At 44.8% G+C, this 67,748-nt stretch overlaps 1 protein-coding gene across 4 annotated transcripts; it reads right to left on the bottom strand.

The window, feature by feature from the left end:
- Positions 1-32,205: 32,205 nt before the first annotated feature.
- TRAF6 (TNF receptor associated factor 6) lies at positions 32,206-66,142 on the bottom strand. Of its 4 annotated transcripts, XM_034769663.1 has the most exons (8): positions 66,048-66,105; positions 51,286-51,352; positions 47,942-48,272; positions 37,763-37,913; positions 36,849-37,007; positions 35,593-35,664; positions 34,285-34,362; positions 32,206-33,331 (listed from the first exon to the last, which is right to left on the bottom strand). In XM_034769663.1, exons 3-8 carry the CDS (start codon positions 48,241-48,243, stop codon positions 32,450-32,452), a joined length of 1,644 nt encoding a protein of 547 aa, XP_034625554.1. In that variant the 5' UTR covers positions 48,244-48,272; positions 51,286-51,352; positions 66,048-66,105; the 3' UTR covers positions 32,206-32,449. The 4 variants fall into 4 exon arrangements, with proteins under 4 accessions (XP_034625554.1, XP_034625553.1, XP_034625555.1 ...); XM_034769662.1 differs by lacking the exon at positions 51,286-51,352 and having other exon boundaries at positions 66,048-66,142; XM_034769664.1 differs by lacking the exons at positions 51,286-51,352; positions 66,048-66,105 and adding an exon at positions 65,571-65,594.
- Positions 66,143-67,748: the final 1,606 nt, after the last annotated feature.

Here is a 67,748-nt window from a genome sequence, read left to right as displayed (position 1 = left end):
ACCCCGGCCCCGCGCTTCCCCTGAGTCTCCCGGGCCTCCCTCCAGCGCTTGCGGAGGGGGGAGGAAGGGTGAGCCCGGGGAAGAGGCGGGGATTCGGGGAGGGAGCCAATCGGGGGAGGAGGGGGCGGAGTCGGGGCGGGGGGGGGGGCGAGCACTTCCGGGCTCTAGGCTCCGGGGCATTTCCTTGTTTGTCCGGTTGTCCCGACCGCATGTCGGTCGGGACGCGGGACAAACAAGGAAATATCGGGACGGTCCCGATAAAATCGGGACGTCTGGTCACCCTAACTGATGTCCCCATGGTCATCAACATGCACATGTAGATGACAAATCCGTGATTGGAAAGGTTTTCTCTACCTGCCAGGACCTGAATTCAGGTCTCTGTATTTCTCATGCTATAGGTAATGACTTTGTGTAAGGTCGGCTTTTGCAAGGCGGTGAGCACAGCTCCATTCCCATTGACTTCAATGAAAGTGGAGGTTGCTGGGCATCTCTCAGGATTGGGCCTCAATCGCCCAAGCAATGTCAGGAGTAGAGATTCTTCAGAGGCTGCTGTTAACATCAGAAATACCAGGGAGGAGCCCTGAGCTCTGGAGCTCTTTGCAGCACCTGTGGTTGGTAACTGTCGGTCTACAAATGCATTTGGCAAGGGCCTGCTCCTGCCCCTGGTCAAGCTGACTGGAGTTTCGCTGTCTGCTTTAGCAGAAGTGCACTGATCTGGGAATGCAACCAACGGTTTGGACTTTAAAACCCTGGTCTACCGTTATGTTCAAGCCTCCCAAGGAGGAGCAGCACAGAATGTACAGCCCAGCAGGAGGAGGGGCCACTTTTGCTCTACCTGGATTCCCCGCCTGGCCGTTATTTGGCATGCATTAAGGCTTTCAAGGTGGGGTGCAGGATTGGTCTCATTATGTTGGCCCTACACCAAGATTATTATTCTCTGGCCACTTGTGGTACTTTTATGGCTCTATTGGATACCAGTGATGGGATGTGGTGCGGGGAAGATAATCTCTCCATAGCATTTCAGTTCAACTTCTTCCCCCTATTTAGTAAATAGCAGGAACGTTTTTCAATAGCGCGTACGAGCTTCTCTTTATGACTAAACAATGAGAAATGGCTGTTCGTTTCCTGACGTACTCTGGGATCATCATCCATTTCCCTCTCTGGGAAGGGGAGTCTCTGAGGAGTATAGGACTCCATGCCTGGTATTAACTTGAATTTCTTTTTTATCTAGCTCTATCCACTTGTTTGACTTTTTAAAATTTGTGTGGGCCTGCTACTTTGCAAAAATTTGTACCAAGACGGTCTGAGTTGGGCACGTCCCACGTTTGATTTTGGCAGGGGAGGGAAGGGTAAAGCTGGTGGTTCCATTTTGTAAACAACGTGTGAGGCTCAAGGAAAGCCAGCGAGTGTGTTTAGAAATGAGGTGGGAAAGGTGATGCTTACTGGGCCACCAAATGAACATATAAGGTGCACAAGCTTTTGGAAGCACAAAGAGGCTTGGTCTCCTGTGAGCAGCTAATGCAAACTAGTTTTGTAGAAGGTGAGTAGCCTGCCTGCTGTGACTTGCATGATAGGCGAGAGGAAGGGGTTGCATTGAAGGGCAGGACACTGCTGAGTGCTAGGGCATGGTTGCATCATATTTGCCCAGTGGATGGCAACAGGCTAGGAGCTCTAGGAGTAAAAGGAGCCAATGACAACAGTGATCCCTGCTGCTCAATAGAAAATATGACCTGTGGAAGGTTTCTAGCATGCAGTGATCAGTGACAGGGCTGCTTTGATATTGGTCCAAGGCAGGTCCTAGACCTCCTATCTACATGCCTTCTTGCATTGCTATGGACAGTAGGGAAGGTGGGTGGGAGGGGTTCAACTCCCCTGTATCCTGCCATTTGATGCAAACCTCTGTAAGCTGCCAACAAGTGATGAAATGATTCCCCTCCTACCCCCCAAGGTTGTACAGTACCTTCTTATTGGATTAACAGAGAGAGTAAGTCACTTCCCACCTCAGTTGCTCTGTCTTACTCCTACCGGATTCAAGACCACGTGGACAAGTAGTTTGTTATCACATCCATGTGTCCATACAGTTTTGCTGTAGTCTGTGATGCAGATTTACTTAAGGGTCCAGATTGAAACCTAAATTTTAGTAAAACTTCTCATTTTTCTACCACTCTCATGGGTCAAATGGTATGGTTTTGTCACTAGCAAGTTTAGTCTCCTCCAGTCCACTACTGGGATGGGCAGCAACCTGCTTTTATATTTTAATTCTCAGTCCAAACACAGGCAGTAAATCCTGTTGCTATTAAAACTTGGTTGTCCCTGACAGCACATGAATTGCAGCTGGGTTTGGAAAGACCTTCATGTAGTACTTTTTCTTTAGGTTTCCACCCTTCCCAATCTTATTGCTGGGGTTCCGTTGGGAGCAAAATTGTTGAAGCCTGCAACTCTATGTTGAACCTACAGTGATTTTGGTCCGCATACTATGCCTAAGATTTCCAAAGGGTTCTGAACCTCCATTTGAAATTTTTTAGGGACCCGCAACTGAAAAAAGCTTGAAAATCACTGCTGTAGTCTGAAAACTCTCATTTTATGGATTGCTTGTACATTGACAACCTTCTTACTCACTACACATTGTTTTACACTAGCCATGTGTGTCTACTTTTGCTCATAAAGTTCAATTTTTATACGGAATTGTTTTTGAACCATGCAGTTCTACTGCAGCCCCAAGGGAACTTGTACTTCCAGCTCCACTGCCTGCCAGCCTGTGTTATCTTTTCAACACGTGGGGTGTAGTCCTGACCCTATTGCAGCCATTGACAAAACTCCCATTGACCTCAGTGGAATGAGGCGTTCACCCTCTGGGGTTAGAACGAAACTTAACCTAGAGCAGCAGGCCGTTACCATGGCCCTGCTCTGGACCACCTAAAACTGACCTGCAAAGGACACAAATTGGCCTTTCTGGTAGGAAGACTGCCTAAAGGGCTCATTGTTTATGGGCTGGTGCTGTACAAGACAGAGTCAGCCCCTCCTGATGCAAGATGCATTGGAAGAGCCAGAGATCAGCTGGTATAAATCACCATAGTGCTGTTGAAATGAGTGCTAGCCTGACTCATAGGAGCTGAGGATCTGGCCTTTTTCATCCAGTTGCCCTCTCCACACTCCTTCAAGGGGAGGATAACATCTCTGGGGCTAGGGTTAGTGTTTGTCAGGCACCCTCCCTCTCCCCACTTTGGGAACATCTAGTGGTTCCATGCAGGGAGGGATGGGAGGTGGGTTTGGGGCTAGTACTGTGCCTGGAGTGAAGGGGACATCAGCTGACACAACAGTCTGGCTGAAGGCCGAAGTGGAGTTGGATTGGAACAGGAGGGTGAGGATGTAAATGGTGGGGAAGGTGATTTGGAGAAGGAAGTGGGGCAACAATGATCCTTTTAGCCGCTGTGCCTGGGCTTGAGGCAGTAGCCAGGAGCAAAGAAATGCACATTTTTTTTCATAGACTCTTTCAGCACCTGGTATAATCATATAGTTTCTGCTTGGCAAATGTCAGCTCTCTCTGCACTCCTCTGGAAGGGCTCCATGGGCCTTGTCAGCAGCCCTTAGCCTTGTCCCAGCTGCAAAGCCCCTTTGGGTAGCCTTCATAAGGAGGTCCAGCTGGCTGTGCAGGCTAGAGCCTAGGAAGTGAGGGAGGATGTGTGTGTCCCTGGTGGTGATGAAGCATCTACATTGCTCCCCTCCTGCTGCTTAGATGCAACTGTCAGGGGCTCACTAGTAAATTTTTAGCTTTACATCCTCATTGCAGCTGCCTCAGAGCAGTATGAGGAAGTGCTGCCTCCGTATTTTGGAGTTGAACTCCAGCTGTTGCTGCTGCCCAGTGTTGTTGACTCGGTCAGTGTATGTTTGTTTGAAGCTAGAGCCATTTTGGTAATTGCTACTTCCTGTGAAAAACAACCTGTCAGTAGAATTCAGGAAACTCGTGATAGAGAGTGGAAAACAAGCCCTTTTCTAATACAAAATGTGTCAGGAAGGACCTGGAGGTGGTGTTAGCTGCCCAAGTCTGACCCTTCCATTGTAACTTAACTCAAAGGCACCCGCAGAGACACGTTGCCGCTTGCAAGCAACCAAGGACCACTATATTCTGGGACGTTCCTAGAGGACAGCGTGCCTGTAGCCCATGAAGTCAATGGAATTTTGACTGTTAATTCAAGAGGAGCAAAATGAAGGCAATGCTGAATGCTTTTGAAGAGCTCACCCCGCTGGGCCTCCTGGGCTGTCCTCAGTCCAGTGTGGATAATCAGATGCTTTGCTTTCATTTAGAGAAGGCAGGGTCTCTCAAACTGTTGTGTGGGCCACTCTTTGAAATAGTGATGGTTGCATAGAACCCCCCCCCCCCCGCACACACACACACACACACACCCCTCCCCAAATGCATTTCACAGAGCACCTGCCCTCCTCCCTGCAGTCATAACCTTGGATTGATGATAGCAAATGACTGGCTGAGAAAATAATTACTAGGGTTTAGCATGTGGAGCTGAGGGGAGGCTCACTAGCAATCTGACAGTCAGTTTGAGAACTGGTGCCCTATATTATCTTATGTTCTAAATGCCCTTTGTAAAGCAACTGCCAGCTTCCACCCTAAAGCTGGCTGCATTCCCCTATTAAAGGGTAAAGGGAGGGTGCAGTTGGTGTAGACTCCTCAGCCATCATATACCCATGGTACCTCTCTTTAGTGGGTTCACAGGCCTGGGTTGTCCTCTCCCCACCCCCAATAAAGGGTCAGCATCTACCCTTTGTTGGGACCACTGCAGTGTGTGACGTCCTCCCCTCCTTTTTCACCTATGTCACTTATATACACTGTAATAAATGGGATGGTGTTTTTGGGGCATGCTGCCCTGCTTGTAATTCTTTCTCTCGGGAGGGTCCTGATTAACTCACTTCGCCTGACCAACTTGATCTCACTTAGCTCCCACAGCTGTGGCAGCTTTGGTTGTACTATAGTGTTCAGCTGGTACCCTGAGGCCAATCCCTAAACCAATCCCAGCATTGCAAAACTGAGTAATATTAGGAGATTTGAAAATTACTGTCATGATGTGGAGAGTTACTGGCCTTCCATAACAATTTCAGGTTGGCCTGGGCAATCTGCCTATGGGGCGGGGGGGTGGGGGGGTGATATACATACTGAGTCAACTAAGCAGCGGTATGCTCTCTCCTCACATAATGATGGAGGAGAAAGAGGGTTAACTATAGCTCAGATACAGCTGTTGAACTGGTCTCTGCCCACAGTCCCTACATTAAAGAGAAAGAAAAACCAAGCTAAAATAGTAGCTTGAATGCTTTCAGATGGAAGGTGGAGTGATGTATCTCTTCCCCCACTCTTGTAGAAGAGCTATAGGATTTGGCTAGAACAATCAGAGGTTTCCTGTTGTAGCTCTAGTCAGTAGGCTTGGGAGTTAATTCCCACTGTAGCTCAATGGGCTTCATCTCTGTCTTCTAGTAAGTAGTAGAGGCTGTAAAGCAGTAACCTGTCCTAGCCAGTGAGATGACAATGGGCCCTGTTGCTTTTAAAATTGTAACCCACAGCAGTTCTCTTCAGTACTCACAAGCACTACGTCATTATTACTTTTGTAAAATGAAAGCTTAAGTTTGTATGAACTGACAAGATTCCCAACAACACACAGAGGCCCCCCATGCTTAGAACTAAATCCAACACCTGTAGGAGTAAACAAACTGATACTAGTCCCCTTTGGCAGAGGCATTTCATGGCTTACTGTGCACATGTATTTGTACTAAAGAACTGCAGATAATAGAATGAAAATTCAAGCTGCTGAAGTAAGAGCTGTTCAAACCTCTGTAGAATGTGAGCCTAATCAGACTTCATTTGAGGGCTGGAGTGATGCTGCCCCCTGCAGGCAGATGTTGCCTGCATCTCTCTGAGCAGAATAAGCCTTCAGTTTTTTACTATAACCTTGCTCCACTGGGTGACTGCAATGCACAGTGAGTACGGATCCAACAGCTGTTCCTGCTGCTCTGCCTGGGAGCCTGTAGTTTTAACCCTAATGAAAATGGTTTAATGGCTCATCCTTAATATTCTGGCATTAAAAAATGACAGCAGTTTAAGAGCTCTCGGGTTAGCTAATTGCTCCTCTCCTGAAGGAAGATTATTCCCTACTGTATGTCACCGATTGGCAGCGCCTGTATGTGCCTGTTGTACACAGTCACATATCCACAGGGTTGGTATTACGCTACCTCTTTTGGAAAAAAGTCTTGAGGAAGAACCTGTAGGCCAGTCCCCAAGGGCTCTCACTCTTCCTGCACAGGGTAGTCCATATGGCTTCACTGCCTCCTTACACGGGACCCCCTGCTTCACCCTGTGAGCTATCTCGGTTGGATTTGCTGAACAGACGCCTGGAAGACACTTGTACATGCTTCAGGGATTAATGCACCGTGCCCAGCATTTGCAGTAACGCTCAACAAGCATTGTCAAAACAATAGGGTTTATTAGTCACCTGGAACACAACACACAAAGTCCTTAGGTTAGCATAGGGAACTGAAAGTTAAAGCCTTGTCCATTCTGGTTAGCCCAGAGCCCAGTCATGCTTTGGAGAACCCCTGTGGTCAATCTCAGTCTCTCACTCTGACCTCCTTTCGCTTCTTGGGTGACACCCCAGCTTCCAGCAGCCAACTCTTATCTCCTACCTCACACCTCTCCAGTCCTTTGTTCTGGAGGTGGCATCTTTGTAAAACAGCTTCCCTGCTGAGAGGTGGAGAAATCCATCTCCCTCTGGGCCACTGGATGCTAGTGGCAATGTCCCGCTGATTGGATTTACCATTGTTTTCTCAGATTCTCCATTGATATTGGGTCAGTCTCAGCCAGTCCTATTTTAATGACTTGTTCAGGCTCAGACAGCTAGGTGACATTCATACCTGTCTTTTAGGCTATGTCTACACACTACCACTTATGTCCCTCAGAGGTGTGAATATTCCACCCCCCAAGCGACAAATTATGCCCGAATAAGTGGTAGCATGCATGGTGCTATGTCGGCAGGAGACCTTCTCTTGCTTACATAGCTACTGCCGCTTGATGGAGGTCGTTTAATTATGTTGACGGGAGAGCTCTCTCCAGAGGCATAGCGCAGCTACACGAGAGATCTTACAGCGATGCAGCTGCAGCGGTTCAGCTGTGCTGCTGTAAACTCTCTAGCGTAGACATAGCCTTAGGCCTGGTCTACACTATGACTTTAATTCGGTTTTAGCAGCGTTAAATCGAATTAACCCTGCACCCGTCACACAATGAAGCCATTTATTTCGAAATAAAGGGCTCTTAAAATCGATTTCTGTACTCCATCCCGACGAGGGGAGTAGCGCCAAAATTGATATTGTCATTTTGAATTAGGGTTAGTGTGGCCACAATTCGTTGGTATTGGCCTCCGGGAGCTGTCCCACAGTGAACCATTGTGACCACTCTGGACAGCTATCTGAACTCGGATGCACTGGCCGGGTAGACAGGAAAAGTCCCGCGAACATTTGAATTTCATTTCCTGTTTGCCCAGCGTGGAGAGCACAGGTGACCACAGATAGCTCAGCTCATCAGCACAGGTAACCATGCAGGCCGATAATCGAAAAAAAGCACCAGCATGGACCGTACGGGAGGTACTGGATCTGATCGCTATATGAGGAGAGGATTCAGTGCTAGCAGAACTTCGTTCGAAAAGACAAAAATGCCAAAACTTTTGAAAAAATCTCCAAGGGCATGATGGAGAGAGGCCACAATAGGCCACGTGAAAGTCAAGGAGCTCAGACAGGCCTATCAAAAAACAAGGGAGGCAAACGGTCGCTTTTACGCCAAGCTGCATGCAGTTCTAGTGGGGTGGCCGCCACCACTACCCCACCTCTGACTGTGGATTCCAAGGCGGGGATAATCTCATCAGCTACACCTGAGAATTCTGCGGACGGGGAAGAGGAGGAGGACGAGGACGAGCTTGTGGAGAGCACCCAGCACTCCGTCCTCCCCAACAGCCAGGATCTTTTTCTCAGCCTGACTGAATTACCCTCCCAAGCCAGTATCCAAGACCATGATCCCAGGGAAGGGACCTCAGGTGAGTTTACCTTTTAAAATATAAAACTTGTTTTAAAAGCAAGCGTTTTTTAATGATTACTTTGCCCTGAGGACTTGGGATGCATTTGCGGCCAGTACAGCTATTGGAAAAGTCTGTTAACGTGTCTGGGGATGGAGCGGAAATCCTCCAGGGATATCTCCATGAAGTTCTCCTGGAGGTACTCCAAAAGCCTTGCCACAAGATTTCTGGGCAGTGCATCCTTATTCCGTCCTCCATGGTAGGACACTTGACCACGCCATGCTTGCAACAAGTAATCTGGTATCATTGCATGACAAAGCCTGGCAGCGTATGGGCCCGGTGTTTGCTGGCATTCAAGCAACATCCGTTCTTTATCTTGCTGTGTAATCCTCAGGAGAGTGATATCGGTCATGGTAACTTGGTGGGGGTTAGTTTGGTTTCTGCAGGGATCGTCCCTGATACCACCCACGCGGTGGGGGGAGGGATAAAGCGATCATCCCAGAGAATTGGATGTGGGGGGGGAGATTTAGTTTGTTTTCTGCTGCTGAAGGTTAACAGGAATAGGGTGACCAGATGACAGAAATGAAAAATCAGGACACGGGTGGGCAGAGCAAAAAAAAACAAGTCCCTCCCCAGTGTGCGCCTGGACACCCCCCCCCCCCCCCCCCACAGCGCCAGAGGGTGTGCTCAGGCCACATCCCCCAGCCCCCTCCCTCCGCCTGCTCTCGGCCAACTGCCACTCGTCCCCTCCAGCTTCCCTCGCTGCAGATGGGGCTGGGGAGCCGATGGCCAAACACGCGCCTCCCCTCACACCCCGCACTGGAGCTGGACCGGCACGTGTGGGAGAACCCGCCCCGAGAGCACTGCCTCCACCGCGGCCGCCCCATCAGTCTCCTATCCCTGCAGCATCATCCCTCCACCCCGCACGGGCTACCCAGAGCGGCATCGGACCCCCCCCCGTCCTCCCTCCCAGAGCCTGCCTGGCACAGCCCCCACCCCACCGCAGTGCTAGCCTCAGGATCCAGCAGGCACGTCCCATCTGGGGACCCCAGCACCCCACACCCACTTACTGCTGCACTCTGGGTCGGTGCAGCGCTTGAACTCGGCGAAGCACTGGTCCAGGTGCTTGGCGGCCAAGCAGAGGGGCCACTGTGCGGGCAGGTACAGGGCAACTAGGGCGAGGAGCAGGAGGGAGAAGCACGGCCGTGCTGCGGCCATGTTCGCAGGGCTGGCAACGGGGGGGGGGGGAGGAGGGAGCGTCCCTCTGGCTCCTGTCTGTGTGCCTACAAGCCCCGCCTCTGCCTTTGTGCGTGCCTGGGGAGTGGGGCTGCAGCACTCTGTAGGTGCCTGCCGGCCGGCCGGCCAGAACTCAGCTGCACTGCCCCAGGATCCGGAAGAAGAGGTGAGCAGTGCTGGCTTGCCGCGGTCCCCCAATATCGGAACAAAGTGCATCCCGACTGCTGTAAGGTCGGGACGTGGGACAAGTCTCCTAAAATCGGGACTGTCCCGATAAAATCGGGACATCTGGTCACCCTAAACAGGAAAACTGCAGCAGTCAACGGGCTTTGCTTGGTATGTGGGAAAGGAGGGCGCAGAAGTTGAAAGACAATGGCTTACCATGGCCACATGCAAGCTGAATTCTGTTGCCTGGACCTGCGTCTGTGATCTCTAACACCAAAGCCACAGGCACTCAATATTAAGATGGAAAATGCGACCTTGTACTGAAATCACATGTGCTATGTAATGTGAATAGTGTTGTTCACCATGAAAGAATATAAGCATTGTTCTGTAAAATGTATAATTTTAAAAACTTCTCTCCTTTTTTTTCAACCCTCCCTCCAGCAGCTGCAAATTTTTCAAGCCTCCCTCCTCCGTCCCAAAGGCTATCTCAGATAAGGCGGCGGAGAAAGAGGACGCGAGACGAGATGTTCACGGAAATAATGGAATGCACCCGCAATGAAAGAGCTCATTTGAATGAGTTGAAGGACACGGTATCTAAATTTAGGAAAGATGCCAGTAAACGTGAGGTCATGAGAGACGCTCGAGATGAGAGGTGGCAGGCTCCAACGCTGGGGTTGCTGCGCGATGAAACGGACATGCTCCGGCTTCTGGTGGAGCTTCAGGAATGGCAGCAGGATAACGGACTGCCGCTGTATAACCTCCCTCCCGCCTCACCATGTTCCATATCCTCCTCACCCAGACGTGTAAGAACAGGGGGTGGGGGAGGCTCCGTGCACCCTCCCACTCCACCCCAGTGGGCAGCCCAACCACAAGGCTGTCATTATATTGAATTTTTTCAGTGGCCTTTTACTTCCCTCCTATCCTCCTCCCAAACCTCACTCAGATTGCCTTGTCCGTTCTCTCCCTCTGTTTATAATCAATTAATAAAGAATACATGATTTTTAAATGATAGTGACTTTATTTCCTTTGAAAGCAAGCTGGGGGGAAGGGGGAGGGTGGGTTCCTTACAGAGAATGAGTCAAAGGGGGCAGGTTTTCATGAAGGAGAAACAAACAGAAATTTCACACTGTAGCCTGGCCAGTCATGAAACTGGTTTTCAAAGCTTCTCTGATGCACAGCGCTTCCTGGTGTGCTCTTCTAATTGCCCTGGTGTCTGGCTGCGCGTAATCAGCAGCCAGGCGATTTGCCTCCACCTCCCACCCTGCCCTAAAGGTCTCCCCCTTTGTCAAGGCTGTATCCCCACTTTGAACTTTAGGGTACAAATGTAGGGCCTGCATGAAAACTTCTAAGCTTAACTACCAGCTTAGCTCTGGTCTGCTGCCACCATCCCAAGAATTCCCATCTCTGGGAAGCCTTGAGAAACCTTCACCAATTCCCTGGTGAATACAGATCCAACCCCCTTGGATCTAAAACAAAGAAAAATCAATCAGGTTCTTAAAAAGAAGGCTTTTAATTAAAGAAAAAGGTAAAAATCATCTCTGTAAAATCAGTATGGAAATTAACCTTACAGGGTAATCAAACTTAAAGAGCTCAGAGGACTCCCCTCTAGTCTTAGGTTCAAAGTACAGCAAACAAAGATAAACACTCTAGTAAAAGGTACATTTACAAGTTGAGAAAACAAAGGAAAACTAAGACGCCTTGCCTAGCTATTTACTTTCAAGTTTGAAATAGGAGAGACTTTTTAGAAAGATGTGGAGAACCTGGATTGATGTCTGGTCCCTCTCAGTCCCAAGAGTGAACGCAACACCCAAAACAAAACAAAAGCCTTCCCCGCCCCAAGATTTGAAAGTATCTTGTCCCCTTATTGGTCTTTTAGGTCAGATGCCAGCCAGGTTACCTGAGCTTCTTAACCCTTTACAGGGAAAAGGATTTTGGAGTCTCTGGCCAGGAGGGATTTTATAGTACTGTACACAAAACCCATAAACCCGGAAACCCTGGACGCCCCATCATCTCAGGCATTGGCACTCTGACAGCAGGATTATCTGGCTATTTGGACTCTCTCCTCAGACCCTATGCTACCAGCACTCCCAGCTATCTTCGAGACACCACCGACTTCCTGAGGAAACTACAATGCATTGATGTTCTTCCTGAAAACACCATCCTGGCCACCATGGATGTAGAAGCACTTTACACCAATATTCCACATGAGGATGGACTACAAGCTGTCAGGAACAGTATCCCTGATGAGGCCACAGCAAGCCTGGTGGCTGAGCTTTGTGACTTTGTCCTCACCCACAACCACTTCAGATTTGGGGACAACTTATACCTTCAAGTCAGTGGCACTGCTATGGGTACTCGCATGGCCCCACAGTATGCCAACATTTTTATGGCTGACTTAGAACAACGCTTCCTCAGCTCTCGTCCCCTAATGCCCCTCCTCTACTTGCGCTATATTGATGACATCTTCATCATATGGACCCACGGAAAGGAGGCCCTTGAAGAATTCCACCTGGACTTCAACAATTTCCACCCCACCATCAACCTCAGCCTGGACCAGTCCACACAAGAGATCCACTTCCTGGACACTACAATACAAATAATTGATGGTCACATAAACACCACCCTATACCGGAAACCTACTGACCGCTATACGTACCTACATGCCTCCAGCTTCCATCCAAGACACATCACACGATCCATTGTCTACAGCCAAGCCCTAAGATACAACCGAATTTGCTCCAACCCCTCAGACAGAGACAAACACCTACAAGATCTTTATCAAGCATTCGTAAAACTACAATACCAACCTGGGGAAGTGAGGAAACAGATTGACAGAGCAAGACGGGTACCCAGAAATCACCTACTGCAGGACAGGCCCAACAAGGACAATAACAGAACACCACTGGCCATCACATACAGCCCCCAGCTAAAACCTCTCCAGCGCATTATCCACGATCTACAACCTATCCTAGAAAATGATCCCTCACTCTCACAGACCTTGGGAGGCAGGCCAGTCCTCGCTTACAGACAACCCCCCAACCTGAAGCAAATACTCACCAGCAACTACACACCACACCACAGAAACATCAACCCAGGAACCTATCCCTGTAGCAAACCTCGTTGCCTACTCTGTCCCCATATCTACTCTGGAAACAGCATCACAGGACCCAACCACATCAGCCACACCATCAGGGGCTCATTCACCTGCACATCCACTAACGTCATATATGCCATCATGTGCCAGCAATGCCCCTCTGCCATGTACATTGGCCAAACCGGACAGTCCCTCCGCAAAAGAATAAATGGACACAAATCGGACATCAGGAATGGTAACATACATAAGCCAGTAAGTGAACACTTCAATCTCCCTGGTCATTCTATTACAGATTTAAAAGTCACTGTCATTGAACAAAAAAACTTCAGAAACAGACTTCAAAGAGAAACAGCAGAACTAAAATTCATTTGCAAATTCAACACCATTAATCTGGGCTTGAATAGGGACTGGGAGTGGCTGGCTCACTACAGAAGCAGCTTTTCCTCTCCTGGAATTGACACCTCCTCATCTATTATTGGGAGTGGACTACATCCACCCTGATTGAATTGGCTCTGTCAACACTGGTTCTCCACTTGTGAAGTAACTCCCTGCTCTCCATGTGTAAGTATATAATGCCTGCATCTGTAACTTTCACTCTATGCATCCGAAGAAGTGAGGTTTTTACTCACGAAAGCTTATGCCCAAATAAATCTGTTAGTCTTTAAGGTGCCACCAGACTCCTTGTTGTTTTTGTAGATACAGACTAACACGGCTACCCCCTGATACTTGACAGGACAGCTGTTACCCTTCCCTTTATAGTTATGACACCCTTACTTTCACAGAGATTGTGGAGCACACAGCAAGCAGAAAAAACAATGGGGATATTGGTTTGGCTGAGGTCTGAGCGAGTCAGTAACGAGCGCCAGCAACCTTTTGAACTGCCAAATGCACATTCTACCACCATTCTGCACTTGCTCAGCCTGTAATTGAACAGCTCCTGACTCCTGTCCAGGCTGCCTGTGTATGGCTTCATGAGCCATGGCATTAAGGGGTAGGCTGGGTCCCCAAGAATAACTATTGGCATTTCAACATCCCCAACGGTTATTTTCTGGTCCGGGAAGTAAGTCGTTTAAACAGATTAGTGTTCCTGAAGACGCGAGCGTCATGAACCCTTCCCGGCCAGCCCACGTTGATGTTGGCGAAACATCCCTTGTGATCCACAAGTGCTTGCAGCACCATTGAAAAGTACCCCTTGCGGTTTATGTACTGGGTACCCTGGTGCTCCGGTGCCAAGATAGGGATATGGGTTCCATCTATCGCCCCACCACAGTTAGGGAATCCCATTGCAGCAAAGCCATCCACTATGACCTGCACATTTCCCAGAGTCACTACCTTTGGTAGCAGTACCTCAGTGATTGCTTTGGCTACTTGCATCACAGCAGCCCCCACAGTAGATTTGCCCACTCCAAATTGATTCCTGACTGACCGGTAGCTGTCTGGTGTTGCAAGCTTCCACAGGGCTATCGCCACTCGCTTCTCAACTCTGAGGGCTGCTCTCATCTTGGTATTCTGGTGCTTCAGGGCAGGGGAAAGCAAGTCACAAAGTTCCAAGAAAGTGCCCTTATGCATGCAAAAGTTTCGCAGCCACTGGGAATCGTCCCACACCTGCAACACTATGCGGTCCCACCAGTCTGTGCTTGTTTCCTGGGCCCAGAATCGGCGTTCCACGGCTATAACCTGCCCCATTAACAGCATGATCTCCAAAGCACTGGGTCCCGCGGTTTGATAGAATTCCATGTCCATATCCTCATCACTCTCGCCGCCGCACTGCCGTAGCCTACTCCTCGCTGCCTGGTTTTGCAGGTTCTGGTTCAGTATAAACTGCATGATAATGCGCGAGGTGGGGTTTACAATGTTCATGACTGCTGTCTTGAGCTGAGCGGGCTCCATGCTTGCCGTGGTATGGCGTCTGCACTGTTCACCCAGGAAAAAGGCGCGAAACGGTTGTCTGCCATTGCTTCCCTGGAGAGGGGGGAGGATAGACCCAGAACCACCTGCAACAATGTTTTTGGCCCCATCAGGCATTGGGATCTCAACCCAGAATTCCAATGGGTGGAGGAGACTACGGGAACTATGGGATAGCTACCCACAGTGCAGTGCTCCAGAAATAGACGCTAGCCCCGGTACATGGACGTACACCACCGAATTAATGTGCTTAGTGTGGCCGCATACATTCGACTTTATACAATCTGTTTCCAAACTTCAAATTATATAAATTCGGATTAATCCTGTAGTGTAGACATACCCTTAGTCTGCTCTGAAAGCAAACAGTCCTTTCTCCCCCCACTGAGGGTCCCATGAGAAATATAGGAGAAACTGAAGCACACATAGGATTCATAAAAGTATTAGCGAAGTCTCACTGTCTCACACAGATTACAAATACACCACCACTGAGACAAGAGCTAAGGGAACAAAACAACTACCTTTCTCTAAACAAAGAACAGTCCATCTGTCAAAACTGATGCCCCCCCCCAATCTAAATCCATTCCTGTGTCCACTTCCTGACCCCCTTCCCAATTCACTATCTCAACAGTGGGAGTAGTCTTATGATTCCATTCGTCTTAAAGCAACATCAATAAAATTAACATAGCTCAAATTGGAGGGCCCACTTCTGCCTTAGTGACACTTGCACAGGCGACATGGAGCTCTGCTCCCTTTAGCTTCAGTGGAAGTTGAATGCTCAGCACCTGTGAAATATCGGAACTAAATATCCAAATAAGGATACCCAACAACTGAGGTGCTCAAAAATTATAGTCCACTCTTGCAAACATGGGTATTCATAAACCAAATGAAAACAAAGAGTTACAAAAGGTGTAACTGGGTGCAGAATTTATCCTGCAGGAAGAATGGTTACTTACCCTATAACAACTGTGATCATTAGAGATGTTGTCCACTTGGATTAAACTCTAGGTACACGTGCCCCCATGAATGCAAGATTGGATTGTTTGGGCCAGCAGTGTCGACAACTGTGACCTTCATGTCCTTGCATGGCCCTCGCCCCCCAAGTTGTAAGAGAGAGAGTGGGCCCAACTGTGTGTCAGTTCCTTTGCAGTACAGAATCCCATAGTTAAGGGACTCTGTAGTAGTGGCAGAGAAAGAGAGTAGCTTCTGGGGTCCAAATGGAAAACACATCTCGAATAACTAGTTGCTGTAAGGTAAATAACTGTTTGTTGTTTTAGAGTAATTGTACACAAGCTCCCATTCTAGGTGTCTGACTAGCAATTGTCTTCCTAAGGAGGTGGCTGTCATGAGTTCTACTTAAATAAAGACTGCAGGACTGCCCTATTGTTGTATCCACCAAGCAACGTATTAACAACTTCAACAGAACTTTATTTACAGTGGAAGTCTCTTTTCGAAGCGGTAGCTGCACACTCTGACTCTCCCAGCCTCCTCAACTCCTCCCCCGTCCTTCCTGTTTCCTGTCCTTTCCGACTCCCAACAGCCAGTGCTCCCAGTTCTAATAATCACATGCAGCATCTAAACACCACATTCCCTCCTCTCAAGAAACTTTCCAAATTAAAATAAACATTGTTGTTCTAACCACAGGAACAAATATGAAACAAGACACTATACTGTTGGCAGGAATATTATACTGAAAACACTGTTATGTAGTATCTACATAGTCTTTAATCCAGGCAGGTGGTTGTCTGAGTCTGCCAGGCTGTCTCTCAAGCCCCGGTTCCAGTGTAATGTCTTGTTGTGGTGGTTCTACAGTGAAGTCATCCAATGCAGACTGGGTGTTGGCATAATCTCCTCTTGGTGCATAGGCAGGTGCAAGATAAGCAGCATTCCATACCCGCCCATCAGAAAGTCGATGGGTTTAAGGTTCCTTCTTCTCTATGATTTTAAGAGGACCTGTGAATTTATGGTCCCCTTTGTGTAAGATTCCAGGTTTTCGTATTCTAACAAAGGACCCACACTCAAACTTTGGTTCCTTAGCACCCCGCCATTTGTCTGTGAAAGCCTTAGACTTTGCTTGGTTCTGTTCAACTGTCTTTCTCACATCATCCTTGTGTGGGGCATCAGGTCATGCCTTTAACAATCCAGCAATGTTCAGTTTAGTAGTCATCTGTTTCCCATGAAGTAACTCTGTGGGTGATCTTTGCGTTGTGGCATGTCGTGTAGCCCGGTATGCTTGCAAGAAATCGGTAGTGAAGGGTATCCACAATCGCCCTTCCAGTTTAGCTGTTTGCAAACTCTCTTTCAAACTTCTGTTAAACTGTTCGATTTCCCCTTTGGCTTGAGGGTAATATAGGGACGACCTCCTGTGTAAAATGTTCCTCTCTGCTAGAAAAGTTTCAAACTCCAGGGAACTAAACTGACTACCATTATCTGAAACCAGTTCTTTGGGGTTACCTTCCCGGCTAAAAATTGGAGAGGAACTTAATTACTGTAGCAGAAGAAATTTGCGATGTCAACGCCACCTCAGGCCATTTGCTGAAATAGTCTATTAAAGTGATGGCATAACGACAGTCAAGTGGAGCAGTATCAAAGTGTCTACAATGTCTATCGCCACTTTTTCCCACGCAGATTCAGGAAGAGGAACAGGCTGTAATGGAGGGGTACATGACACTGCTGTCTTATGCATTTGGCAAGTGACACAGAATTTTATGAGTGCTTCAGTTTGAGAGTCCATCCCTTGCCACCAATACAGATCCCCGTAGTCGTTGTTTGGTACTGACAATTCCTTGATGAGTATCGTGTGTCAGGTGTATGAGTTTTGACTGTAATTCTTCTGGCACAAGTAGCCGGTGTGTACCTCGTAGCACACTGCCATCGAGCAAAGAAAGTTCATCCCGAACTCTAAAATAAGGCAGCAAAATGGGTCAAAGGTTTTTAGGGTTACTGGGCCATCTCTTGGTCAGAAATTCCCGTAATTTTTGTTGAATTGGACACGCTGAACAAGCAGCTTGAAATTGTTCTCTGTAACTGCAGTAAGAGTGCTTGTAATAAGCGCAACTACTACATCCTCATCCTCCGGTGGACCATCTGGTGAAGGCAAAGGCAGGCGAGAAAGGCAATCAGCTACCACATTTTTGTTTCCAGGCTTATATTCCAGTTCATAATTGAAAGAAAGTCTTGCAGACCATCTAGCAATACGATATCCTGCTCTTCCCAGTCCTTTCGTGGTGAGCAATGTTGTCAAAGGGCTGTGGTCTGTGCGCAACTTGAACGTGCAGCCCCACAGGTAAGTTCTCCATTTTTCAGTAGCCCAGACACAAGCAAGTGCTTCTTTTTCATCTGTAGAATAATTTCTCTCAGCATTACTTAGTGTCCTTGAAACAAATGCAACAGTCCTCTCTGTGTTGTCCTCATGAAGTTGTGTGAGGACAGCCTCAAGTCCATAATCAGAAGCATCAGTAGTTATAATTGTGGGCAATGCAGGACTGAATAATGCAAGTACTGGACTATGTACAATCAAGTCTTACACCCTTTCGAAACTAACTTGTGCATCCATTGTCCACACTAAGGTTGAACTTCTCCATAGTAATTCTCGTAACGGTTCAATGACAGAAGCATAATTGGGAATGAATTTTGCATACCAGGAGGTAAAACCCAAGAAGGAACGTAAGGTTTGCAAATCTGTTGGAGGAGGAGTATTTGAAATTGCCAGGATATGATCTGGATCAGGTTTTAGTCCAGCCTGTGAAATTGTATGCCCCAGAAAGGAGAGTTCAGTTTGTCTAAATTTGCATTTGGACCTATTGAGCTTGAGACCTGCTTTGCTGATGCAGTTTAGTACAGACTGCAGGTTATTGTCATGCTCCTCAGTAGTATTTCCAAACACAATAATATCATCCAAATAGCACTGAACTCCATGTTGATTCTTCAGAATCAATGACATCATTTTTTGAAAGGCACTTGGGGCTGATGCGAGACCGTATGGAACACATTTAAAATGAAATAGTCCCTCATGTGTAATAAATGCTGTGAGGTCTCTGCTATCTTCATGCAAATGATGGTATGTGCTCTGCACATCAAGAGTAGAAAACATCTTTGCTCCACGGAGTTCTGCAAATACTTCTTCTATGTGAGGAAGAGGATGGCTGTCAATCACAATAGCTTTATTTGGCTCTCTTAACTCCACACAAAGGCGAACATCTCCACCCTTCTTCTGCGTCATTACTATAGGTGAAACCCATTCGAAGGAGTTAATCTCTTCAATAATGTCCTTTTGAACAAGTTTTCTAAGTTCCTCTGAAACAGCTTCCCTGACTGAAAATGGTAAGCACCATAATTTCTGTCGTACAGGCAGCACATTATTCCGCATTTTAACTTTATGCGGAAACCCATAAGCACAGCCGAGTTTCTCCTCAACCTGGAGTTGGGTCCCAGCTGAAACTGGTGTGTGTACCGCAAGAGTGCTTTGCTGAGGAAGATCATTTGTCCATTAACTACCTTGAGATTTAAAGCAGCTAATAAATCTCTGCCAAGGATAGGAGTGCCTTTGTGAACAATAGTATCAGGGGGTAGCCGTGTTAGTCTGTATCTACAAACTTTCACTCTATGCATCCAAAGAAGTGAGGTTTTTACTCACGAAAGCTTATGCCCAAATAAATCTGTTAGTCTTTAAGGTGCCACCAGACTCCTTGTTGTTTTTGTGAACAATGTAGAATTCTGCAGTTACACAGCAATCACCAAAGTTAACTATTGCTGGCAAGCAGCCATGTACTGGAATATGGTTTTTCAAATAGCATACCAAGTGAAGTTTGGGTTCAGTAAAAGGGACATCTTTAAAGTAATGCAAATAGATGGAATCAGGTAGTATAGATACTGCTGAGCCAGTGTCCAACATTAGCTGAATTAGGGCTACCATATGTCCGGATTTCCCCGGACATGTCCGGCTTTTCGGTCTATAAATAGCCGTCCGGGGGGGATTTTTAAAAATCTAAAAATGTCCGGGATTTCCCCCCGGTCGGCTATTAATAGACAGAAAAGTGGCGGCCAAGCGCCACTGGGCAGCCAAAGCCCCTTCCCGGCTCCCCCCATCCCCTGCAGGCTTACCACGCTGTCCGGCCCTGCAGCTCTCTTCCCCCTCCTCCCCTCCCCTGAACGCTCCGCCCACCTGCTCCTCCCCCTCCCCTGCTTCCCGTGAATCAGATCTTCATGGGAAGTCTGAAAAGAAGCAGGGGCAGGTGGGAGGCAGCAGCAGGTAAGCTGGGGCAGGGGGGTGCGTGAGGAGGAGAGCTCCGGGGAGACGCGGCCCTGGCCGAGCGGTGCCCGGCGGCCCCAGTGGTTCCGGTCCCAGCACCCCCGGCCCGGGCCCAGCAGTGCTGGCCCCGGTTCTGGGGCTCTTTAAAGCCGGCCCTGGTCAGGGGACAGAGAGGGTAGGGTTGGATGGGTGGGTCTGGGGTTCGGGGGGGGTTGTGGGGGGGCAGGGGTGTGGAGAGGGGTCGAGGCAGGCAGGTAGCAGAGGGGGTTGGATGGGTCAGGAAACCTGGGGGTACTGTCAGGGGGCAGGGAGCAGTTGGATAGGGCATGGGAGTCCCCGGGGGTCTGTCTGGGGGTGGGGGTGTGAATATGGGGTGGGGGTGTGGATAAGGGTCAGAGCAGTCAGGGGACAGGTAGGGTCGTAGGGGGTTCTCAGGAGGGGGCAGTCAGGGGACAAGAAGCAGGGTGGCTTAGATAGGGGGTGGGCTCCTAGGGGGCAGTTAGTGGCAGGGGTCCCAGGAGGGGGCAGTCAGGGGACAAGGAGTGGAGGGGGGGTTGGAGGTTCTGAGGGGGGCAATCAGGGGGTGGGAAGTGGGAGGGAGTGGATGGGGGTGGGGCAGGGCAGGGCTAGAGCAGGGCTCCTCCTCCCCAGTGTCCTTTTTTTTGCTTGTGGAAATATGGTAACCCTAGCTGAATAGAGTGTGATTTGCCTGAGGGTATGGCAGAAACATTTACAGTGCACTTTATTTGTTCTGGAATATGTGCAGTAGTGATTTTGTCCACACTCAGCACAGTAACATCTGGTATTGTAACTGCATGCACCTGTTGATTGAACTGGCTACTGCGACATACTTTAGCAAAATGCCCAATCTTTTTGCAATGATTGCACTGAGCTACTTTTGCTGGACATCCTGGGTAGCTTGTAAGATGTTGTAGGGATCCACAACGAAAGCTGCTTTTACTGTATTTTGCATTTGCTGATTCAGTGGCTTTTCATTAGTTTTCCTTTTGTAATTGTTTGTCTGCAGTGATAGTAAATTTTTCTGCAAAGGAGTCACAGCCTGGACTGGGCCTCCTGTACCCTGGCTCATTAATTTGGCTTCAGCTGTAGCTGACTCAATCTGAGTAGCAATGGTGATTGCTTTTTCTAGTGTAAGTTGTGGTTCTAGAAGTAAGCGTTCTCTTACATGAAGCATTGTTGTTTTCTCAATGAGCTGGTCTCTAATCATCTCATCTGCCATATTCCCAAAGTCACAATCAGACTCCTCAGGGAAGCAATATACTGCATTATAGTCTCCCCCGGTTTCTGCTCACGCTGGCGAAATCTGTAGCGATTAGCTACTACATTCACTTTTGGCACAAAAAAGTTCTTTAATGCAGTGAGTGCAGTCTCATATTTATCATCTGCAAGGGGAAAAGTGTAGAATATATGCTGCCCTTCTGCTCCAAGGCAGTGGATTAGCACAGCACGCTTTCTTACTTCAGAAATCTCTGTAGCACTGATTGCAAGCAGATAAGTCTCAAACATACAGATCCAGGCAGTAAAAGCAATTGGAGGCGCACCTGGGCGTTGCAGAAAGGGTGCAGGTGGGTTCAGAGGCAGAAGATCCATCCTCGTCGCCAAAATGTTGTATCCACCAAGCAAAGTATTAACAACTTCAACAGGACTTTATTTACAGTGGAAGTCTCTTTTCCAAACTGTAGCTGCACACTCTAACTCTCCCAGCCTCCTCAACTCCTCCCCACTCCTTCCTGTTTCCTGTCCTTTCCGACTCCCAACAGCCAGTGCTCCCAGTTCTAATAATCACATGCAGCATCTAAACACCACACCTATCAAACAAGGCAGCAGATCTAGTAGCTGCAGTCAGCACATGATACTGAATAGAAGTATACTCCAAGTGGCTGCCCTGCAAATTTCTGATACAGGGACCTTCTTCAAGTATGCCAAGGAGGTTATGTAGACCATAGTAGAGAGTGTGCTCTAACATAAGAGCGTGGAGCTAATTTATTTAGTTCATAGGAGATCTTCATGCACTCTTATATGCGTTGAGCATCTCTGCATCAGGATTGCTTTGTTGCTAAATACTACGAAGAATGTGAGTGACTTGTAATAGTGCTTTGTTCTATGGAGGTAGCAGGAGAGTACCCTCAAGACATTGAGCATATGAAGTCTTGCTTCTCCAAGAGTCAAATAAGGTTTAGGGAAAAACCCTAGAAGACACACACATTGATTCAAATGAAAGTCTGAGACCACTCTGGGTAAGAACTTAGGGTGAGGACTGAGGATCACCTTGTCTTTGTGTAAGGAGATCCTGCCATTAATGCCCGAATCTCTCACCCTTAATGCAGAGGTAGCAGCCACCAAAAATGCTGTCTTAATGGAGATGAAGGAGCACAATGCTCAAGACTCAAAAAGGGATCCATTAGGACCTAAAGGTCAAACTTCAGAGCCTCATGAAGGGAAAAATCCCTCACTGGAGGAAATCCATGGATTGGATCTTTCAAGAATGTAGCCATAATGTGAGACTATAGTGTGACCTTGAATTGGAGGGTGACAGGCAGATATTGCAGCTCAGTGAACCCTAGTTAAGTTGATTAAGAATCTTGAATGTTTCAAGTACAATAGTCCATGTCTACCCCTCTGATAATACTCCAGAATGATGTCTCAGAGTTGACAGTCATCCTGAACAGCCCCAGGAGAAAATAATTTCCATTTGGTTCTATACATTAGTCTTGCTTGGAATCAGAATGTCTTGTACCTCAGTGAAGCAGCTCCTATCTATAGCACTTAATCAGCTAGCACCTATGTTGTCAGATGTAAAAATAAGGAGTCTGATTATAGGATAAAGTCTCTGTAAAATAACATCTGGGACAGCTGAAAGAGACATGGGCGGCCGAGCTGATATTGGTTTCAGTTCTGAATGCCATGCTGGTGCTATCCTCATAGCGCGGTTTGTCCAGTCTTACTTTTGTGAGGACTCCAGGGATACATCAGTTCTCTTTTCCACTGGATTTGGAATGGCTTTGACAAGGGGCCTGTGCTCATGCCTGTATTCAGGAGCAAAATGGCAGGCACTTCATGTTCAAATTGGTGGGAGAGAGGTCCATGGTGCAAAGACCCCATCCGAGGAAGATTTGACTGAGAACAGAGTCTTTGAGGGTCCATTCATGACTAATGAAGCATTACCAGCTGAGTTGGACTGCCAGGTTGTTCTGAAGATCTTGTTAGCATAGGACTATGAGATTGTCCTGGTTTTATATGCATCAATCCTGACAGAGAGGGATGAGCTCATTACACCTTGCCTGTTGAGGAAGTGGATCGCTGTAGTATTGTCTGTCAGGACTTGAATGGTGATCCCTTTGAGGAGGGGCAGGAAAGCTCTGCATGCTAAACATGGCTCTGAGTTCTAACAGATTTATCTGCAGATAAGAATCTGTTACGAACCACCAGCCTTGAGTGTGAAGATTGTCTAGATGTGCTCACTAGTCCTGTTTGGAAGCATCCATTACCAGAGTGTGGATGGCAAAGCGAATGGGACACCTTGGCAGACTTTTTGTGAGTCCTTCCACCAGAGTAGCAAGGATAAAACATGTGGGGGAACTAAACCCTGCACATTTGTGCTGTGCCTGCCAGGTTGATAAACTCATTTTAACCATGCTTGAAGAGCTGAAGTCCAAGTCTGGCATCAGGCCTGATGAAAATGCATGTGTCTCAACAATCTGATACTCTCCTTTGCTGAGGTATCCCGATGATAGCATAGATTTCAAATGAGGTGCATCATAAATCCTAGGAGTGCTGATCTTGTTTTAAGGAGAATTAAAGAACAGCTGCCAGCCTGAACTATTTCTCTTTTGTAGAAGGATGTAATAGAAACAGACCTGTTGTGTGGGAAACAAACACTAGCAAGCAGGAAAGAAAACAGTCAAAAATAAAAGTGTTGAGCCCACACATACTATCCCAGGGTTTGAAAGAATCTACTCCTCTACTTGAGATTGAAGAATGGGATTTATTTGAGGCACTCCAGTGGCCGAAAGCAAACATTTCTGCAGAGTGAAAAGCACAAGAGTACTTGTGGCACCTGAGAGACTAACAAATTTATTAGAGCATAAGCTTTCGTGGACTACAGCCCCAGAGTGTGTGTCATGGTTACCAGGTGAGCTGTGCCATAAAGCTCTTTTGGTCACTTGAGTGCATCATCGTATGCCTCACTCTGGATGGAATCACATACTCCAACCATTCAGACCGGGTCTCTGGGCTGCAGCCGCTTGTTTACACAACTATATTATTCCAATAGGCCCGACTGTGTTGGGCACCTGTAACAGCAGCTGATTAAAGTGACTCAAAAGCAGCAGCATCAAAACTTAGTAGTATTTAATTGCTCAAGGAAACACAGCATTTAGGAAAATAGGTTAACACAGAGTCCTATACACATTTCTTTACTAAGATTAACTTCTCTAGTCATAGCTCAGGTAAACCCATCTCTGGCGGGGAGAAAAACTGTCCTCCTCACAGCATGCTGTCTTCTTGCAAGTCTGACAAGTCACTGACTCATTTGGCAATCCCTCACTCCTTCCTGAGGCCAGCATCTTTAAAGGTTTATAATTCCATTTAATCCTACACAGTCAGGTTTTGGAAGAGTAAACTATGCCAGCCTGGTGGGAGCCAAGAAGGTTGCTTCTTCCCAATCAACGGCCCAGCCTTTGCTATCTTAATTCCTTTGTAGCTGTTCATCCCAGGTATCTTATCTTTGCCATTGTTTGGTTTTCTATTTGCTTTAGCAGATAAACTGTAGGCAAAAGGACATTTATAAAAAAAACAAAACAAAAACACATGACTCCTCCTTTCTCCACACTTTGTTAGCATCCACAAAGAAGAGCATCTAGTTCTCATGGTAGTAAAGAAAAGCTACCAAACACAGTCCTGCTGCAGTGTCAGAACTTTCCGAGTCTTCAGAGAACTCCAGTGCTTCAGCTAATGGCATCTCCAAGCAGCAGCCAATGAAGTTAAGATTCTTGTCCATTTCTTTTCATCTATTAAGAAAGCGATAGATCAGTGGGTCTTAACCTTTTTTTCATTTGCCGACTCCTAAAAAATTTCAAATGGAGGTGTGGACCCCTTTGGGAATCTATTGTCTGTTCATATAGTTGACTTATGATCAATCAGTTTTCAGTCGTAAGTTTTTTGCAGACCCCTTAGACCAAGTCCACGGACCAGAGGTTGAGAACTACTGCAATAGATGTGTAACAAAGAAATTAACATGGAAGGCAGTTTCACTACTCTGGAGAAAGCAGAACAGCAGCAGTCGTAGGCACTGGAGATCCACATTTTTCAGAGCTAGTGTATTCTCATAGCAGGGCTTCACTCATCTTTGAGTGAGCAGAAAGTGGATTGTCTGCAGCTGTGAACACCCTGTAACTGATGAATCACAAGGGTATTTATGCATATTACTGCTCCAAGCTTTCAAGGGAGAATAGACTGTCATGGAAAACTACCAAAGAATGTTCAAGTAGATCCTACATCCATATCACCACAGGCTATAACCTAGCCAGGTCTCAATCTAAGCAGGGTGAAACTGGCTAATACTCAGATGAGAAACTCACCAGGGTAACTTAAAAACATACAGGAACAGATGTCAAAGCAGTAGGTGTACATAAGTACATAAAGTATTGAATTGGATGGTGCAGTATTACGTTAGGTGGCAGTTTTCTGAAGCTATTCATTCAGATGTGGTGGAAACTCCCATCCTCCCACACAGGCTCAGTACTTTTCATCCTTCCAACGCACTTCTTCTGTGAAGCCCACAAACTATGAGCCTATAAAAGCAACAACAATCTAAGGTAGAACCTGCAGGGTCTCCAGCGTGAGTGTTATGCTATGACAACTGTAAGTTCAGCAGGAGAAGAACTGATACTGTGCAAGACAGACAAGTAGATTGGGGGTACTTCCTGACCTTCTGTACACTGTTCACAGGTTCAGTAACTGGCTAAATAATCGCTTTATAATATCAAAGCAGTTTAGCAATTATATAGTTCCTTTCATCCAACTCATTTGACAGTTACATGGCAAAGTGGGTCACAGAACAAGAGCTGAAGCCTGCACAGTATCAAACTCCTTGGCATGTGGTAACCTAATAACTAGGTAAAGCCACACCAAAAAAGCAGCTAGGCCTGGGGCTTCAGTTGAAGACCTTATTTTGACAGAAAGTCAAGTAGGCACCAGCTTCAGCCTCTCCAACAGCTGAGCTGAAATCACCATATACTACCCCCTACAGCTCAGAGAGCTGCATGTTTTATTAGTTTATGGATTAGCAAGAATAGCAAACTGGGCAGGGGAGGACTCCATAATTCAAGGTTTCAGCTTTAGAAAGCACCTTTGGGGCAAAAACTGAGGGCAGAGGTCTGCATATACACAATAATATTTATGCACCCACATTTGCACACAGACTGGGGAATATGCACAGATGAGCTAGATACCTTGTAACTGCCTGTCTCTTTACCTGAAAAATGGCTAGACACAGGTGCAGGTGTCATATTTTACTGCAAAAAGTGATCATATTTCTCTTCCATCTATCCAAAGGTACATGATTACACGCTTTGAAGTATGGGCAAAGGAAATCATGCAACAGATGAAGGTATCTGGAACCCCATTTCTGTAATAAGCAAATTTGACCTCCCCTTTTTATTAGTTTGACGACTGGCTTTCTAGGTGTATGACATTTATAATTACACAATTATCACATTAAATTCATTCATAGTAATCAGGATCGTGTTTCTTGCTAACAGCCAGAAACCTTAGCTCTTAAAGACAAATGCATTCTCAGAAGACAGAAACTTTAGAACGGTTTTAGTATTTAAAAATGTTGAAAGCAGAATACTCTTCCCCCACCCACCTTGAAATAAAGCTGAGGAAATTTAGCATTCACGCAGAGATTAGGAGCACTGATCTGAGCAAAGCGTAAAGCAAACAGGCGGTGTCCACTGTCAAGTTTGGAGTCAAGGCTCCTCACAATGAACCAACCTCCATGATCTCTCAGAGCTGGGCCTCTGCAGTTGAAGTGCTTATCACTAAGCTTGTCAGGAAGCCTAAGATGGGCTCACTTTCATTTTAGCCCAAAATTTAGCCCATTTTAGCCTATAGGTTAAAGGTTAGTTGCCTAAAGTAGGGCTGATCGTAACTTTTTTCATAGCTCAACCCACATCAGACAAAGGATGTCCAAGGCATGAGAAAATACACAATTAGTACTGGAAAAGTTTAATGAGTTTATTTTTGAAAAGTTGTTTGACTGAAATAAGCTTGTGCATTAGTTACAAAATATATTAATCTATTGAGAGATACTTCAGTGAAACCAGCAGAGTGTGCATTGTGTTCAAATGCAGATCAGAGCGTTTCTTCAATAATACTGACTAGAGTACTTGTTTGCACCAAAGCATTAGTGCTCATTTGATGAGAAAAAGAATGTCTTCTAGTAAGGCAAACAAAGGCCATCCATTTTGTTTACTACCAGATTTAAATTATTCAATAGGCAGGACCACTTGCTACATAGCCAGCCCATAGAATGAGTTTTTCCATCTCACAAATATAGTTGCCTGCATATAATTATGTGCTGACAATTTTTAAAGCATTACTCCCCCTGCCCTGCAGGGGGACACTGAGCTACAAAGAGGAATCTCATATGCAATATATTATACTCAGAGAATTCTGAGAGCAGCAACTTTGCAAGTACACCCATACATAAAGAATACATAGCAGGAATAAGGGAGAGACAAGAGAGAACACGGGAGGAGGGAGGGGGAAATCAAATAAGTATCTTAGATGTCTGTACACTAATGTAAGAATAGGGAATAAGCAGGACGAACTAGAGATGCTAGTTATTGAAAACAGCTACGACATAGTTGGCATCATAGACTTGGTGGGATAATACACTACTGGTATATTGGTATAGAAGGGTACAGGTTGCTCAGGAAAGACAGGCAGGGAAAAAACGGGAAGGGATGTTGCTTTGTGTATATATTAAATGTATACACTTGGAAATAGGGGGATTTGTTGAAGGATAAAAGGGATAAAAAACAAGGGTGATGTCATGGCAAGGATTTACTATAGACCGCCTACTCAGAAAGAAGAGGTGGATAAGACTTTTTTTTAAAACTAACAAAATAATCCAAAACACAGGACTTGGTGGTGATGGGGGACTTCACTACCCAAACATCTGTTGGGAATATAACACAACAGGGCACAGATTATCCAATAAGTTCTTGGAATGTATTAGAGCTTTTTTTATTTCAGAAGGGAGAGAAAACAACTAGGGTAGAGGCTGTTCTAGATTTGATTTTGACAAATATGGAGGAACTGGCTGAGAATTTGAAAGTGGAAAGCAGCTTGGGTGCAAGTGATCACGAAATGGTAGAGTGTGATTCTAAAGAATGGTAGGAGGGAAAACAGCACAATAAAGATAATGGATTTTAAGAAGGCAGGCTTTAGCAAACTCAGGGAGTTGGTAGGTAAGATCCCATAGGAAGCAAGTCTAAGGGGGAAAATGGGGAACTGGACTACAAGATCTTTTGAGGTTCCTTTCAATCCTACAATTCTATTATTCTAAGACTGTCTGACACAGATAACAAATTTGATTTAAAAAATAGAAGGGGAAAGTAATCCAGCTTCTAAACATAAGATGATATATGCACACACACAATATTGCAAAAGCACCAAGAGTCACAGAGAAAGAACTATACACAAAACCTAAATTCAGCATTTCCCTTAAAAAGTTAACAGTTGAAAACTAGGCTAATCATTGCAACTCCACATTTGTTTTAGATTGCTTTATTCCAGAAATTTTCATAAATCTGTGGCAGTTGTGATCCATAATCCATTCTCCTTTTAAGTATTTTTCAAGATCATTCTTCAACCGTCATAGCATAATGATATCTTAAAAGAGAAGAAAAATAGACCACTAGGGGAAAAGGTGAAGCAAATACACTATAAAGCTGTATTTTATCACGGAAATTGAACTCTCAAACAATGCCAACTCAAAAAGAGATTAAATAAAATAACATTAACAACTGAGATTGTACATATCTGGATGGCAACTCAATCCAGCATTTAAGTTCTACGAATTTCTTTCCACCAGCTGAAATTACATTCCCACGTGTGATATGACAGTCAATTCTGGAACTGCACTGTAGCAAAGATAATTTGAAAAAAAAAATTAAGTAGTTGAGTGAGGTCTGCATAGATAAGTATGTAAGGTTAGTAAGACAGAATATATTTGGCTGATATTTAACTTATCAGCTCAGAAAGTCTCCCATGTAAGCTTTGTGGTTAAATCATCTTGGCATTGGGTTAGAATTCCATAGTGCAACCTTTAATAAGTACACAATAGATACAATATCAGCAGCAGCTAAAACTGTTAATGTTACATATTTTTTTCTGCCAGTGTATCATGCACCAACTTTTTTATTTCCTATTAGGCTGCGCTATTTTACATTATCCAATTGAAATAATAAAAACTTATGTATACTACAGAGCTGCCACCATGCTGAATTTCATTCAAGTCAAAGTAGACTAGATTGAGATTTTTAAAAAGCCGATAGTTGTGCCTGGGAATTGATGGTCTTTTGTAAAAACAAATCTTAAGGATTTTGAAAGGGTGATGAAAATGGAACTCCTAGAGGTGTTAAATTGGCACTTCAAAGACCCGTACACACACACAAAACCACCTGTTATAAGATGGTGCTCCGACAATGAAGTTTGTAACAGAATGGGCCTTTGTGTGTTAACTGTCCTCCCTCCCTGTGGTTGGTCCTTGTTGGGCTGCTTAGAAGGGGACTGATACTTGGGCTGCCCTGTAGCAATATTTACACAACTAGAGGTGAGGCGAACCCCACTTGCCAGCTTCCCCATCTCAGAAAAATACTCCATGCTGACTGGGAGATATTCATACATTTATGCATGGCCTGGTTCCGTATTTTCTGTATCAGATTGTCTATATGCCTAACACAGGACAAATAAGGCTTTTTTTGTGTTTTAAAAAAGTAATCTCTGTGATAATATACAAATCTGAAGATATTGTAGAGTTGAAAAGAATTCTATACATTAAAATCCATTATTTTTCGATTAGCAGCAGAGAGTTTGGACTAACCAGCTTCTAATGCACAAGACTACAACATTAACACGGGATGCAGACAATCAGTCTAGAAAGCCAAAAAATAGGCACAGGAATCTCCAAGGTTGGTTTTTTTTTTTATAAAGTAAATGTAGTGTTTGTGAAAGATGCCACTAAAGAAACTAGAATGTGCTCGTTTATTATAACAGCACATAGCAATGCAAGTTCACCAACACTGCCCTACTAGCGGGCTACCATCCTGTTCTTTTCTAAGTGGTGAGGGTGGCTAACCTACTATGTCCTGGAGCTCTCTAGTTCAACAAGCCACCATCACTTTTGGCACTATATGGACAATTGTTTACTGAGAACTAGTGATAGACCCTCCACCACATTTCACACAGGCCACCTGAGTGCCATTTGACAGGAATGATTTTAGAACTCTGGTAAGTTTGGCACAAGTCAGGTGTGACCAGGAGGTAAAAGTTTCCATGATCCCTGAGCCACCTACTATATATCTTCTTCCTCTCTGTCGAACATATCTGACACCAATATGATCTATCACCACAAAAAGCATCCCTACCAATGCAGAACTTTAACCCATCCAGCACCACCTTAGTTATAGTGGAAGAGCGTCAGCCATGTTTTTACACAATTGCAAACAAGGTGAATACAAACATTTTGGGAGGGGAGAAAAAGAATAAATAAGTTACAGGGAGGCCTAAAAGCCATAGTTTTTATCAGCATTTCCTCAGTGATCTCAGCACATTCAGCAGAAACATTTGTTTAGCCTTTTCTGGGGCTGTATTGCATGGGTTTTGTAGAAAACTTTTCAGAAGTCCAAGATTGATTCAACACCATCATGCGGGTTCCTGTTTGAATGTTCCTGAACATAATTCCCCGGGAGAAAAAAAGATAGAGACAGACCGACAGATGTCTAGGGACTGTGGACTGAGTCCTAATCTTACTTCATATTCCAAAAGGAACACGGTAAATTCAAAGTGATGGAGTTTCCCTTGCTGCGCATTCCCTAGCTAAGCTATAAAGGCACTAAAATAGTCTGTACTTTTGTTTCCTTCCTCTATTCTTGCCATTTGGATTTAAGTCCTTTTAGAAATGGTCTATATTGCAAGGTGAATATCTCCTGATTTGTAGCATGAGAGCACCTTCCATAGTTGAGCTAGTTCACTTCCGCTACAGTATGTGCGTTGCATCCCCCTGGGCAGTGGTGTAGTCACACTGGAACACCGTTCTGGTACTATTAAGCAGCAGCTGTGGCAATGAAGTCAATCCACCTCATTCTGAACTGTGTCCCTTTGAGCAGCCCTACGACACCTCCCCCTTTGGGTCCAGTCTGTTCACCTACCCTGCCCGGCTCAGCCCCTGCTACGCTGCTGCTTCTCTCAGTGTTTCTGCTGCCTGGCAGCAGCTGGTCACAATGGGAAGTGCTTTGCATGCTGCTACCACTTGGTGCCTGTCCCAGCACTGGCACCACTGACAGCCTCCTGGAGGCTTCATATGTATTTTAGTTAAAGCAGATGCTCAGCAGTGATGGCGCAGGGCAGCTCAGATGCTCCCAGGGACAAGAGGCTGCCGTGTCTGGTCAAGAGCCCTGAACAGCAGCAGCAGAGTTTTGGCCCTGGTGCTTCAAGCTTCTGGCTGGGATAGGTGAGAGGGAGATTGACAGACAAAGGGACAAACCAGCTGAGACTGAAGGGCAGATGGGCAGAGAGCAGGACAAATGGGGGGAAGGTCTATGGGGTAGGAGCACAAGAGGTCAATCAGGAGGACAGAGGCACTTAGGCAGGTGCACAGGCACAGAAAGGATCCCACAGGACAGGCATATACAAAGTGGTCAGTGGGGGCAGCTGCTATTTAGCCCTCAAGGAAGGACAGGGAGGGGGATGATCTCAGAGCACCAGCTGAAATTGGAGCCAGAAGCTGGAAGTGCCATTTTCCAGGAGCAAATAGGAGAAACTTCCCTGGGATTCTGGGTCCTGTTGCGTTAACTCCCCAGGGAGATGTGACCTGGACCAGCCTGAACTAGTTGTACCTCTCTCTCATCCTGCCTGTCCCCTGGCCTCCTTATGCTAGATACTGCTAGCCTGAGCCCCAAGTAATCCCCCTGCTTTATCCTCTACCACCCCCACATGACCCCCACTCCTCCCAGCTGCTTCCCCATCCTCATCCCCTGCTCTCTTTTAGTGGCATTCCAATACTTTCATATTTAGGACATCTGGGGCATTTAGCTTCAATGCTCCACTTTCTCACAGACTTCTAGAAGTGGAATTTGACCCAACCTCCCCCAGTGTAAGAAGAGAGCTGCTTCAATAAATTGTTATTGAAGAATTTCACCTTTGATAACACAGCAATACTCTCAGTTAGCTTAATACAGTAACAGAGAACAAGAAGAAATATTTAATACATGATCCACAGAGGAAAAAGCTTGTATACCAAAGAGAGCAAATTCTATTCCGTTAAATCAGCTGTATTAGCCTGCAGAATGGCATTGTTCAACCCAGATAACTGCTCTTATCATGAAGCTTTTCCCCTCTGGAAAATCCCTTCGTTCATGCTCTTATCCTTCCAATCTGTTGTGGAAGAACAGCAGTGCGGGGCTCCCTTAGTTAGGGCACAACAGACTATACAGCCCCATCAGTACTGCGAGGTTGAAAGCCCTCTTTCCGTACAATGTTCAAGTCTAAACGTGTTACAACCTCACAGCGCACCAGAAGAGTATCATCTTTTACATAGGTTCTTTGCTTCAAAGCTTGCAGGTGCATGAATGTCACATAACCAAAACCTTTTGGGTTGCGGTGGATTGCTGGTCTCTGGAAGGCTAGAAGCTCAGGTTTGGCTTCCATTACTTCTTCGTGATTCTGCCTTGCAAGTCCCTCTGATTGATCCAAAATAGAAAGTCGTATGGTGCCCTGAAATGGCCAAGGCAGATGACTGTCATAGTCTCCTTGCATAGTATGGACAAAGAGGGATATAAAGTTAGCACAGCGCTGAGAATTTGGTAACTGGATATGCAGGCGCAAACACAGTTTGTAGCCTGGTTTCCCAGTGTAGAAGCCAGGGCTGTGGATCACAACAGGTCTCTCTTCTTCTTGGGCTCTCAGATGTGTGCTGAAGTTCTCAATCTTCCAGATGTAAATGCCGTTACATTGTTGTGCCTCCATTTCGGCAATTTTTTCCTCTAGATTTTGGATAGTGCGTTTGAGGTCTCCCACGTGAGCGCTCTGAGTCTCCATTTTAGCAATAAGCTCTCTGATCTGGTGATCTTGTCTTACCAGGCGACCTTCCAACTGCTGAATGGTTTCCTTGAAGTTCTCAACTTCTGGGTTGCAGTCATATGTGGCAGGTGGGACATGTGAGAAGAGAGATGGCTCAAAAGATAGGCCACTGAGGTAGGACATGGGAGTTGTGGTAGTAACACTAATACTCCGGAGAGTCTGAGCCATCATTCTCATGTGAACCTGAGTGAACTCTTGCATATGACGTGCCAACTCATTCCTCTGCATCTAGAATTTAAAGAAACATGGCATCATAAACTCTTGAGCAGCAAAAACATTTCCTGCAACTAAGCCACAAAATATTGGGCTTCAAAGATAAACTGCAGTGCGTAATAGAAATGGCTTTAGCTAACACAAATCAGCTGGAACAAAAACTATGACAAAACAAGTGATATGACAAAGTCAAGTCAAGTCCAACTGAGAGGACCTTGTTTTGGACCAGCCTTAAGATCAGATAGCTCAGAAAAATAACCAGTCCAGGTGCCTGTACAGACAAATAGCGTTTAAGTCAAAATGATTTGTTAAAATCATGATGTAAAAGGTAATAGAATTCCTCCACTACTTTGCATACATTTAATACTGCCATAAATACAATCCTGTTAGCAATCAGCAATGTATTCCCTACATTGCACTGCAGTAGTGGCACTAGAGCCCTGAATCTGACAGTGTATTCAGGAAAGGCAAGGAGAGCAATCGGTTGAAGATGAGAGAAATGTACCGTTAAAAGGAAGTACTGTAATTAGAAAACTTGGAACTTCCCCCACAATTTGCACTGCTTCACCAAAAATCATGAGTTTGAGGATCATGCGGATTTTAAGTAGTCGCCACTTGCTTTCCCTAAACTACAGGAGTTACATACCTGGCATTTAAAACTTTCATACGGCAAAGTTACAGAAGACCATTGGTATTTAAGCTTAAAATATACTCTGAAATCAACACAGGTAAGAACAGCAAAATAAAACCACCCCAGAAAATTATTAGATTTAGGGTAGACTTTGCTAAAGCATCCGGGCACTTGTCTAATCAAGCCGTCGTTGCCTTCAACAGAAGCGGAGTTAGGTCAATGCTGACAGCTTTTGAAAGTCGAACTGTAAAAATCAAACCCGGGAAATCTGTGACACAGACTGGATGAAAGGTACTGAGAAGTTCTTTGCACTGATGCGCGTAAAAGAAAGATTTACCTTTTCAGGACATCCAAAGGCACTGTATGTACATGGTACTGGGGCGGTAGGGCAGTCATTATCATAATGATTAGGCATCTAAAACCAAAATGAGAGTGAAGGTTAATTTTTCTTTAAGATGAATAGTTTACATTCTCCTCTTCAGATCAAAGTCTTCTTGTTTCAGAAAAGAAATTATGCCATTTGATCACAGAACATGATGAAAGAATTAGCGACTGTGTGTGTTAAGCGCACAGCAACATTCCAACTCTCAGGATCCAGCCTAAATATGTGGCTATACTTAAATACAACAGATTTCAACATTTTAATGGAATAATGAGCAACCACACACCACTAATTTGCACTTCAATAGACACTAAATGTTAAAGGCCATTTAGTAAATTATTGCAAGGTAATGCAGCAACATCACTGCAAGTCACCCCAGTGTAATATTCCTTGATAACTGTTATTCTCCATAAATTTGAGACTCCAGGAAAGGGGGATTAGTTATGTTGACCTAGAGGGTGACAGGACGTCTCCAATGACAGTCACCTCAGTGCACATTCTTATACACAATATGTGTACAGTTGACTTTAGAACTGATCAGAACCTTGAACAAACTAGCCTTTCAGGATCAGACATAAGTACAAGCAGTTGCTTGAAGTCCTATTTGACGCCACTTACGATCACCATAATAGCCAGGCACTTTGCGATGTACTTCATGGTTCCAATCCAGATTTCTGCATAACAGAGTTTGCTGTCAACAATCCATGTGTTTAAAGTTCACCTGAACTGCAACTGCAGACAGGAATACCATTTAGAGCAGTGGTTTTTGATCAGGGATCCCGGGGGTGGGGGGCGATCAGGTTTCAGGGGGTCTGCCAAGCATGGCTGGTGTTAAGACTCACTAGGGCCCAGGGAAGAAAGCTGAAGCCCCCGCACACAGGACTGTGGCCCAGGACCCTGAGCTCCAGCATCCAGGGCTGAAGCCGAAGCCTGAGCAACTTAGCTTCGTGGTGCCCCTAGTGATGTGGGGCCTCAGTCAGTTGCCCTGCTTTCTACCCCTTAATGCCAGCCAAGGCTTTTATATAGAGAAAAACAGTAGTTGTGGCACCGGTGGGCCGTGGAGTTTTTATAGCATGCTGGGGGGACCTCAGAAAGAAAAAGGTTGAGAACCCCAGATTTAGAGGAAGTTTGACATGTGATAAATCAGACACTTACATGGGTTACCATAAAATCTTAAATTGTTTGCAGCTAGATAGGTTAAACATTATTTAGGATGCACTCCAACCTGACAGACAGACATATGACGAAAAGGTAGGCTCTTACCTGTTCTCTGATGAGCACTGTATTGCAATATTCACAAAACACATTTGCAAGTGGACAGTTCTGGTCATGAAGCTTCATTTTTTGAAAAGGTGAGAAAGAAAATGAGAACTATTAGTAACAATTAAATGATTATTAAAAGAGAAGGGAGCATCGATTTGCCTGTGTTCTAAATGTCTATGTAAAATTCTTGATCATTTATTTTTTAAGTCTCAAGCTTTGTATCTTGCTGGATTTAATTAGGTAACAGGAAATTACCCTCCTTTCTGATTCCTGAATGAGTCTTTTCACTTTCTGGAATTTTATTCTTGTCTCATCAGAAATTCATAGTGATAAGTCCTATTTCTGATTCTACAAAATTCTGATTCTAAAGTTGCCCAAGATATTGACAAGTTTGGGTTTAATTAACTGTATTAAGGATGTAAACATTTTAAAGAATTTTCTCGTGTAACTGATATTAATGAATATATTAAGAAGTCTTAACATTTGACAAAAAGGGTAAAAAGGGTCACAAACATGATGTGCATTAATGTGGGAATTTTCAATGGCACATTTTGAAGTGCTTTTCAGATAAACCTAATATACCCCTTGAGACAGATTATGTCTATAGAGAGATAAGGAAATGAAAGCTCAAAACACAGAAGCCAGATGCTCAAGGTCACCCAGGAGTCAGAATCAGAGCTAAGAACAGAAGCCAGAAGTTTTGCTCCAACTCTCTTGTTCCAAGGAAAGATTTAGACATTGGAGCACAGCTCTCCCTCTCTACACTCGTCCATGTTTCCAGCAGGTAACGTGTTTGTGTGCAGAGCAAGACAGCCTGCCAAACACCAGTATTTTTGTCCTATCCTGTTATCCTGGCCCCTCCCCCTTTTATTTTTAAGGTCATTGTGAGATGCTAATGCTGACGTCTCTCTTTGTAAGGTCAAAATTAAAGGTCCCCTCTTATACAAACTCTTCCACCTCCCCATGCACCATAGGGTCTCCAAAAAAGGTTTAACCAAGCATGACCCCATCTTGACCACACACACACACACACACACACACATGGGGGGAGGGGGGGGGGAGGGAAACTAGTCTTCAACTGTCCAAGAGAGGACAATCTGGAGGTCACAACCTCCTAATGTCCAGCAAAGCAGCACAGAAAGCTGTTTCTGGATCAATTTACTATTCTGATGAACACCCTCCACTGATATTGCATTAACAAGCGAGGACAAATGTTACAATATTTTTCATCCACTCTAATATGTTTCAGCACGTGCCTCTTTGTCTTCATAAGCCATAGATGTAGCACAGTTTGGACAGCAGACCTGCCGCCGTGGGCATTCCAGTGTCATGTGGTTTTGCAGCTGGTTCTTCGGGAAGGGGCTCTGGCATTGTAGGCATTCCACAGAGCAGAAGTCACAATTCAACTGATGCTCCTGCATAAGGAGCAACAAAAGGATGTGGTATTAGAAACCCCCAAAAGTGCTCCAGGTACCAGCTACTCATACATCTCCAAGATGGACCAAAATGGCTCCAAGAGGAATACAATTGGCACCTTTAATATTCTTTCAGGCCCCAATCCTGCAAAAGGATTTGCCCGCATTAGCCCTTAAACCCAGAACCTCAATGACTTTTATTGCAGTCCATACGGAAGAGCTCTATAGCAGAGCCAGGGTTTGAACAGGACTATAAATTCAAAGCTCTGCACAAACATTAATACTGAAGAGTTTTATCATATGGCTACTTTTTACAGTTTAACACACTGTTTAATTGGACAACTTCCAGGACTATTTAAAAATTGTTTATATTTTATTCAGATTGCTTTGAGCAGGTATTAACTGGCATTTTGGACACTGGATATAGAAAGCATATGGTTGGTGACAAAGCACATGGTTGGTGACAAAGACAGGCCAAAGGGAGACTAAAATGATGAAACTAATACCACTGTTTTTAACATTATAGGCACTATCTTTTGTTGTATGCAAGCTGTGACATACGGCTTGCGGTAAGGTAACTAAGATCAGCCACTTATTTCTTTCAATTAGAGAAACAGAACCAGCCTTGATCAAAAACAGTGGATTTGAAACCACAACCACCAAGAAGATGAAGACCATCTACACAGAGTCATTTTGGAGATTTTTTTTAAATTTCAAAATGGGAAACTATTTTCCATTTTTAAAATGATTCTTACCTCTAGATGTCTCAGCTCCATCTTCAGAAGACAGCCCTTGTTGGGACATCTCACCTTCAGTGAGAGGATTTCCCGTTTGGCAAAGTTGTCAGGGAAGAGTTGGTTTTCGAGTAGAATTTCATTGTCTACTGGACATTTGTGACCTGCATCTCTACCATAAAAAGAAGAGGATGAAGTGATATGTATGCACAAGAAAAAAAAATATCTAGAAAATCTCAGACTTCTTTCCCTACCCTTATTTTAAAGTCTTCTCTTACACTAATGAAAATTTCATAATAAAGTGTTAAGGCAGTCATTGGAAATAATGGCAGTTACACAGCAACTAGCATGAATTATACTATAAAATAACCTGATAACTAATGTTACCAGAATACTACATGTATGTAGGTTTCAAAATAATTCCATTTGTAGTAGCATTCCTTTGGGTTAGAATAGTGTTAAATTTGCTCAGATCCAGCTGGATGATTGCACTGGTAAGCATTCTGGGAATAAACCTGCAAAGAGGATACACAAAGGCTAATAATTTAGGTTCCCATTTCTGCAGCCATTTCATGAACAATTCCTATTGAAGTCAATGGGTGTTTGTTCCACACACAAAAAGGATTTGGAATCAAACATTTAAAGAGTTCTGCACCTTTTGTCCCATCTCCTCTCACTTTTTTTTTTTTTTTAAAAACATGAAAACATACCATTGTTACAAGCAACACCCACGACTACCATAATTAGAAGTGGAGAAGCAAGTATTTCTATTTTTTCCAGTTTGTTTACTTTATATTTGACAGCACTTTTGTCTAGTCAGTTTCCCTGTTACCTTTGTATAATCAGTTTGACTCCTTTATTTTGTGTCTTTCACACACCAACAGGAATGAGAAAAGCCACTGGTAAGAAGCCTGAAGTAATGCTCAAGACATAAAAACGACAAGGGATTTGGGGCAGGTGTATCTGAAGCCATTTTAAGAAAAGAAATTGAAATTGACTAGATTTCAAGTGGTGCCCCTTAAAAGTTTAATGTATCATTTTCCTTGTTTTACACTCATATATGCACAGGACACATTTAAAAAAAGAGCCGCTATGTAATGCAATTCAAATAGCAATTCACCCATACTGTCTCCCATGCCCCAATTTTTGTCTGGAACAGCAGAGATTACCTGGTACCTGCCTTCAGGTGTGAACCAACACATGCATATGGGAATGTACAAAGTTAAGTAATACAGTTAAACAGAAGAATTCTGAATTGTGGTGCTAATGGACAATACTGCTAGTGTGAAAAAATGTGGATTAACAATACTCTGAGTGGGTTGTGAGTCAGAGGGCCTTTGAGGTTCAAATATCATTGGATCTGGGGATGGGGAGAGGTAGATAGTGTTGTTCACTTGATAAGGAAATCATTGGCCAGCACCTACTCTGTTACCTCCCCTTTCTGTAGCAGTAATGCTAAGTTTAGACTTTAGAAAGAGACCATGACCTTCCTTTTTATGGTTTTGATTCAGGAGATGGTTTGCCACAAGAATCTCACTCCTAAACAAACGGAAAAAACAAAGCAGTGGTCTGCAGTTTCAGATCTCATAGCTCCCCAGTCCAAACACTGGTCTCAGTGTCACAATACACAAACATTCATTCTACTTACAACCTACAACCGGAAGCTGGTTGTTACAGGTACAATGTGGTGTAACGCATTACAAACTTCCTGCTTATAATTAAGTTTATAGTTAGCAACTGGACCACATTAAATAAAAATCAGCAATTTTTCATGGCCAGGGGAATGGGAATTGCCTCAGCTCTAAAATGGGTATAACACACACCCACCCCTTTACAGTGACGGGATAAGGATTAGCTAATCAATGACTGCAGAGTAGTATATAAATGCCAATTATTTACAACAAATATTTTAAGTAATGTATTTGTGAATTTGCAAACACTTAAGTGCATCAAATGTGACATCAAGACTGGTTAGAGCTGGGCTTAGTGTGGAAAGATGCTATACACACTTCCCACACACAGTTCAATATATGCACCCTAGTACCAATTTGCCCTGCTTGTTATTCAAGATTGGGAGCTTTCCTGCAGAGGCGCTAATTTTCTGATTTCTCCGGGGGTGCTCAACCCCCAGCTCACCCCTTCCCCCAAGCCTCCACCCTGCTTCTGCCTGCCCCCTCTCTTGCCTCCCCCTCAATGCCTCCTGCACGCCGCTGAATAGCTGCTCGCCAGTGGGTGGGAGGCGCTGGAAGGGAGGGGGAGGAGCTGGGGGCCTACCGGCAGGCGGGAGGTGATGGGGTAGTGGTGGTGGAGCTGAGGCCCACTAGTGGGTGGGAGGTGCTGTGAGGGGGTGGGGAGGAGCTGATCGGCAGGGCTGCCAGTGGGTGCTCAGCACCCACTATTATTTTTCCATGGGTGCTCCAGCCCCAGAGCACCCACAGAGTCGGCACCTATGCTTTCCCGAACAATGACTGAGAATCATGGTAAACTGTGCCACGATGAGTGGTTCTTGTGACATGGCCAAGAATCTACTAATAAGTACATTGAGAATATTATATTCACTAGTGATCTAAATTCAAAGCCAAAGCACCATCTAGCCTCTAAAAATTGCTCAACAAACCTTTGCATGTCTGAGCAGCTTAACTGAAGTGTAATGGTGCCTCTGTACACGATTGCTTTATTGTGATTGTATCTTACATATGCCTATCAATGAATATTTAGATTGGGAAAGAGGCAGGAAGCTTAAAGGAAAAAGACAGAAAGTGAACTAGCCTAGTCAGGCTATAAATAGCCATTGCTACTAGAGATAGCTCAGTAAGATACTCAATGGCAATAGTTAATTGTAGAAACCTGAAAAAGAGAAAAAGGTAAGATTTACTTCATCCTCAGCCTGATATTTAAGAGAGTAGCCTGTTTAAGATTTTTTTTTTTAAGCCCCAGTCACATTCTGGTTAGGTCACAGACTTCCTTGGCAACGGTTCTCCTAACACCACAGGCAGGCAGGTCCCTCACCTATAGCAGTAATTGAAACGTTAGGATTTTCAGTGAAGTTACGGAATTAAAAACATTTTTAAAACTCTTCAGTGTTTTAAATGTCACTAGTAAAAAGTAGAAGCATAGTGTGCATTACACATTCAGATTCCTTGAGGAGTTTTAGATGAGCTTCTAAAGAGGTTTTACGACTATTGCTACTATAGCTTCAGATTGGATAATATGGATGGATGCACTGACCAAGGTAGGCATGTCCCTTGAAGTACAGTCCCATATTAAGGATGTGCAAGAACATTTTAATCCTATATTACAGATGTTTTGTGGATGGGGTCTTGGACAACGTGAGCAATGATGCTGCACTGGAACAGCTATAGGCTTGGGAACCTTGGTTTGCTGAATCCCCTTTGTTGTTTTGCCCTATAAATAAGAACTATATGGTATGACCCCTAGCTCCGATTTGCAAGTCATTTGACTAGTTTTTCCTTTTAGCTGTTGAATGCATTATTTGCAGATATCTTTTTTCCTACTGTGCAGCTCTACAGATTGTTGGAAGTTATTAGTCAAGTTATTTGCTGCTTTTTCTGGCAGTTTTTCAACCAGCTGTAGTGGCTGTTTCAGAGATAGCCTCTCTTTTCCTGTAGTATCACAGCACGTATAATCAGCTAAAGTGCTTCTGCTTATGGCCCCCCCAAACTGAAATGGGAGGGAAAGTGGAGGCAGTGTTTTTCCAGTGAGGGGCATTTGACTGTAGAACTCAAGCCACTCATTTCTGTTGGTCCATCAGATGCATAATATATCAAATGTCAGAAATCTAGTCAAGTGCTACATAAGTTTTGGCAGAATGAGATTATAGGGGACAGAAAACTGGAGTCACGTTTTATTTTTTCAGTATTATATTGGTGCTTACAGATTGTTTTTGGTTAGCAAATTTTAGAAGTAAAAATAAAAGCCAATACCTCTAATGTGGAAACACACACTAACAGTAACCTAAAGAAGCCATTTTCTTTGCTACTGTATGTCAAATAAGCCATCCCTTAATAGTACCTAAAGGTGTTTTCTAATGCTTTACTTACAAAAAAGCCAACACTTTCTGAGAAGCAATGTAATGTACTGCGATCCAACCCACATGATGTATTTGTAGCCTACATGACGTAATCTAAAGTTCATTTTTAAAAAGCTTCTAGCCCTGGATGCAGAGATAGTTTTTCAAATGTGGACTAAATGTAACCAATGTAGTAACATCTTCCCAAGTCTGCAGAAAGCTTGAAACAATGCACTGAGGTCTGAACTCCTCTGCCCCTTACTAACTGGATTAGAGTATTAATTCTAAAGCCCAATGATGGCACTTTCGTGTCAAAATTAACTCAGAGGCATAGGAAAGGATAAAACAGAGATGGGGAAGGACAAGAAACAAAAGACAGAAGTAGAGATGGCTTAAAAGGGGAACAGATTTTCCCACTTAGTGATGACTGTGACAATCACATACTGAACAAATAACTAAACAGTTACTATATAAAAGTCAGTTTTCCCCTTGATCTCTGTGGGAGCCTCCTGTTGATATCAGTAAGTGTGCTGTGGAAAGTATGCACCCTGAATTAATACCCTGACTGATGGGCCACAATTAAGTATGGAATTCAGCCCTGTCCTCCAAATGTTTGACACTTGCACTGCAAATCCCATTTTCACTATCACTAGTCCCCACTCAAACCACACTGCAGAGAGAAACTTCAATAGCAATGAACCAGAGAGGGAATTACTAATAACACTCAAAATATCATGGGGATGATCTGCAGTTTCCCAGATCTAAAAGATGTGGCACCTCTGTTTGGTATTCACTGAAATAGTCAGCGCTGAAATGAAAGGAGACAGAAGTAGGAAGTTCCTTTTTTGTGAAATAAAAGCATTTTGTTATTAGTACCCTCTTACAGGTCAAATAGGTGTCATTTTAGACTGAGCAACTGCACTGTAGTTATAAGGAAGAGAAACCAGTTCCCATGCACTGAGGTTTAGAATGGAAGTTTCTCCACCTGTGTTTTCTTTTGAACACCTTATTTCCCCATGTTCCACATTAAGCAATATGATGGCAAGCACCTATTAAACAGAATTTGGGGTGCAGTCATTAAGTGGCAGACTATAAAAGCATCTCAAGAGCAGAAGGATTGGAAAATAACACAGTTTTAGGTATGCAAGGATCCTAAAGTAAAGTGAATATGAGGAACCTCTCACCCAGTGAGAATTTTCTGTAATAATTTTTATGATTCCTATGCACGCTTCAGTTTCAGTATGTATTTTGCATCGCTTTCTGGGGGCACAAAAGGTTTAAACACATGAGATGTTGGGTCACCTAGGTGTGGGGTGGAATGAATGGGTTATTAAAGGACTGGCTGAAACCAACCTATATCAATGGAGAATGGAAACACAATGGAAGCCTCAAGGACTAAGCAACTGACACTTATGGGAATCTCTAGCAGGCAGAGCATGTAAACTCAACATGGGCCAACAAGCTCTGGATAAGAGTTGGCTTTTGGGATGGGGTCAGCAGCTCTCACCTGGGAATGACCATGAGACAGAGCCAGCCAGAGCCAGAAGCAGATTCTATAGCAGCTTGGCCAGATGGAAAGCTGACTTGCCCAGAATGGCCTATGTTTTAATCTTTATTTCCTCGATGCTAACCTAAGGACTTCCTCATGCTGTGTTCCAGCTGACTAATAAATCTGACTCTGTTTTGAAAGGCTGCCAGATGGCACTTCAAATACTTGCTGAGGTGTACTGGTCCCTGAAGAGAGTAAAATTCTGACCAGAAGTCTATGTCTGTTGGATTCACTGAGCAGAGCTCACAGTGTGAAACAGCAGCGCTGGAGCCCAGATGTCTTATAGGTGCTAAGTCTATGTGGCCTACCCTCAAGGAAGAGTGGGACCTCTTGAGGGTCTGACACAGAGCGGTTCCTCCGAAGATCCTGTTTAAAAGCTGGGACATAGCAGAGCTCTTGTGTATCCGTGACAGAACTCTGACAGAAAATTTTAATTAAAAAAAATCTGCCTTTTTATTCAGTGAAGTTGTTTTTCCTTGAAGTGGTTGGGAGACTAAGGCATTTCTAAAGCTCCATATTCACCTAAGTATCTAGGTGATCTGCTTGCAAGATCAACAGATACTATATCCCCTTTGAGTGTTTTGATTCCTTGTGCAAACTTATTCATAAAATCCTAAAACTAGTTTGAGCAGAAGATATGTGCTGGTGCTACTGCACACAAGAAGTCAAGCAGAAATAAATCCTGGAGTCCTGACTCCCAGTGGCCTGGCCCAACTTCATATAAAAATACTGAAAAGCCTGGTATCGAAGACTTGTAAGTTATCCAGGTATGTATTGGATAACAAACTCCGTTCTAGTGAGAAGTGTATACTGTATATAAATTGCACACAAGAACTACATTAAGAAAATTAAGATTGCAAAGTCATGCACCCAAAAGCAAAAGTAGTAAGGTGTAAATTATTGACAGTGAAGGTAATTAACCATTGGGACAATTTACCAAAGGTCATGGTGGATTTTCCATCCATCACTGGCAATTTTAAAATCAAGACTGGATGTTTTTCTAAAAGCTATGCTCTAGAAATTATTTTGGGGGAAGTTCTATGGCCTGTATTATGCAGGAAGTCAGACTAGATGATCACAACGGTCCCTTCTGGCCTTGGGATCTATGAAAAAAAAGCAAGTGTTAGAATTAAGGTTACCTATGCAACTGTGCATTATAAAACAGTCTTTAATTACATGGTCATATACTCCCCGCTCCCGCACATCTGTAAGTCCCTGCCTTATTCAGTGCACAGGACTGACTGTGCTCATTTAATGAGCAGCTATTCGATATTTCATTTTATACTTGTTTACTGCTCACCATTCAAGTTCTGTTAGGAATACAGAATTAAATTCTTCATGGCTTTTCTATGGCTATCATCACTATAGTACAAGTGCTTCACAAACATTAGTGCATCTATCTTCATAACAAGTCAATAGTATTCACTAATTTGGGTGTCAAGTTTGAAAAGTGACTAGGACCTGATTTTTTCAGAGTACATGGCACTTTACACATTCAAATACAACTCCCAATGACTTCAGTTGCAGCTCTGAGCATTCAACATTCTTGCAAATCAGATCCCAGGGTCTCAAGTCAGGCATCCAGAAAATGAGGAACACAGTCAGTGGCCACCTGTGAAAAGTTTAAGTAATTTGCCCAGTGTCACATAGGAACTCTGGCAGAGATAGGGATAGAATCCAAATCTCTAGGGCAGCATTAAACTGCCTAAGCCATGAGACCATCTTTTCTCTCCCTGTAATTCCCCACCCCATTCACTACACATCTTCCAACTTCTACAAGGAGTGAGGCCAGACAATAGCCTCATATTGCAATACAACTGATTAATTCCATGAGCATTGTCCATCCCATGCACAGAATGGGGCAGGGAACCTGCGGGAAAGACAGTATGTGATCATGTAATTAAAGACTGTATCATAATTAAGGGTGGTGAAGCACTGGAATGGGTTACCTAGGGAGGTGGTGGAATCTCCTTCCTTAGAGGTTTTTAAGGTCAGGCTTGACAAAGCCCTGGCTGAGATGCTTTAGTTGGGGATTGGTCCTGCTTTGAGCAGTGGGTTGGACTAGATGACCTCCTGAGGTCCCTTCCAACCCTGAGATTCTATGATTCTATAATGGGCACACATGAGGGTGACAAATTAAGGTGGCACAGGCAATCTTAATTCTGGCATTTACTAACTTTTGAGTGCTTGATTTTGCAGCCTTAACATTTTAATGTAGTTTTTATTAATGTTATTTCCTATGTTTTTTAAAAAGCAAACTAAAACCCCTCACAAATTCTATCAAGTGGAAGCCCACTGATTTTTACATGGGTCATCTAAAGGTACTAACCCTGCTAATCCCCAGCACAGATCTCAGCTACTCACTTTGCTCAGTGGCAGAGAGCAGTAGTAGTTTGTCATCCTCTATGTAGGATGGGCACATTTTACTAATGGCTTCCTGTGACCAAAAGCACCCGTGTTCACACACTACATACTACTGTAATAATCTTGGTACAAAATACACCTTGTAAGGTATCGTTTGAAAACTAATAACTTGCTGCTCAATATGAAATGTGAAATGCTTGTGAAACGTATGTAGCAACATTATATATAAAGTTATGAATTCCTCCTGTGTGATGGTGTTAGCACATCTTCAAACTCATGCAGTCCTGACTAGGCAAAAGTTATTAAGCTGCTCTATCCTAAACAAAGATATGTAAATTCAGGTAAATACACATTCAAGTAGTAAACAGGGTCCTTGATCCAGCTAGAGGGTGAAACAGCAGGAGACAAGCATACACAGAGGAGAACAAAGAGCATGCAGCCACCCTCACCATCAGCCTCCATGTCGCCGTCTTTACTGTTTGAATAAACTTTGCTTTGATGGGTATTCCTCAGAAGAATCCAATTCAAAAGAGTGGCTGGACTACAAAACTGAGGGGCAAAAACACCCCAAGGCATCTCTCCCTATCTCTCTCTTTTACCTAAGATAACAAAGGAACCAGCCCCTGGACTTTGGGGGAGATCCTGACCTCAGAATTTGGTCAGCAATGTTGTTGGGAACATACCAGTAAGGATTTTACCTTGAACCAAGTCTAACTTGTTAAGTTTTAGCTACCAGAAAGCATTTTATCTTTATTTCTCTTGGAATCATTTCTGACTTTAATACCTCATATTTGTACTCACTTAAAATCTCTCTTTAAAAATAAAACAAGTTTATTTAGCTACAATCTAAACTAATTCAATGTTGTGTTTCAACTCAGCTGTTTGGTAACTCCAGTTAAAGTAGCAAACTGTTGACCAGTGACGCGTCACAAGGGCAATGAACCTCTAATATCTTAACTGTTCAGGAGAGGACTGTACAGTGCACGACACAGGTTCTGGGGGAAAATTTTGGACTGGGAGTGTGTTGGGGTCACCCAGCAAGTAGTAACCAAGGCTTCTGGAAGCAAGAGTATGTCTGGTGTGTTGCTGACAGGCTGCTGGGGTCAGAGTTGCTGGGTCAGGGCTGTATCTACCTATACAGAGACATACAGTGTGTGACCTGTAGGCTGTTTCTGAGCAGCCCAGAAAAGCATTGTGAGGTACCCAAGGTTGCAGGGCAGGCAGTGACAACTTCTCATTGGTCTGGACTGCACCCCGGAATGTGACAGTTCCACAGTTACTTGCTGACAGAGGAATACTGAGACTCAGGAATTCTGGGTTCTATTTCAGGTTCTGAGGCAAGTGTATTCCAATAGAAAGAGACTCTTCTGCCCTACTCCCTGCCCCCCCCAGCCCCAGCCTGCTTTTGTTCCAGTTCTTTCCACCCCCTAGCTCGTCATTTAAGTCCCCCAATGGCTTTGTCCCAGCCTGTTTTCTCACCCCCCCCCCACTCCTTATCCCTCTGCATTCCAGGCAGGCATCCTCCTCACTGCCTGGGTACCACTATGGAGTGGGAGGGGTCGGGCACCGAAAGCAAAGTAATCTTCCTGCTCAATTCCTGTACCTGGTGTCACAGTGACCCCTGGCTATAGGAAGGAACTGAAAATCCTACTCAGCCGCACAGCATGCCTAATGCAGATGAAATCAGAGAATTTACTTGCCAAAGAAGTTTCTATTGAGCTTGTACAAACAGATTTTCAGAGGCTCATAACTTGCTCAAAGATGGGCAAATGTTCACAGGGATGACTCCAGGGTGACCTCTCTGCCAAATTTCAAGTCCTTGCTCCAAGGCAAGGAGGCTCTAGAGCTTCTCAACAAATGTTGACGCTCATGGCCTGAGCATCTTATCCTCCCTGCCCCCCCGAAACCTAATTCTGAGAAACAGCTGAATTGTTTTTACTGAAAGTTTCAGAAAACTTCATTCTGAGGCAGACACCAAATATGGAAATTTCAGCCTGAACAGGTAAAGTCTGGCAAAGATATAAGCAATTAAAAATAGGGTCTTATAATGGGGCAACATTAACTATAGGCATTGCTAACTAGGCCACCCATAATATAACATCTTTAAAGACATGCTCAGTCATAACACATTGAAAATATACCAACAATAAGATATATATATTTGCCCTCACAAGTTGCACTTAGTTATGTTGCCACAGAGCTGCTACACTCAGGTCAACATTCTTCCTAAATTCAATTCCTATGAGCACTCCTTTACCTTATTGATTTGACAATGCAGCCTTTGCAAAACCGGTGTCCGCATGGCGTCTGCACTGCTTCCCGTAGAGCCATCAAACAGATTGGACATTCATATTTACTTTCCAGGGGGGGATCAAACTCCACGTCATATCCTTGAGTCTCCTCCGTGAAGGAGTTTGGAAGGTTTCCAGTCCCACTGCTGACAGAGACACCTAGGCTGTCTTCTTTAGCTCCAGCACTGCACGCACTGGCCATGGCTGCACAGCAGCCAGTCTCCAGATCTCTGGCTCTATAGCTGTTGTCACTCTGTATCAAGCTCATAGTAACTAGCTGAGTACCGAGGAGACGATCTGGAAGAACAAAGATATGTTAAATTAAGAATTCTAAAAGCTGGCTTTCCAGTGCCATTCTCCCTCCCACACTCAGCCCTCATCTTGGACTTAAAAAGGGGGTCACTGGGTCCGGAAATGTAAAACCTTCAGCCAAGTTGTTTCAGCTCATGGACTACCTTTTTATTGCCCTAACTTCTCTTCTATCTCACCTCACAATCTTACAGCCTGTAGGGAGAAGCAGCCTTAATTTGTTTTTAAACCACTCTTGCAGTCTGCTCCATCTCTGATTTGCCATGTTATTTCAATCTCAAAAGAAAACATCTTTTCTCCCTATTAGAAGGGTCTCTCTCTAATATTATTTACCCCATAAAGCCTTCTGAGATAGTTTGTATGAAAAATGCTGTAGAAAACCGTTTTATTATATGAAGCAATCTCAGCTTCACATTCTGTGCCACTGTAAGTCATCTTTGACATTTTTAGGAAAGTAAGATTCATGGTTTAGGTTTCAAATTATTTGATATGAGTATTCTGGATGTACATCAGTGAATAAAATAGTACAAGAAACAAAGTAGATGTTCAACTGCAAATGCAAGTCAAACAATATTGCAAGGCTGATAAGATTTTATATCAGCAACAAGACGTTCAATTTAGTCAGAATCTACAAAACATGAGATAAGGGTCAAATTTTTGCAGTACGATCTGGAAAGGCTAGACACAAGCTAATAGTACTCTAAATTGCTTTCCTGCTCTTCTGTACCTCCACCAATATAGCTGGAAAGACAGCATCAAAACAGGAAATGAATCCTATTTACCTGCAGAAGGGAGAATATTGTTAGCAAAGTTAGTTTTTCAAATGCTACTCTCAAACATGTTGAATTCATTTAGCAATAAAGCCGATAAAGGCTAGTTCCTAGTGTTCAAAGCTTTAGGGATACTGCCAACTCTTCTCTGATATTCATCACTTAAGTACACTGCTACCTCAATATAACGCGACCCGATATAACACGAATTCGGATATAACGCAGTAAAGCAGTGCTCCGGGAGGGGGGGGAAATGGGGGGCTGCGCACTCCGGTGGATCAAAGCAAGTTCAATATAACACGGTTTTACCTATAACGCGGTAAGATTTTTTGGCTCCCGAGGACAGTATTATATCGAGGTAGAGGTGTAAGTTTCTTTAAAGCCCTCCTATCCTTTTTAACAATACTTTTACAAGCCTGAAAAAGTCTCTCTGCACCAATTTTGTCATTTATTATTTCACAAAGATTGGTTTTCTTCCCGTATGTGTAATGACGATGGTTGGGTCCCCCCTAGTTTTTGTTTTTATATTATCACTTCTCCAAAGGACATGAAGTCCACAGAAGCATGGCACAAGGGAACATAGCTAGGGTATTACATAAAAAAAGAAGAGAATGTTAAGGTTGAAAAGTCAAGCACTCAAAAGTTAAGGAATGCCAACATTAATGTTGCCTGTGTGAACTTAATTCAGCTACCTACTTTTTAATTTATTTATTTTACTGGACCCCTGCCTCAGTCAGCACAAAAGATGGATGTGCTCTGGAGGTTAATCAGAGTTGTGTACAGAGTGAGGCTGTTGCCTGTAGACCCCTGCCTCACTTATTACAGAAGCTAGAAGGTTAATGATGAATGAAGCATGGGATTGCAGGAAGAGACAGGATGGTTTTATGGTTAAGGAAGTTGAATGCCATCCTGGATAACTGGATGATATCCCTGCCTCTTAAACCAAAATGTTAGCAGGTGGCCAGTGATTGCGTGTTCCTCATTTTCTGAGTGGCCAAACCTGGGTGGGTGGGTGTGTGTGTGTGTGTGTGTGTGTGTGTGTCAGATTTGCAGAAGAGGAGCGTGCTCCCAGATGCAACTGAAGCAGATTGGAGCTGTGCTTTGAACACAAAACACTACAGAAATGCTACCAAAAATAGGGTCTACTAATGGAAAGTGTTAGGCAAGCTAAAATATAGGCATTGGTGGCGTTACCAACACCACCTACAATAATGGGATAAGTAGTATAATTTTGGCCAAACAACAAAACAAAAGTTTCTAATAGTCAAATCTATTAGATTCCAGAATAGTCATTAAGTTCCCATGTTTGGGTCACTTAGAACTAGATTGGAAATGGTCTTATGGGATATACTTTATCAGTCAACCACTGGTGTAGGGAATGGTATAGAAAAATGTAATAGGGCTTTCCGTTCCCAGGTGCTAATTTCTAGGAGATCTGGCTATACTATTTATAATTGTCAGCAGGAGGACTTAAAAGGAATATCCACTTTTTTGGTGTAGTCTGAGTGGTGGAATTTTAATAACTTCATATCAATTAGTTCTGAGATATGTCATTTAGGATAGACTACTTGGAATATTATACTACAGTAAGTGGTTTACAGGTTTAATTCAAGGTGCTTGTTTAATTTATACTACTCTATGATTTCGGGTTCAGGCTACTAGAAAACTGCAACCCTACATGCACACACTCAACCTGGCACTGAGATCTCCTGGGATGCTCAAGTTAAGAGCCACTGGATTTGTAGAACTAGGATTGGGGGTTCTCAGTAGGCTCTTATCTCTGGAATTCTCCATCACTGACAGTTTGAGTTTGCTGAACTCAAAGGCAAAGTCTAATCTAGCCATTCAGTCAGTTGCTTCAAAAGCTAGGCAAGGCCAAGTTGGCAGGATGGGGTGTAGTTCTCAAGTTTGAGACCATCTCTTGTGTGCTTTTATATTCTGTACAGGCATGCTGAGGTGCTGATAGGCAGATTCTGAATAATAAGTAATGCTTCTAAAAGGGACTAGTACCAAACCACTTAAGATACTGATAAGATCAATAGTGTGATGGATCTGGAGTTTTCTGTAATAATTTATTAACATTTGAAATTGACCTGGTTATTGTGATATTTACTGAATGCATATACTGAGTTAATACTGCTGTGGAATTGTCAGGAAATGCACTGAGGAAGGGTGGATCCATACATAGGCTTCTCAGTACACATTTGAGGCACAATGCAAGAGCCATTCACCTTGATCCTTCAGTGAGCCCCCCTGGGTAGACTGGTCAGACAGGCTTTTCCAGGTACAAATCAGTACCTGTGAAGGGGGAAGGGAGAAAAATAAGAAGACTCAAGAGGGCTTAAAGAATCACACTCACGGGGACACAGGTTTTTGAGACTGACCTTACAGCTACATTATAGCTTAAGTCGACATAAGTTTTGTTGCTCAGGCTTGGTCTACACTACCCCCCTAATTCGAACTAAGGTACGCAACTTCAGCTACGTGAATAACGTAGCTGAAGTTCGAAGTACCTTAGTTCGAATTAGTTCGAACTTACCTTGGTCCACACTCGGCAGGCAGGCTCCCCCGTCGACTCCGCGGTACTCCTCTCGGCGAGCTGGAGTACCGCAGTCGACGGCGAGCACTTCCGGGTTCGACTTATCACGTCCAGACTAGACGCGATAAGTCGAACCCAGAAGTTCGATTTCCAGCCGTCGAACTAGCGGGTAAGTGTAGCCAAGGCCTCAGTGGTGTGAATTAGTCTCCCCCCCCCCGCCTGAGTGACACAATTTATGCTGATTTAAGCGCTGGTATGGACAGTGCTATGTCTGCGGGAGAGCCACCATCACTGGGACTCTCTCCTGTCACTAGAGAGTTTACTAAACTCTCTAGTGAGGCCATATAGCAGGGGTAGGCAAACTTTTTGGCCTGAAAGCCACATCGGGGTTCCAAAACTGTAAGGAGGGCCGGGTAGGGAAAGCTGTGCCTCCCCAAACAGCCCGATCCCTGCCCCCATCCGCCCCTCCCACTTCCCACCCGACTGCCCCCCTCAGAACTCCTGACCCATCTAACTCCCCTGCTCCCCGCCCCCTTACCATGCCCCTCAGAGCAGCAGGACTGGCAGCCGCGCCGCCCGGAGCCAGCCACGCTGCTGCGCTGCCCGGCAGGAGCTTGCAACCCCGCCACCCAGAGTGCTGGGGGCACAGCGAGCTGAGGCTGTGGGGGAGGGAGGACAGTGGGGGAGGGGCTGGGGGCTAGCCTCCCTGGCCGTGAGCTCAAGGGCCAGGCAGGACGGTCTGCGGGCCGGATGTGGCCCGCGGGCCGTAGATTGCCCACCTCTGCCATATAGCCTGAGGCCTAGTCTTCACTTACCGGCTGGTCCGGCGGCACGCCATCGATGTTCTGGGATCGATCCCGGAAGTGCTCACAGTCGGCGCCGGTACTCCAGCTCGCCAAGAGGAGTACACGGCGTCGACGGGGGGAGACTTCCGGCCGCGTCTGGACCGCGGTAAGTTCGGACTAAGGTACTTCGAATTCAGCTACGTTATTAACGTAGCTGAATTTGCGTACCTTAGTCCGAAGTCCGGACTAAGTGGGGACCAGCCCTGAGAAACCAGTCTGCTGTGTGGGGCCTTCAGGAATTAGACTCCTGGCATCCCCTCAGAAAGGCGTTTAGACTCTAGGTAAGCTAGATACGCATGTAGACCTTTTGTTATTTTAAGACCCTTTTCTCTGAAATATTTTGTTTCTATTGTTATACAAACAATACTTCTGTTTTAAGAAGGCTGTTTTGGCTTATTAATTCACTGGTCACAGCTCCTGAAGGGAAAAACCACAACTGCCCAAACCCAATCAAACCTTCAGGGTAAGAACTAGGGCCATGGCTACACTGGAAACTCCAAAGCGCTGCTGCGGGAGCGCTCCCGCGGCAGCGCTTTGAAGTGCGAGTATGGTCGCGCGCCAGCGCTGGGAGAGCACTCTCCCAGCGCTGCAGGTACTCCACCTCCACGAGGGGATTAACTTACAGCCGGGGCACTGTCTACATTCGCGCTTTACAGCGCTGTAACTTGCTGCGCTCAGGGGGGTGTTTTTTCACACCCCTGAGCGAGAAAGTTGCAGTGCTGTAAAACGCCCATGTAGCCAAGCCCTAGTACTGTAGACTAGTGCCTAATTTGAGAGAGAATGACAGGATTCCACCCCAGGAAAAGGGAAGGCATAAGACCTAAGGGGGTGCACTCAGAAGAGATGAGGAAACAGACAGGGATGCAGCTAATCCTGTAACCATGACACACAGGTATTCAAGAAGTCAAGCTGAAAGGAAGAAAAGAAATAGAGTAGGCCTTTGCTCATACTTGTGATGAAAGCACTTCTAGCTAGTTTATAGAGCAGCATCTGTTAAAGACAGATCTCTTCCTTGTGATCATCATTTTATCCTTCTGGAAAATCCTACTAAAGTAGTACTCCAGGAGAGTAGGATTTTACCCAGTATAATCCTAACAATTTATCATTTACAGCACTTCACAGTTTCTACAGGAGTTTGAAGCATTACACTTATTCCTCTCCAATTTGAATTGCTTTCCCGTAACCAGAGTATCTATGAACCATTCAGTCTATGGGGAAAAACATCAGAGTCATCTTAATGGATGAGTCAATGAAACCAATCAGCATCCTATTATTGCACAGAAAAATCCCTAATTTAAATTATAAACTAATACTCCTTTCTTATATGGAGCTTTCCATCTGCACACCTTGAAGAGGTTTATAAAAGGTGGCCATCTGCTTTACCTCTGTTTTATGGGGAAACGTCAGGCACAGAGAGAATACTTTAAACAAATTAATCAAGTCAGTTTTAAGTGAATTGCGGTGGGGTTCTTTCCAACACCCAGTCACTTAGGGCATGTCTTCACTAGCAATGTTAAAGCTATGAGGGGAGTAGCTCCCAGCGCTGGTGCACTGTCTACACTGCCACTTTACAGTGCTGAAACTTGCAGCACTCAGGGGTGTGTTTTTTCACACCCCTGAATGAGAAAGTTGCAGCTCTGTAAAGTGCCAGTGCAGACAAGGCCTTAGTTTTATTTTGTCTTAAAGGGAAGTCCCTCCCCACAAGGGAGAGGATGTTTCTAAATCTTGAAGTTTACAGTGTAGCTGTAGACGAACAACTGAAAATTAACAATTACTTCACCCTAATTTTAAACAATTCCTTCATGTCCTTTATAAAAAAAATTGAGATCCTTTATTCTTTGTGTGTGCATCTGTTTCCTCGTCCTCCAATACTGCACCTGTACTCCAACTCCTGCACAACAGCAGTACTGGAGCAGCATACCAGAGGGAGACAGACATAAACCTAATCTCTTTTACTGTAGGATCAGACACTTCTCCCTTGGCTGAGCTGGGGCAGACAATGAAATGAACTAACAGCGACTTAGTTATGGAAGCAGTGCATGTGCGCTAGCATGATTCTTTCCTGGGGACTTTCCCTGCAAGGGGAATTTTAAATTGCTTGTAGTTCAGGTGAAGAGGATAGATTTGAAAATGCAGGTTATTCCCAACACCAAGTCAAATTTAACCCTTTCTTCGCCACTTCACTGGGAATTTATTCTCCAGTCTAGAAGTCTCAGGAATCCTTCCCAGATATTCAGCTCAAATTTTTATCCCCTTCCCTCCTGAACAATACTTCTCTGGTCACATATTAGCACTCATATATACAGATGGTTTTGTCAGCCATGATATTCCTTTAGCCCAGCACCACACAGCTATAGTCATCAGAATAGCTTTGAAAGGGGGTGGTATCCACCTCCCCAGCAACAAGGGCATAGAATTGAAGAACTGTTCTCTTCAAGTTTACCTACTCAATAAACATGTCCATAGACCAGAGCCACCAGAATTTGTCTGCAATTCAGAAGCCTGGACAAGTTATGTGGAATGCTTTATACGCACACTGTGGCCTAAACGTCGGCCATTTATTCTTGGTAACTAAAGGCAATACCAAACTAAGCAGCTCAGGCTATATTTTGTTCAATTAACTGAACATCTGAAACTAAATTGGAGTGCATACATATGTCTACAAATCCACAGTAACTATTTAAAAAAAAACAAAAACAAAGTGGAACAAGCTCAGAATTATTTTCCGTAATGCTTCTCTTTTTAAGGAACTGTGTAGAGTTTTTAGCCTGTGTGTAAAATACAGTAACTCCTCGCTTAACATTGTAGTTATGTTCCTGAAAAAATGCTACTTTAAGTGAAACTATGTTAAGCGAATCCAATTTCCCCATAAGAATTAATGTCGGGGGGGGGGGGGGGGGAGGTTTGGGTTCCAGGGAAATTTTTTTTTGACAGACAAAAGTGGCTGCAAACATTCCCTGTGGAAACAATGTAATGATGAACCCACGCTATCCCACTGGAGTGCACCACTCCCTCGACTTTCCAAAGTGCGGGGGGCGGGGGAGGGAAGAGAAGGTGTGCATGTGTGTGAGAGAGACACAAACACCGTGTGTGTGACAGAGAGAGAGAGGCGCATTGCCCCTTTAAGTACGCTGACCCCACTCCAAGTACACTGCCTTTATAAGTAGATCGGCAAGTTGAGACAGCAGCTGCTGTTAGCAAGCTCCCTCCGTGTCCTGAGCTCTGCCCCCCCCCCCCCCCCATGATCTGTGGAGATGGGATACAGGAGCGGGGGGGGGGGAGAAAAGGGGGACACCCTGACATCAGCACTCCTCTTCCCCTCCCACCTCCCATCCCCTGCACAGAAAGCAGGAGGCTCCCGGGAGCAGCTCCAAGGCAGAGGGCAGGAGCAGCGCATGGCAGTGCAGGGAGGGACAGCTGAACTGCTCGGGGATAGCCTGCTGGGCAGCTGCTGCACAGGGAACTTATGGGAGCTGATGGGGGGGGGGGCTGCCGGTCCACCCTGGTTCCAAGTCCCCACCAGCTAGCTCCAACAGGCGCTCTTTCTGAAAGCAGTGGACAAAGCCGGCGGCTGCCAAACAACGTTATAAGGGAGCATTGCACAACTTTAAAGGAGCACCTTCTAACTGATTAGCGACAAAGATACAACGTTAACCGGGACGACGTTAAGTGAGGAGTTACTGTAAGATGCACTCAGATTTGTCCTACAGACGACTATTTGACAGGAGCCTGAAGACTTCACCTCTTAGGGGGCAGTAGCTGAAGAGATGCTTTCTGAGTTGGGTAGTCAGGCATGGCTTTTCCTGATAGCTGCTGATGGCTGGTGCTGGTTGTCACAATTTACATCAAATTTACTCAGACTGCTACCAACAGGGAAAGCTGCTCTGATAAAAATGGAGAATGTAATGCTGAACACTTCTCTGTCAGTCACATCCCTAGGTCCAGAGAGCAGGCCCAGGTTACATTTTAGGACTCCAAAGGCCCCTCAGTATTGCCTCTTGTGCTTTAAGATCAAACTGCAACTGAACTTTTAACCAGCAGGTAACTTGATGCTGTGAAGCTACTTGCACTCCTGCACCATGAAGCAATGAGACTAGACGGGTTATCTCAGTCAGACCAGAGCAACACATCTCATGATTTACCCTCCCCCTGCCAAAAGGCTCAAAATACCAATAGCCGTTTCTTTAGACTATCTATGCAAGATAAGAGTCTACATTCGAACTTAAAAACTTTTGTAACATGGTAAAGATGTTTTAAGTAAAACAAAAGAAAACTCCAAGTTTAGGTAAAATAATTTAGATGCCCAATCTACAAGTCACACGACGAGTCCTAAATCTCTTTTGCACTCAAGACTCCTGTTGAAGTCAGCAAGCATTTCGGATGTACAAGGAAGGCAGAATCACACAGTAAATGGTTACACTCAGAGTGACTAGTGAAAGAAAAAAAATTTAAGGAGGTAACAAATCCTATTGCTCTCTCTCTCTCTACACGTTGTATACAACTTATATTCTACATATTTGGTATGTACCTTGCTAGTCTTTCTAGAATCAATATAAGAGATGTATTAGTCACTATAACAATCTGTGCCTGTGACTGCTATGGGTACCCGCATGGCCCCATAGTATGCCAACATTTTTATGGCTGACTTAGAAGCTTCCTCAGCTCTCGTCCCCCAACACCCCTACTCGCGCTACATTGAAGACATCATCATCATCTGTATCCATGGGAAGGAGGCGATGGTCACAAACACCACCCTAAACCTACTGACCGCTATACTTACCTACATGCCTCCAGTTTCATCCAGACCACATCACATGATCCATTGTCTACAGCCAGGCTCTAAGATACCACTGCATTTGCTCCAATCCCTCAGACAGAGACAAACACCTACAGGATCTATCAAGCGTTCTTAAAACTACAATACCCACCTGGTGAAGTGAAGAAACAGATTGACAGAGCCAGAAGGGTACCCAGAAGTCACCTACTACAAGACAGGCCCAACATAGAAAGTAACAGAACGCCCCTAGCCGTCACCTACAGCCCCAACTAAAACCTCTCTGGGGCACCATCAGGGATCTACAACCTATCCTGAAGGATGATCCCTCACTCTCACAGACCTTGGGAGACAGGCCAGCCCTCGCTTACAGACAGCCCCCCAACCTGAAGCAAATACTCACCAGCAACTACACACCACACAACACTAACCCAGGAACCAACCCTTGCAACAAACCCCGGTGCCAACTCTGTCCGCATATCTATTCAAGGGACACCATCATAGGACCTACCACATTAGCCACACCATCAGGGGCTCGTTCACCTGCACATCTACCAATGTGATATATGCCATCATGTGCCAGCAATGCCTCTCTGGCATGTACATTGGCCAAACCAGACAGACTCTATGAAAAAGAATAAATGGACACAAATCTGACATCAGGAATTATAACATTCAAAACCCAGTAGGAAAACACTTCAGTCTTCCTGGTCACTCAATAACAGACTTTAAAGTGGCAATTCTTCAACAAAAAAAAACCTTCAAAAACAGACTCCAATGTGAAACTACAAAACTGGAATTAATTTGGAAACTGGACACCATCAAATTAAGCCTGAATAAAGACTGGGAGTGGATAGGTCATTACAAAAACTAATTTCCCCCTACTGTTACTCACACCTTCTTGTCAACGGTTTGAAATGGGCCATTACCACTATAAAAGTGATTTTTCCTCCCTTGGTATTCTACTGTTAATTGAATTGTCTACTTAGAGTGAACCCCCCCCTCCCCCCCCATTCGTAAGACAACTCCCATCTTTTCATGTACTATGTATATACACCAGCTACTGTATTTTACACTCCATGCATCTGATGAAGTGGGTTCTAGCCCACGAAAGCTTATGCCCAAATACATTTGTTAGTCTCTAAGGTGCCACAAAGACTCCTCGTTGTTATAACAATCTGAAGTCATGGATACTAGACACTTGGAATTTTCTATACATTTGTACTATTATTTCTCTGCCTCATGTATAGGGCTGACAAAAAGAAAAATACATATTGACTAGTCATGATATAAGAAAAATCAATAAAATGAAAACAGGCCAGAATAGTTATGGAATAATATTCTTCCAATACCATATTCCAGTGGCCCCCACCTTTTTGTGGCCAGTAGCACATTCATGTTTTCAGAAGAGTGTGGCGGGCGCCAACAATTTTTCAAGGCTTATTTTGTATTTGTACATTAAATAATATGAAATCATATTTAATATTACATAATATATGAATCCATAAGATAAAAAAAGGTAATTTTACATGTAAAAGGTATTAATTAAATTATTCGGCAATTACTTTCACCTTACCATGTGAATTTGCTCTTTTTTAATCTACCTGTAAGAAAAATTAAGCTTCGAAACCAGAGAGAAGCCGCAGCCCCGCGTCTGCCAGGGACAGAGAACACCGGCGCCCGCAGCCCCAGAGTTCTCTGTCCCCGGCTTCTCTCCCCTGCTGGGCACTAGGCGGGCGCACGTAAATGCCCCGGTGGGCACCATAGTGACCGCGGGCACCGCGTTGGGGACCACTGCCATATTCCTTATATGGCGTTACTAAACCAAAATTTAACCCTGTTGTTTCAACCCTCCAATCTATACAATGTTGCCAGCAGAGGCAATTACTTCAGTGCAAGGAAGGAGATGGTTTTGATGCAGATGCAGGTTTGGAAGTCAAGAGATTGCCATTCCAATTCCAATCTTTGCCGCAAATTTGCCATGTGACTTTGGGCACCTTACTTAGAGCTCAATCCCATAAACATTATTACAAGGCATATTAGTCAATGGGACTACTCACTACTTTAATGCGCACTATATCCAGAGAAGGGTGCAGGATCAGGTCCATAGTCTCTGTGACTCACTCACTTTCATCCCATTTGGCCAGTGGTCCCCAAAGCGGAATGGTCCGAATGTTTATGATATTTATTTTGAAAAAACTCCTTAATTTTGCCAAATAATTTAATTAATACCTTTTATATGTAAAATTACCTTTTTTACCTTATGGATTCATATATTATGTAATATTAAATATGATTTTTTTGTATTATTTAATGTACAAATACAAAATAAGCCTTGAAAAATTGTTGGCACCCGCCACTCTCTTCTGAAAACATGAATGTGCTACTGGCCACAAAAAAGTTGGGGACCACTGCATTTGGGGATAACAATGCAAAGAATGTTGCAAGTTTACACTAATATTTGTAATGCATATTGAGATCGTTACATTGGAAGGTGCTACATAAGCAAAATGTAATACATTCAAACAGAGCACATGAAATGCAAAAAAACAGAATTTCTGTTTTCTTGCTAATGCCCTTAGTAATAGTTGATTTTCATTCCAAATTTTTCCTTGAGGCATAGAAGTTCTTTACTAGTGACAGTTAAACTTCCTAATCACTTGGCCAATAACAACTGTGATTAAATATTATTTAGCTGTCAACCTAAATCTATGAAAATGTTCTTGTTCAAAGCAGAAAACAAAACAAAAACAAAAAACCCCCCACAGCAATAACTGAAGTCTGTAAGACTTCATTTCAGTTCCAGTCATTGGTGCTGGATATAATTACTCTTTCTTTAGGCCTCTGGGAATTTCTGAAGCTTTCTAGCTAGTTTCTCTTTGCTTGGAGAGAATGTTGACAATCTTTTATGATTAAGTAATTGCATACTTAGTGTTACTTAGGAGATTAGATGGGAGCTACTCAGTTATGCATGTAGTCTCTCCCCCGAGGGTGCATGTCCTGGTTAAAAAAAAAAAAAATTTTTTTTGGTGGCTTTTCTTATTAAAGTAAGATTTCTTGAACAGGAGGCAAATTATGATAACCAAAAATGTATTCACAGTCCAAGGTAGAACACTAATAAAAGGATCTCATTTCTATTGAGTATGTTTTAAATGGCCCCAGGTGTGATTGCCCTTGAACATCAGATGGCAAATAGTGAATGAGTGTAATTAAAAAAAGCTTATTAAATAATTTAAAGAGCCAGTACATCTGTTGACACTATTTTTTATTTCGGCTGAAATACTTCTCAGCTATATTCAGTTTCTCAAAATAATACTTTAGAGATATTGTATCGATATAAGTAAATACAGAGCAAGTGTCATTTATGACACACAAAGGATGGTTCATGGATTAGGATGCCAGTCTGGGATGCAGAAAACCAGGTTTAATTTCCTGATCTGCTACAGATTTGCATTGCTCACTATGCCACAGTTTCCCATACTCAGAGGTGCTGTGAGATTTATATTAAAGATTAGGACAGGGATCAGCAACATTTGGCACACGGTCCACCAGGTAAGCCCCCTGGTGGGCCGGGCTGGTTTGTTTACCTGCCGCATCCGCAGGTTTGGCTGATTGCGGCTCCCACTGGCCGCGGTTTGCCGCGGTGAGCACATTCCACGCCGCCTCCCGCAGCTCCCATTGGCCTGCAGCAGTGAACCGCTGCCAGTGAGAGCCGTGATCAGCCGAACCTGCAGACGCGGCAAGTAAACAAACTGGCCCGGCCTGCCAAGGGGCTTAGCCTTGCGGGCTGCGTGCCAAACGTTGCCGATTCCTGGATTAGGAGGTGCTCAGATATGGCGGTAAAGGGGATGATACAAGTACCTAAGATTGTCTGTCTGCTTTAAGCATAGCCTCTCTTCTGATCCTGAAAACACTTTGTGCAGGATTAGATTTATTTATACTAGTCCTATTGACTTCAATGGGAGCAGCCATGTACTTAAAGTTAAAAATACGCATACTTTCAAAAGCAGGGCCAAACAGGACTCCTGGGTTCTATTTTTGGCTCTGCCATTGATCTGCAGAGTGACCCATGTCAAGTCTCAGTGCCTTATTTTAAGGCATCTTCTAACCTCATAAAATGGTCATGAAGATTAGTTAGTGTTTGTAGAAATGCTGTGAGGCCTTTGGATAAGATGGTGCTACACAACCATACTATTGTTAAACAACTGAAATATCCCTCCTCTTTTTACTCTGATATTTACTTTTATTTCCACTTTGACAGGTGAAAGCAAGAGATCATTGGTGTTGCACTATGTGTTTGTATAGCCACTAACACAACTGAGCTCTGAAATTAACTTGGGCTTCTGGGCACTATTGTGATACAAAAAGTTATTTTTCTGGAGGTTCTGGATTAATTAAGTTCACTGAACTGAAAACATGTACACTTCCTCTCCAAAGATTTTCCATGGAATGGATATTTAGTAGCAAAACTATTTGTAGTATGATTTAAAAAACAAACAAAAGAAAACCAGCACAGCATATTAATTTACAACATTAAAACCTGAGACCTACATGGTATTTCCCTTCTCATTCACTAGTACCTGGTGAAACTCCAGAAAAAGTTTAATTGTGAGGAAAAACTGGAGAGGAACATGGAACGAGCAGCAGACTGGCGTATACGTACTGTGGGCAAGAGACTCATTTGCTGGCCATCACCAAAATAGTTCTACTGTTTTATCAAGTGTACTTAATACGTGAATAAGTTCTCTGCATGGTATTGAGACTAATTTTGTGGTCCTTTGATGCTACAACAAAAGTGAAATAACATGAATATAAAGTCATGGACTTGGATAACTATGGCTCTTGATATTAAAATTTATTCACAGGATCTGTAGAGAAACGCAGTTTGCTAGCACTCTTCTCATCGCCTGTAGCTTATAGAAGTGTATGGAAACAAGATGCTATAGCTTCAATGCAATTATAAGCAGAAAAATGACTTAAAGGGGTTCCATGTTTAGAACTTGCAAATCAAAAGATTACCTTCTAATGTCAACCGCTGATTCCCAAACTATATATTTTTTATCTTTTCCATCACTGAAGATGGCATTCAGAACTTAACCATTCTGTTGATATGAGACAGAACAGAATCCACATTGCTCATGAATAGCTGTTGGCTGTGCAGTGCTAAACATTTGTAAGAGGCATACTTTGCCTCTGACAAGGTGGTTCCATTAATCATTTGTAATATTATGACCTCACTAATTCTCTATGATTACAGACTATCACTTAATAGGAGGAAGGTTTCCCATCATCTTAAACAATGGATGCAATCCAAACTGGTCTGACAATCTGATCAGTTTTGCAACTCTCTTGCCTCAAATCTAAAGAGGTTACCTTGTTTGAGACAGAATTTATTAAATGAAACCAGCGTTATTGCACTCATAACTTATTGCACAGATGGAGAGGGATACCAGGTAAGGCAAGTTATACTAGGCAGGGTTTCCTTTCCTTTCCCCACACCACCAAGAATAATCTTCACATCTAACACAGAGAGCTGTAAACTCACATATACACAGCTAAGTCAGTCTCTCTTTTTGAATACCATTATTTGTGTTGCATCCTATGAATGTCAGAAAAATACCATAAACTATGGCCTCATTAATGGAGTTAACAGATGAAAAGTTAGAAAAAGCTCAAAAGAGAATCTACCACCAGTTTCTAGGCTCAAAGAACTGAACAAAAATACAGGATGATCATTTTTTAAAGCCAGCATTGGCATTAGCAAACTAATAGAAGGCAGCAAGGATCAGGATCAAGTGAGAAAACACACAGTATCTATCCCAAGAATTTACCCCAAATAAAAACCCTTCAAGCTATTATACTTGGCAAGGGAAGTACTTAAAATATTTGTTATACATATCAAATACTGCCTGTCTGTACCAGAGAGTAACTATCATTCTTGCAAGCAAATTGTATGCGCTCTCAGATTTCATTTTTAAAGCACATATAAATCAATTAACCAATTCCTAAAGCACTTAAAGTAGATATTTTCCCTATTTTACAGACAGGAAAATGGAGACCCAAATGGAAATCAAGTGATTTGTCCAAGACCATACAAGAACTCTGACAGAGTTTGGGTAGAACTCAGGATGCAAGCCACTAGATCACACAAAAAGAAGTCCATCTGGATATCAGGGAGCAGGATCAGTTAATTAGTGGCCAAATATTCCCCTCATGTAAACCAATACAAACCTAATCTCAATGGGACTGGTGCTTGCTGTAAAGAGTGAGGGAAGAATCTGGCTCACAGTGTCTACAAACACAGCCCAGACTGAAGGCATAGTTTCCATTGAAGAAAAAAAATCATGTTGCTTTAGAGATTCCAAAGCCAGAAAAAGGACCATTGGAATCCTCTAGTCCAGTGTGGGGCAACCTGTGGCCTGCAGGGTAATTCACTGGCAGGCTGCAAGACAGTTTGTTTACATTGATGGTCCACAGACATGGCCACCTGCCCACAGCCCCCAATGGCTGTGGTTCGCCGTTCCCAGCCAATGGGAGCTGCGGGAAGTGGCGCGGGCTGGCTGCCGCTTCTCACAGCTCTCATGGAACGGCGAAGCGCAGCCACTGGGAGCTGCGGGCCGCCGTGCCTGCGGACAGTCAACATAAACAAAATTGTCTCACGGCCCGCCAGCAAATTACCCTGACAGGCTGCAGGTTGCCCACCACTGCTCTAGTCTGATCTTCTGTATAACACAGGACACAGAACTTCCCCAAAATAATTCCTAGAGCATAGCTTTAAAAACCATCTAATTTTAGTTTAAAAACTGGCAGTGATGGAGAATCCCCACCCACCCTTGGTAATTTCTTCCAGAGGTTAACTCCCCTGTTAAAAATGATGACAAATTCAGACAGGAAATAAGGCTAGTGTCAACTTCCAGTAACCACTGGAATGGGTTATACCTTTCTCTGCCAGACTGAAGCCCATTAGCAAATATTTGCTCCTCATGCAGATACTTAACTGACTGTACCTTAAAGACTAACAGATTTATTTGGGCATAAGCTTTCGTGAGTAAAAACCTCACTTCTTCGGATGCGCATCCGAAGAAGTGAGCTTTTTACTCACAAAAGCTTATGCCCAAATAAATCTGTTAGTCTTTAAGGTGCCACCAGACTCCTTGTTGTTTTTGTAGATACAGACTAACACGGCTACCCCCTGATACTTGTCAAAGTTTAAAGAGGTCAAGGTCTGGAATTCTCTTTCACAACCATCTCTGTTTTTAGCCTGTCTTTAATTCTGTTGTGAATGTTGAGGATTCTGGGATGGTTTAATGTGCTCCTTATATGCCTTGGATGCACTATACTCCCCTGATACTTAAAAAGAAGAACAGGAGTACTTGTGGCACCTTAGAGACTAACAAATTTATTAGAGCATAAGCTTTATGATGAGATCTACAACCTATCCTGAAAGATGATCCTTTACTCTCACAGATCTTGGGAGACAGACCTGTCCTCGCTTACAGACAACCCCCCAACCTAAAGCAAATACTCACCAGCAACCACACATCACTGAACAAAACCACTAACCCAGGAACCTATCCTTGTAACAAACCCCGATGCCAACTCTGTCCACATATCTATTCAAGTGACATCATCATAGGACCTAATCACATCAGCCATACCATCAGGGGCTCGTTCACCTGCACATCTACCAATGTGATATATGCCATCATGTGCCAGCAATGCCCCTCTGCCATGTACATTGGCCAAACCGGACAGTCTCTACGCAAAAGAATTAATGGACACAAATCTGACATCAGGAATCAAAATACTCAAAAACCAGTGGGAGAACACTTTAACCTGTCTGGTCATTCAGTGACAGACCTGCGGGTGGCTATATTACAACAGAAAAACTTCAAAAACAGACTCCAAAGAGAGACTGCAGAGCTAGAATTGATATGCAAACTAGACACAATCAACTCCGGTTTGAATAAGGACTGGGAATGGCTGAGCCATTACAAACGTTGACTCTATCTCCCCTTGTAAGTACTCTCACACTTCTTATCACACTGTCTCACACTTCTTATCACACTGTCTGTAATGGCCTAGCTTGATTATCACTTCTAAAGTTTTTTTTCTCTTAATTAATTGGCCTCTCAGAGTTGGTAAGACAACTCCCACCTGTTTATGCTCTCTGTATGTGTGTATATAGATCTCCTCATTATATGTTCCATTCTATATGCATCCGAAGAAGTGGGCTGTAGTCCACGAAAGCTTATGCTCTAATAAATTTGTTAGTCTCTAAGGTGCCACAAGTACTCCTGTTCTTCTTTTTGCGGATACAGACTAACACGGCTGTTACTCTGAACCCTGATACTTAACTGACTGTGACCAAGTCATCCCTTAGCCTTTTCTTTGTTAAGCTAAGCAGCCCCCAGGAGCTCCCCTATCACCCTGAGGCAGGTTCTCGCCTTCTCTGCTCGTTCTCGCGGCTCGTCTCGGACCCTCTCGCGCTTATCAACATCCAGGATTTTGCCCTTTCACCCTCTGGGAAGACCCCAACCCGCGGTCAGTCTGAAACCCAACTGCCCTGGGCCACGCTAAGCCCGGGCCACGCTCCTAGCCCCCCCCTTTCCGCCAGCCCCAGTGTCCCGCTCTCTGCGGGGCTGCCCCGGGAGGCAGGGAGACGCCGCGGGCCCCTCTCCCAGGCCCGGAGCCCGGGCAGGGAGCTGGGAACAGAACCCAGCGGCCCCGACCCCGCGTCAGGGCTGGGAAGCCGGGTCCGGGCGGAGCCGCCTGGACAGCCCGGGCTGCGGGGAGCGGCCGGTGGAGCCCAGCGATCCCCGCCCGGACACTCACCTCCGGCCGAACCGCCGCCTTCGCTTTCTGGCCCCAGCCAGGCCACTGCTTCCGGCTCCGAGGAAGGCCGGGCGGGCGCCGCGGCCGAGAGGAAGGAAGGCGGCCAGCGCTGCACAGCGCCCCCTGCGGCCGGTCCGCCCGGGCAGGTACTTCCCCGGCACCGCAGACGGCAGCGACGCCGCCCAGGATGGGTGTCCGCCCTGGGCAGCACAGGGCGGGGAGGAGCGTTTGTGCGCCGCCCCCGCTGGAGATTTACCAGCCTGAGCCTCGCTGCGCTGGAGGCTGGTGCCTGCTCTGGCTGAGCCTCTCCTTGCAGCCCACCCCCCAGCAGCGCTCCAGCATTGGGGTCAGCCGCGGGCAAGTCAGGACTCAGAGCCAATGCTAGCCCATTGGGGGCCCTAAGCAGAATATTTTGTGTCCCCCTCCCATAATACTAATACAGGCAAATAAAAAGCAAATGGGGGTTGCATGGGCTACCTAAATGTAAGGGGACTGTTGCCCCCTTACTAACACTCAGTGGGGGTGTTTTGGTTGGCTAGCTCCCAGCACTGAAAGGGGAAGGGTCGATGGCAAATCAGGAGCCTGAGACTGACTGTCCCCAGGAACAATGGGGAGAGGCCAATGCTCCAGATCAGCCTGATTGACAGGGCGGGCAGGCTAATCAGAGAGTCAGGAGGCTGGGGGGGTCCCGTCCTCCGTGTGAACTGGAATGGCCTGAGTCAGACAGAGTGGGGCCGAGCTAAGGAGAGAGCAGGGGCCCGAGCTAAGCTGCTGGGAGCAGAGCTGCAGCCCCAAAGCCAGAGCACAGCCCAGAGATAGCAGAGCTGTAGCAACCAGAGCCAGAGGGGCCAGACAAGCAGCCAGGAAGCAGGTCAGAGCTGGGAGCAGAGTCACAGAAGCAGCCTGCAGAGCAGAGCTGTGCTGGGGGCAGAGCTGCAGCAACCAGAGCCAGAGAGGCCAGAGAAGCAGCCCAGGGAGCTGAAGGCAGAGCAGCAGCAGCAGCCGTGCTGAGGCAGAGTGGAGCTGGAGCTGGAGCTGGGGCTGGGGCAGTCCGGAGCCGTGTGCAGTCCGAGTGTGGTGAGCAGTTGGGGAGAGTGAGGGGAACCCTGGGCAGTGGGCCCAGCACAGGGAGACGCCTCAGCCAAGAGGCCTTGCAGGCCAGACTTGCAGGGGGATCATAACCCCGACCAGGCAGGGGCGACGCTGGGAAGAAGGGTCCTGCCACCTAGAGCCTGAGAGCGTGTGGCCACCACCAGAGCAAGTGTCCAACCCACAGCGTCCCTGCAGCACAGACAGGGCCTGAGAAGCAGGCCTGGGACCTACAAGGAACAGACTGAACTGCCCTGACGTTCCAGAGACACTGTTTGTAATGTTCTCTGCCACAGAGCAGGGTGATGTGTTTTCCTTTAACCTTTCCCATTTTTCCTTATTCTTTTTTAAAATTAATTGTTAATTAAACAACTTGTATTTGCTTTAAATTGTATGGAATAATCAGTGGGTCAGGGAGGTGCCCAGTGCAGAGAGAGTACCCCGGAGTGGGGACACCCTAGCCCCTGTCCTAGGTGACCACAGCAGGGTTGGGGGTCGAGCCCCCCAGGAATCCTGGGCCCAGCCTTGTTGGGGTTACGAGGACTCAGCCAGACAGGAGAGTGGAAGGGGAGCCCTCAAGGGCAGGGAGGCCTCTGGGTAAAGGAAGTGGGA

Source organism: Trachemys scripta, chromosome 4 (genome assembly GCF_013100865.1).
Source record: "Trachemys scripta elegans isolate TJP31775 chromosome 4, CAS_Tse_1.0, whole genome shotgun sequence".
In the NCBI taxonomy this organism is placed as follows: domain Eukaryota; kingdom Metazoa; phylum Chordata; order Testudines; family Emydidae; genus Trachemys; species Trachemys scripta.
Note: the sequence above shows the minus strand (reverse complement) of the source record. Positions and strands in the feature narration are given on the sequence as shown.

Excerpts from the sequence above, each read along its gene's own strand:
- TRAF6 (XM_034769662.1), bottom strand. The coding sequence starts at position 48,243 with ATGAGCTTGATACAGAGTGACAACAGCTATAGAGCCAGAGATCTGGAG. Across the intron at positions 37,914-47,941 it reads TGCATTGTCAAATCAATAAG|AGATGCAGGTCACAAATGTC; the intron begins GTAAAGGAGTGC and ends TTTTTATGGTAG. Across the intron at positions 33,332-34,284 it reads CCTTTGGATGTCCTGAAAAG|ATGCAGAGGAATGAGTTGGC; the intron begins GTAAATCTTTCT and ends TTTAAATTCTAG.